Source organism: Mytilus trossulus, unplaced genomic scaffold (genome assembly GCF_036588685.1).
Source record: "Mytilus trossulus isolate FHL-02 unplaced genomic scaffold, PNRI_Mtr1.1.1.hap1 h1tg000103l__unscaffolded, whole genome shotgun sequence".
In the NCBI taxonomy this organism is placed as follows: Eukaryota; Metazoa; Mollusca; class Bivalvia; order Mytilida; family Mytilidae; genus Mytilus; species Mytilus trossulus.
Window position 1 is genome coordinate 3,204,599 of NW_026963296.1, and position 60,948 is coordinate 3,265,546.

At 32.9% G+C, this 60,948-nt stretch overlaps 1 protein-coding gene and 1 long non-coding RNA gene across 2 annotated transcripts; both read right to left on the reverse strand.

The window, feature by feature from the left end:
* Positions 1–33,161: 33,161 nt before the first annotated feature.
* Positions 33,162–42,164, reverse strand: LOC134699918 (ankyrin repeat domain-containing protein 2-like). Its single transcript, XM_063561315.1, has 6 exons — positions 42,147–42,164; positions 38,657–38,740; positions 35,868–35,966; positions 35,206–35,304; positions 33,814–33,921; positions 33,162–33,179 (listed from the first exon to the last, which is right to left on the reverse strand). The coding sequence occupies exons 1-6, from the start codon at positions 42,162–42,164 to the stop codon at positions 33,162–33,164; spliced, it is 426 nt and encodes a 141-aa protein (XP_063417385.1).
* A 3,990-nt stretch (positions 42,165–46,154) lies between these two features.
* Positions 46,155–59,766, reverse strand: LOC134699949 (uncharacterized). Its single transcript, XR_010103703.1, has 3 exons — positions 59,681–59,766; positions 48,649–48,710; positions 46,155–46,203 (listed from the first exon to the last, which is right to left on the reverse strand). It is a non-coding gene; the product is annotated as an uncharacterized LOC134699949 (long non-coding RNA).
* Between the last annotated feature and the right edge of the window lie 1,182 nt (positions 59,767–60,948).

Consider the following 60,948-nt stretch of genomic DNA (forward strand, 5'->3'; position numbering starts at 1 on the left):
TTGGCCCTTCAGGCCAGATGAGCTAAAAACCAGCTAATACTCTAAAGTAATTTCTCGGTTTTGATGAAAAAATTGAAAATCTACAATTTAAACGATGAAATCTGAGAAATTCATAAATTATATGACAAAAACATAGATAATATAGTTGTTAGAATACTTAAATGCAAAATTAAGATTTCAAGAGTCAGTATGAATAATGTTATAGGTGCCTATTTAGCTCTAGTAACATAGCCAATGATTGCAAAGAACTAAGCTAATTGAGTTTAACCCAGTATTGAAATATTAATTATCACTATATGGAATCATTATATTACAGAAACTTGACCAATTAAATATTTGGCTTTGAGCACTCCCAATAAAGGTTATTCCAGAAAAGCGCTCTGGATGCGAAACAATTTGAAACGTGTTGAGTTTAATGCTTACTAATCATGCATATTGATAAACGTTATATATTACCTTTTGCCTTTCTGTCATCAGCCTTAGTGAGATTTGTAACAACTAAATAAATCGCATCGGGAGATAAAAAAGTTTGATGTGTGTGATAAAATTCTTTATCTCCGGCAAAATCCCATAACAACAATGTGGCGTACTCCTCTTTGTCTTTAAAATCAACTTTAGATTCTGTCATGGTTTTAATAACCTTTCTTGCCTCTTCGAATACTTTGTTTGGCTGCAATGAAGCAACTGTAGATTCAACTTGAGGTTCACTCCCGAATGGCTTGACTAGAAGATTTGGTTTTTCAGTCTCTAATTTCTCTGTTTCATTAACATTTTTTCTTGGTTTGTTTTCCTTATTGGGTTTGCTTGCCTCGGCTGCGACTGGTGTATCAATCTTTTCTTTGTCTTGACTCAGCCTTTCTTCGATTGGTTTCAATAGTCTTGCATGGATTTCTTTTTCTTCATTTTTTCCTATTATTTGAAAATTTAAAAAAAAGTGTGTTAAAACTTATTTCATTAGTGACATATTTGTATTGATATTTGTACTGATTAGTCCACACTCAAATATATTTGTGATGCTAGTTCAAGGCACTTGAGCAACTTTTATCACTATTCTGTTTTCAGTTAAATATTATATATGCTATCATTTTGAATGTATTACAAAATTTATAGCCTGATAGCTATGATTCAATTTTAATTAAAATGCTAGCATTAAAACATTTACTCAAAATTGATTTATCTTCAGGACATACGAGACCAATTTTAAAATCATAAAATATCTATTGTAATCACCCTTGGCACGAGATAAGTTGAAATGCAAAATCTCGACACAACAACTTTGCAATTCTTATTCATACTTTAAGGAAACTTCGAATTGCTGAGAACGATTTGTCTTTTATAAATATCAAAATCATACCATCTAATTTCTTCCATATGCCATCATCAGACATTGCTTTGCATTTTATTTTGTGAATTTCGATTCCATTTGTACTGGTAACATCTGTAATGTCTTCACCAAACAATCGTCTAATCAATGATGTCTTTCCAGCCCCTTTTTTTCCAACAACAACTAAACGTATGTCTCTCTTTTTCTCAGAGCCTGACTCAAGTAATTTGAGGTACAAATCAATTGATTTTTTGTCAGCCATTACTTTTATTTCAGTTGGCACCATATCACCTAAAACGATATTTTTCATAAATGTTTTATTAAAGCATAGCATAACTTTACTCATCTATATACATATAACTATTCTTTAGAGTGCCTGTTTTCATTGTATGTAAGTTTTAGAAGTTTTGTTAGAACCTATAGTTTTAATTGGAAGTCTTAGTGAGTTGAATTGTCATGATTCGTTCAAAAATTTAATATTTAACTAGACTTAAGCTAGGACATACAGGTGGACATGAGTAACACGTAATGCTCCCTTCTTTTCTATCTGGGCTTACAAATCATAACAAAGTAAACAGCTATACAGCAAGATTCGTCCTTTTTATTCATATCAAAATTAGTGAAAAAATCAAACAGAAAATTAAAGTAGCATACTCCAAAAATAATTTCGTGATTTGTCTCCTTGTAATAAAAGAAATCCTTTTTTCACACAATAAATTCTTTGATAATTTAATACTTTGTATACATATAAATAATAATACCACTTAAGTTTTTACCCATTCATTATATGGTCATCTACTTTTGTAATCCACACAAATGGTTAAGCTCAGTCACTTGTTGAAAAAAGAAACATATGTCCAATATCACTACACAGAGATTCCCACACAACTATTTTTTTTCGCAAATTTGCCCAAAATAGACTCAGTTAAATCAATAACTTATATTCCATATGATCTGCATTTTTGTTTAATGTGGAATAAATAAGCATTAGCACATTTCATTTTAATGGAGACTAGTTTGTCTAGCCCTTTTCAATTGGTCAATTGGTCAGAGTACACAGTTATCCACCCTTGATTTTCGTTGTCTACGAAAATAGTCCCTAGTGTTGACAGTGTGTTACTTGCGAGTCGTTTTTATACCCCTTCCAAATTTTTTTCTTCATGTTTTATGCCTCAAATAGCAAGTAGTGGGATAAAATTACACTGTGAACAAATTGATTTCATTAATTGTAAAGTAAAGAAGTGATTTGGTCCAGCTGAAAAAGGTTAAAAATAAGCATTTTGGAAGCTGTCAAAAGATTTCAAGACCCCCTGAACATAATATTGTCCATATGTTGCATTAGAGCCGATGAATTTTCTATAACTTGTCCCAAAAGTAGTACACCACACTGTAAAAATATTATTAAGAAGGCGCAGGTGGGAATTGTTTTATGTCCATTTATTTTCTAAAAGAAATGCACTACGAAATAACTGTGTTATAACTCGGACCAATTGAATTTTAGATTATTGCTTATTTTACATGAGATTGGGCTACTGTAAATTCAGAAATTATTGCGTGCATTTATTATAACCATTTTGTCATTTTTTACTTAAATGCGATTTTAATTTTTATGATTTTGAGAAAAAATCCTTTTTCATTTATACAAAATATTTCAAAATGGGAGTTTGAATTTTTTGCGTTTTGACTCACATTTTTCCTAATAATAAAAACCTCACATTAATTTCTGAATATACAGTAGGTAAAATTAAGAGAAAACAGAGAATTGAGCCGGGAAATAGAGACAAAAATCGGATAAAATAACAGAAAACATAGCCTGAGGCCACCAAGGGGTCTTAAACATTGTGAGAAAATCCAAAATTTAAACCAGAGGCAGCTTCAGCTTGCCTCTAAACAAATATGTTTACTGGTTCACAGTTCCATTAATATCACCCACCCATCCACCCTTCCCAAAAATAAAATGAACATGTTTTATCTGACCGAGGAAAATAATATGGAGGCTTTTTTCAAATTTAAAAAGAAATGATATCTTAAAAGCAATTAGAAAACAATTTTCCATATAATAAAATCAACCAGGAAAAACTCTTTGAAATAGTTGATCAATTGAAATCAGTTCAATAAAGACTTGTACTCATGGACACTTTCACAATTAATTTTTTCCATACCATTATTATCACCTATTTTCAAACAGTTTTGAGACATTGCAGATAAACACCTAAGATGTAAGTTGGATAAAAACAAATGGCAAGAATTGAACACATGAGAGTGGTTACCATGCATTTTTCTATATAATCATAATGTCGATCAAGCTTCTAGATTTAGACATTTCAATTTCAAACGGGAAACTTCACACTAAAATTTACGACAAAAGAGACGATTTTTCATTTCCTATTGTTAATTTTCCTTTTTTAGACGGTGATGTGCCTTTGGCTCCATCATACGGTGTTTATATATTGCAACTCGTTCAGTTTGCCCTTGTGTGTTCTGATGTCATCGATTTTAACGAACGTAATCAATGCATCACTGGTAAATTGTTGTGTCAGGGATTTCGATACCATAAATTACTTAAAACTTTTACTAAATTCTTTCATAGATACAAAGATTTGATTAGTAAATTTGGCTATACCTGTAGAAAGCTTATTAAAAATGGTATTTCTCATCCTAAATTTTATGGTAATATTGTACTTAAAGCGAGGAAATCACTATGTGATCCTTGTAAACTCATCGAACCTTTAAACAAACTTATAAGTAAGGGTTATCGTACCAATATTGTAATTAGATCTCTGAATATAGTTCACATTGGCACTAATATTGATTTTGTCATTAGCAAATTAAAACATAACTAAATTTCATTATCTTTTGAGGCGAGATGTATAGGGGACACAGCCACGTTAACTTTTATTTCTATAGAAGTCGCTCTCCACTATACTACTACCTGTCGATACATTTATTTTTGGCATTGCACAAGTCATGTCTTCTTTGACTATTTATGACGTTAAAATACTAAATCCCTGTGATGTGTTTTAGTCGATTTTAGTCTCTGATGCATGATTTTTTACTATTAATTGGTTTTGGCTTTTAACTAGCTGTCAGTAACTGCAAGTACTCTCAAATCGTATTTTCTCGTTAATTTGACCTGTTGATACTGTTTATAATGCTTTTTTGTCATTTTTTATTTATATGGATCTTGTCTGTATACTAGCTTTGATTATTTGTAATATCTTCAATTTTTCACTTATTCTTACAACATTTGTATAAACTTCCAAGATTATAAAAAAACGTTTTTTTTCTAAAGTGAACATTGATTGGTTAAATATTTCTCAGTGTGTTTGAATTTGTTTGTTAGCCTTTTGGTCATGAATGTTTGTCTCTAATATTTAATTAACTGTGCATTTGTATTCAGATATCGCAGATCAAATTTATTCGTTCATTGTGTAATCATACGTTTTTTGATTGAGTTAAGTCTGCCAATTGATATTTTATCGTATGTTTTTCTATGTTGTGATGTTATGCTATTGTTTCAGAAAAAGGTAGAAGGTTTGGGCCCATTAAAACATTTAATCCCGCTGCAAATGTTTGCACCTGTCCTAAGTCAGGAATCTGATGTACAGTAGTTGTCGTTTGTTTATGTAATATATACGTGTTTCTCGTTTCTTGTTTTGTTTATATAGATTAGACCGTTGGTTTTCCCGTTTGAATGGTTTTACACTAGTAATTTTGGGGCCCTTTATAGCTTGTTGTTCGGTGTGAGCCAAGGCTTCGTGTTGAAGGCCGTACTTTAACCTATAATGGTTTAATTTTTAAATTGTTATTTGGATGGAGAGTTGTCTCATTGGCACTCACACCACATCTTCCTATATCTAATTAAGGCGAAGTACACGTTATTGCACGCCCCTAGCGGAATACGGGATTAATAACGTTCGACGTTAGTTACGCAAGTTATCTCCCTTACTCCAAGAAAGGACACACGAAAGAGAAAATACTTCGTGCGGTCTATCATAAATCCAACAAGCACACCCGTGCTGTCTTAAAAAACCTAATCATGAGAAATTATCTGAATTACTCCAGTTAGAAATCAAAGCATTCTATTGTTTAGTGCAGCCTGACTTTAATACTAGTTGATTTTTTTTTGTTTCAGACGCATGGGACATGAAAGGCATTTCGTGTAAAAACTTATGATATCAACAGATTGTAAAAACGCCTCACAACAGAATTATGAATAAATAAACATGTGACGATTCTACTTCTATTCTGTATCTGTATGTTATCTTCACCTCCTTTATAGGAGATCAGTGATTTCTCACTAAGGTATATATATCCATCCACCACAGTGTTAAAATAGTCCATTACCAGTTATATTACATCATGTACAATTGGCTAAAACACATTTTCTATATACAGTCAATAAAAGTGTCTCTCTATTTAATAATATTTCGTTGTTATTTTAAGACTCATTTTTTGTGAAATTTATAAAAACTGTAATAAAAGCTAAAATTCTAAATTTATTTATATATAGCCTATTTAAAATTATTCAGATCTAGTTCACTTGGATAATATTAAAATAATCTTCAATATTAAAATTTAAAATAGGGTATAGTTAAATCTTAGCTTTATCAAGTATTCAAATAGATGAGTATTAAATTTATATAAATGTATATACATATATTTTTAATGGGTTATGCATACTTGAGATGTCCCTATTTTTTCCTGTTTTTTATATCAGACAGCATCCTATATCTTGTTCTATGAATGTTAAAAACATATCTGTGACACTGAAATTCCAATGCAGATAACATTTTGATGTTTATATTTTTGTTGCTAAGTCCAACTTTTTCCGTAAGGAGATAAGAGCAGTCCATTATAATTTTGATTTTATCAGTTTCAGTAAGGTATTCCATTTCTCTATCTGTCAGATTATGATATTCCTTCTGAAGATCTTCTAAAGACGCTTTTCTGGTTGTTTCTAATAATGTACATTTCAATAAAAAGTGTGGTAAATCTTCAGTTTCTTGTCCACACAGAAGGCAGGTGGCTTCAACATTATTCTGATTAAATCTAGGTCTACTTTCTTGAAGAATGTATGTACCAGAATCAAGTTTTAACTTAACAGGCAGACGGTTTATATCTCTTGAAGATGATGTTTTGATATAGATGAGCGGGTGTTGTTTTCCAGGGTGGTTTTCATCAACATTTAAATAACTTATATTTCTGTATAGCTTCGAGATATCTGTATAGTACTCTTTCCAATATTTATTTATATAACTGTACATTAAATTTTTCCATTGAATTTTTGTATACGGAGTGTCTAAAAGAAGGTAAATTTCTGGAAGAGCATATTTCCTAATATTTTTTTTTACTTCAATGAACCAACTGTGACTATCTTGGTCTTTGACTGCTAATTGTCTTCTGGCAATTTGTTTTTCAGTTGATTCCTCTGATAGTAAACATATACTGTAAAATTAGCTCAGTATTTTTATATGTATTTGTCCTTCAATAGGAATCATTCCAGAAATAAATTATTTAATTATTAAAATTAAACCTGAATGACTCAACAATATCGTTTTAAAAGCCGTAGTTTTGAACAAAAACACACAGTACTCAACATAAAGTTTTAGGTTACCGAACAATTAATGAATGACATGTGAAATTAATTATTAGATTAAAAAAACGTTGACATGTTCGTATTTTGTGCTAATGAAAATTTTAGGACACTTTTATATCAATTTAGAAAATAAGACGATACCAAGAGAATATAATTTGACGACTAGTCTAGGGCAACACTTACAAGTCGGAAGAACAAAGACGAAAGTTAAAAAATTAGGTCTAAAAAAATCTGAAGATAAAATGAAATGAAGCGCTTTTCTGGATTAACCTAGATAAGGGACACTAAAGGCAGAACATTTTAAAGCCACGGATGTATAAGAACAAAAATAGTTGAAGAACCATAGTATGCATTATGCTTATTGTTTAAATCCGTGTTACCGCAAGGGTGACTGGGGAAACGAAATATGGTCGCTTGGTCTTCTCCCGACCGGCAGTAAAACATTTGCCGAAGAGGAGCGTCCGTTTGGTCAGAATGGGAACGCTAAATCCGCTGCCTCGTGTAAAGAGAGTGCCACACTCTATGCCTGTTAAAAACCATTACAACAACTATAATTTAAGGGTTGAATATGTGGACTGCTGCACGCGGCAAAATTTCTGTCCCTATCCAATATACATGTACTCTTATTTTCTATTGGCACTCCAAATTTCCCAGACCATCATCCCGGATAGCCTCTGTTATGAACAAAACTTCTTATTGTATTTATTATTAACTTGTTCGCGTCCTGAACATGCATGACATATTTGCCACTGGACGTTAAGCAACCAACAATCAATCAATCAATTTAAATCCTTAAATGTGAATTTTTAACAAATAATGCATGGAACAAACAAATATTTTCTTTTATTATACTTCACGTTAAAATGCCATATTTTGATTGGCTAATACGAGGGTGTCATTTTACTCTATCACATAGCTGAGAGAGTGACAATTTTTTTGAATGTTACCCTCTCGTCTCACCCAATCAAAAATCGACAATTTAAAGGACAATGGATTGAATACAATGTTTAAGTTTGACGTTTTGGATCAAATTTTATTATTTAACTGTCAAAATAAAAAAATAAAACATCTTGTTGTTTACATTTCTAATGCTCGTAACGTTGTTATGTACGTGACGTCATAGAAAATAATTTTGAAATAAAATTAATCTGAAAAAGACAAAAATGGTAGGACGTTCAGTACAATAAATTAAATAACACATAGCTGAGAGGGTGATAGAGCAGATTGGTACCCCTTGAAAAAGCATTGTCAACCTTGGCTTCGCCGCGGTTGACAATGTTTTCTCGGGGTACCAATCTGCTCTATCACCCTCTCAGCTATGTGTTATTTATATAATGTTACTGAAACTTCATTCAGCAAACACTACATCATTTTTTGTCATTTAGTTAAAGAAAAGGGAAAGTGATCGAGATTGGAAATTTTGTAAAATAAAATATGTTTTGGCAGAGATGCGTCTTTAGCATGTGTGTAAACATGACTAATGAAATAGGTTTATGATGTAGACTATAGTGTGTGCAAATCCTCAGATTAACAACCTGCAGCAATGACGAACATGAAAATATGCAGAAAATAGGTCTACTTTTTTAAATACAAGCATACATAAGTAAGATTGAAAACGAGGTGTATACCCGATCTTAGTATTATAAAGCCGATCAATTCATTCTGACAACACTGTGTTAACCGGGACAAATTCAAACTCGATATTCGATTCATAAAAGAATTAAACAATCCATGCCAGCATAGAAAAAGGTTCGGAAATCACTCTAATATAGAAAAGATGAAATTAGAGTCTACGGCAAATTTCTTTCATTTGCGGTAAATTAATTTACAAACTTGCAATTTCTTTTGCGACAGAAATATTCTTTAAAATTAGTTAGTTTATTTCCTTATCAAATTATAGCGTAAGATTATTTGTAATACATAGGAAGATGGGTAATACACACGAACGCCATTGCTACGGCATTGTAAGGTATAATACAGTTTCGATGTAGAAGCTGGGCGACGTTACTGCAGACAATGATCGACGTCGCCAGATAATTTCAATGTTCCGGCCAAAAACTAAACTTCAACAGAGAGTAGCGTAAAAACTAATACGGTTGCTAAGGACTTTCTTTGCACCGATGGATTCGTCTTCCATTTTAAAATCGTATATCAATTCTAGAAAAAAATCCATTGTCCAACAAAAATGAAAATCTTGATAGTGTAAAAATATCTGCTAATTTTGATGATTTCCCCTATATATCCTTTGTAATTTTGGTGTATCGTGTAGTTAATTTCAACGGCTCGTATCTCAAAAACGAAAACGGTTACCCCCTTTTTTTATTTCATTTTCTGGTGTAATTTTACAAGCAGAATTTGTATGTGAAATTTAAAAAAATCCATTGTGAAGTTTTTAAATTACGTACACTTCGCCTTAAGGGGCATATTTTGTTTTCAAAAATAGCTGATCTGCCCTGATTTTCAAATTCACGTGAAATATCAATGACATAATTCTTTATTATAATGTTAATAAAAATTTAGCAAGAATTGTGAAAGCTCTAGATGAACGTAACTTGTAATGGTATTTCTGTGTCCCCAGCAGCATGTCACATACGGGACAAAAACTATCAGGGTATATATTTCCCCAATGAAAACCCTTCGTCAATATTTTACCTATTGATCGTGTATGAACTTTATTTCTGATAGAAAGATGGAGAAATAAAGTTTAACATATTATTTGAGAGAAGAAAAAACTGTAAATCTAGCATTTTCAAAAGGACATTTTTTCTATAAACGCTATAGTGGACCTTTATACATTGAGATAAACAGAAATTTTATGGGCAACTTCTCCAAAACAGGCTAATAGGATTTATATCTATTTCCCTTTATTTTCACAATAGCAGCAAATAACTGCTAAAAATGCGGGAAACACATTTGATCATTTATGGAAAAAACTTGTACAAGCTGCTGTGTTTTTTGTATTTTTAATAAGGATCATACATATTATCATGCCAAATGCCTTATACTAGATTCCCCTCCTGGCATGGTCTTCAACAATGGCCATTGTTTATTACACATCGTCATTAATGATAAATATTTCTATGAATAATTAGATGATAATTTAAATCATGTGACAAATGTGTGGATCGTATCCTGCTGAACTTTTTTTCTTTTTTAAATTTCTATTTATATTATATGTTAGAATTTTTAAGATAATGGACAAAACTATGTTAATGATATCATTACATATGTATGTTAAAGGAAATTAGTCGACAGAAAGACCATTCTAGCTTATTTGTGGATTTGCACTTGCTGGTCGAAAGTGTATGGTCTTTTTTTTTTACAGTTTTCAGAAATACAGACCAAATAATGTGCAAACAAATCATCATTAAATGGCAATAACTTCAATAAATAGTCGTAAACAATTTTGGTCATGTTGACATATTTGTAGATCTTGTCTTTCTAGTTATTTTCTATTAAAGATTCAATATATTTATTGTTGATTTTAAGATATGGCGAGGCAAAAGGGCAAAAAATGGTAAAAATTGTCATTACACTTAATTACGCTGACTCTAATAAGAAGTCAACTAAGATTTCAACACTGAATCATAATGAGGCTTAACAGAAAAATGTTTCTCTATAAATATCATGTCTCTCTCTAAATATCATGTCGCTCTCTAAATATCATGTCTCTCTCTAAATATCATGTCTCTCTCTAAATATCATGTCGCTCTCTAAATATCATGTCTCTCTCTCTAAAAATCATGTCTCTCTCTAAATATCATGTCTCTCTCTAAATATCATGTCGCTCTCTAAATATCATGTCGCTCTCTAAATATCATGTATCTCTCTAATTATCATGTCTCTCTCTAAATATCATATTTTTCATGATAAAAGGCAATACACAGGTGTGCTATTATCCCATGATGTGCCCGTCACATTTTCAGAGAATTAAGTTCAATTAATTTTCAATGTCATATTAGACATTTATGAAAATCATAAGGGAGCTCAGGCCTCGACAATAACATTGTCTGATTGTCCGGTACCAGAGGGAAAAAGGTTGGACAAGTAAAAGCTGTATCACGCTTGTCCGTCGGGACAAGTACAATTATTCTGCAGAAAACAAATTTCATCCAACCTTGATGAACAAGTATAATATTAAACAAAAAACAAAAAATAATTTGACATGTTTCTGTATTCTGTTTATTCAAATGCTTATGCAATACATTTTTCTTCAACATGTTTACTTGCAATGGATAATTTTTAACTGGTTTTTTGTCAGGCACTTTTTAACAGTTAAAAGGTATACTATTTTAGAAAACCAGTCTTACTGATCCGAATCAATGATGCACTTTGTAGATAAGGTAACTTTACAGGTCCTACTAAAGAGCGCCCGAGAGCGCATGGGAAAAGAAGAAGCGCCCGGGGAAAGGAAAAAGCGCCCGGGGAAGGAAAATTAGCGCCCGAGAGAATAAAATAATAATATTTTATAACAATAAATGTTTTCATTAAAAAACAAAAAAATCATTGCTTGTTTTGTCCTTAATATACATGTGGATACGATGCCTGAAGTCTAATATTTTCGCAACTGCATGGTGAACACTTTTTTATGCAGATGCTGATATACATTTATTATATCTTTTTTATGAAACTAAAACTGTTTCAATGGCTGTGCTTTTCAGGGTTTTAATGCTTATTTTTATATTTAAACCAAACTCCTGCTTTTAACCCCCTTGTTTTAACTACGGTACATGTATAGTAATGCTTTATTTGCTGATGTATTATGTGTAACTCTTTTAATTTTGATTAAATTAATATTTATCTGTGAAATTTAAGTCACCGTTTTTTTTACATTTTTCATTTTGATATTGTTTTTTAAAAACATGCCTTTTGATGTCTTACATTTTATAAATCTTCCGCATAAACTGTGATCCATTATAATCAGTCTTTCGAAATAGTATTCATAAATTATATTATTGTTAAAATTGAAACATTCATTAAGCTTAAATTAAAATATTGTTTGTTTGCCCTTTACCGACCGACCCTATAAATTTGTTCCGCTAAAAAATATTTTATTTGTATTTACAAGTAAGATTTTATTTTAATTTATTTTGTCAATCCTACCAAAAATCTTATATTTGTATTTCCCGCTCAAAACTTTTTTACCAGAATCCTCGGGTTTTACCTTTCCTGTATAAGGTCAAGTCCGTTTGGTATCACTTGAGCGTTTGACATGAACACTTGCATTTAGAGTTTCAAATCGATGTTGAAAGCTGAAATCATGATATGACGAACGTTACTCTGTGTCTTTTTACTTGAAGAGCAGGGTTCATTCAAAATGTTCGTCCAATACAAAATTGTCAACGTGTGCACAAAATATTTGTATCCCGTTATGTTGGGATGGCCTTTGGTGATATGTAGATCAGGATGATTATGTTTACGATGCCTTCGACTAAACTGGTTAGACGTTCCATCTATAGCTTAGCACCGCGGTCTATATAATTAGAGACAAGAAGAATTTTAGCAACAAGAAGCGACAAGAAGCGTCAAGAAGAATGAATTTAGCAACAAGCAGCGACAACAAGACTATTTAGCGGCAAGAAAACTTTAAAAAATTAATTATAAAAATAATTTAAAAAAGGTCCTTTAAACAAACAAAATATTGCTGATGATATATGCTAACTGTCATCAATATTATTCAAATTTAATTTAATTCTGCCAAACATCCTTTTTTGAAAGAAATTGTTCAGACCACAGCCAGGCAAAACACCAAGTGTTATCTTGACTCATTAATTCATACCTTTCACTTTGCTGAAAACAGTGCATACATGATCTTTAACATATGTTGTCTAATAAAAACTATATAATCCCTTTCTTCTTGACAAATGTTTAATTCTATCAATAATATATATAAAAAAATGAAAATCACTTTATTACTGCCCATATATCTAAAAAAAATAAAAAGTTCAATGCTTTTTTTTTATATATTTATTCTAATAATAATTTAAAGTTTTCTAGTCGCTAAATAGCCTTCTTTTCGCTTCTAGTCGCTTAATTTATTCTTCTTGTTGCTTCTTGACACTTCTTGTCGCTTCTTGTTGCTTCTTGTCACTTATTAGTGAGACCCTCGCACCGAAGTCAGTGTAGCGATAAGTGAACACAACAGGGGTCCAGTTAAGCCTTCGACCAGCATATTATCTGACATGAACCAAAGGTCTGTAAAGTGGACAATATTTGGCAGTAAAATCGCCAAGTTTTTCCATACAGATCATTTATAAATGCAACGTAAAATACGTGACAATTGAGTTTCAAGTCTTGTAGCATTTTTAAGCTCACCTGGCCCGAAGGGCCAAGTGAGCTTATGCCATCACTTGGCGTCCGTCGTCGTCCGTCGTCTGTCGTCGTCTGTCGTCGTAAACTATTTCAAGAATCTTCTCCTCTGAAACTACTGGGCCAAATACTTCTAAACTTTAAATGAATGTTCCTTAGGGTATCTAGTTTATAAATTGTATCCGAAGTTTTGATCTATCAACAAACATGGTCGCCATTGCTAAAAATAGAACATAGGGGTCAAATGCAGTTTTTGGCTTATAACTCAAAAACCAAAGCATTTAGAGCAAATCTGACTATATTAATATTGTTTATCAGGTCAAGATCTATCTGCCCTGAAATTTTCAGATGAATCAGACAACCCGTTGTTGGGTTGCTGCCCCTGAATTGGTAATTTTAAGGAAATTTTGCTGTTTTTGTTTATTATCTTGAATATTATTATAGATAGAGATAAACTGTAAACAGCAATAATGTTCAGCAAAGTAAGATTTACAAATAAGTCAACATGACCGAAATGGTCAGTTGACCCCTTTAGGAGTTATTGCCCTTTATAGTCAATTTTTAACCATTTTTTGTAAATCTTAGTAATCTTTTACAAAAATCTTCTTCTCTGAAACTACTGGCCCAAATACTTCCAAAGTGAATGTTCCTTAGGGTATCTAGTTTATAAATTGTATCCGAAGTTTTGATCTATCAACAAACATGGTCGCCATTGCTAAAAATAGAACATAGGGGTCAAATGCTGTTTTTGGCTTATAACTCAAAAACCAAAGCATGGAGAGCAATCTGACATGGGTATCATTGTTTATCAGGTCAAGATCTATCTGCGCTGAAATTTTCAGATGAATCAGACAACATGTTGTTGGGTTGCTGCCCCTGAATTGGTAATTTTAAGGAAATTTTGCTGTTTTTGTTTATTATCTTGAATAATATTATAGATAGAGATAAACTGTAAACAGCAATAATGTTCAACAAAGTAAGATCTTCAAATAAGTCAATTGACCAAAATTGTCAATTGACCCCTTAAGGAGTTATTGCCCTTTAAAGACTTTTTTCACAATTTGTTCATCATGTTGACTTACTTTAAAAAAATCTTCTCCTTTAAAACTGCTGTATCAATTTCAGCCGATTTAGGCTAAATGAGTTTCAGAGTATCTAGTATAAATTTTATATTTTATTTCCTTGTATGTCAAGAAACATAGCTCCTATGGCTAAAATAGAACATAGGAGAAAATGATTATTTTTTTTGGCTTTTGAAGAAAATAGGACGATCCAAAGAACATTTAAATAAATTGAAAAGCCAAAATAATCATTGATGAGAGATTTAACCAAAAGAATTAAGGTGAGCGATTCAGGCTCTTGAGAGCCTCTTGTATTGGAAACACAGGCACACACAAACATTTAAACTCTCTAGGGACTTTTTCTACTAGTAATGTATGTCTGCCTGGACATATTTTACCAGGATAAAGTTATCTCTTACAGAAAACCTTTAGGTCGAGGTAAGCATACGACGGAAGTTGAATTTAAAACTCTTAAAAGTTCCAGGCATATAAACGTTGAAAATATGCTTATTATACTTATAGTCCCAGAAACTTTTTAACAAAAGCATGTACTTAAACAAAAGCAATACATTTGTACAAACAAAAATTACATCAGGCAGATTTTGTTTCTATAAAATAAAATATTATACATACCTGCCTACCCATGACAAAAAATGTACCGAGCTAAGATATTTTTGGGGAAAGAAAAATAAAATATTTTACCTACCTACCTACCCTGTTTCAAAACATAGGGTCGGAAAAGGGCAAACAAACAATATTTTAATTTAGGCCTTATTGTTTTATAACAAATGTCTACTATCTGAATTTGAAAATTACTTGTCTAAAATTAAACTAGAGGCTCTAAAGAGCCTGTGTCGCTCACCTTGGTCTATGTGCATATTAAACAAAGGACACAAATGGATTCATGACAAAATTGTATTTTGGTGATGGTGATGTGTTTGAAGTTCTTACTTTACTGAACGATTTTGCTTCTTACAATTATATCTATCATGAACTTTGCCCATTAGTAACAGAGAACTACATTTGGTAAAAATTTACATAAATTTACCAAATTAATGAAAATTGTTAAAAATTGACTATAAAGGGCAATAACTCCTTAAGGGGTCAATTGACCATTTAGGTCATGTTGACTTATTTGTAGATCTTACTTTGCTGAACATTATTGCTGTTTACAGTTTATCGCTATCTATAATAGTATTCAAGATAACCAAAAACGGCAAAATTTCTTTAAAAATTACCAATTGGAGGGCAGCAACCCAACAACCAGTTGTCCAATTCATCTGAAAAATTCAGGGCAGATAGATATTGACTTAATTAACAATTTAACTTCTTGTCAGATTTGCTCTAGATGCTTTGGTTTCATAGTTATAAGCAAAAAACTGCATTTTACCCCTATGTTCTATTTTTAGCCGTGGCGGCCATCTTGGTTGAATGGCCAGGTCATCGGACACATTTTTCAAACTAAATACCTCAAAGATGATTGTGGCCTAGTAGTTTCAGTGGAGATTTTGTAAAAGATTACTTAGATTTATGAAAAATGGTTAAAGATTGACTATAAAGGGCAATAACTCCTAAAGGGGTCAACTGACCATTTTGGTCATGTTGACTTATTTGTAGATCTTACTTTGCTGAACATTATTGCTGTTTACAATTTATCTCTATCTATAATAATATTCAAGATAATAACCAAAAACAGCAAAATTTCCTCAAAATTACCAATTCAGGGGCAGCAACCCAACAACCGATTGACCGATTCATCTGAAAATTTCAGGGCAGATAGTTCTTGACCTGATAAACATTTTTATCCCATGTCAGATTTCCTCAAAATGCTTTGGTTTTTGAGTTATAAGCCAAAAACTGCATTTTACCCCTATGTTCTATTTTTAGCGGTGGCGGCTATCTTGGTTGGTTGACCAGGTCACGCCACACATTTTTTAAACTAGATACCCCAATGATGATTGTGGCCAAGTTTGGATTAATTTGGCCAAGTAGTTTCAGAGGAGAAGATTTTTGTAAAAGATTACTTTAATTTACGAAAAATGGTTAAAAATTGACTCTAAAGGGCAATAACTCCTAAACGGGTCAACTGACCATTTTGGTCATTTTGACTTATTTGTAGATCTTACTTTGCTGAACATTATTGCTGTTTACAGTTTATCTCTATCTATAATAATATTCAAGATAATAACCAAAAACAGCAAAATTTCCTCAAAATTACCAATTCAGGGGCAGCAACCCAACAACCAATTGACCGATTCATCTGAAAATTTTAGGGCAGATAGATCTTGACCTGATAAACATTTTTATCCCATGTCAGATTTCCTCAAAATGCTTTTGTTTTTGAGTTATAAGCCAAAAACTGCATTTTACCCCTTTGTTCTATTTTTAGCCGTGGCGGCCATCTTGGTTGGTTGACCAGGTCACGCCACACATTTTTTAAACAAGATACCCCAAAGATGATTGTGGCCAAGTTTGGATTAATTTGGCCAAGTAGTTTCAGAGGAGAAGATTTTTGTAAAAGATTACTTTAATTAACGAAAAATGGTTAAAAATTGACTATAAAGGGCAATAACTCCTAAACGGGTCAACTGACCATTTTGGTCATGTTGACTTATTTGTAGATCTTACTTTGCTGAACATTATTGCTGTTTACAGTTTATCTCTAACTATAATAATATTCAAGATAATAACCAAAAACAGCAAAATTTCTTCAAAATTACCAATTCAGGGGCAGCAACCCAACAACCGATTGACCGATTCATCTGAAAATTTCAGGGCAGATAGATCTTGACCTGATAAACATTTTTACCCATGTCAGATTTGCTCTAAATGCTTTGGTTTTTGAGTTATTAGCCAAAAACTGCATTTTACCCGTATGTTCTATTTTTAGCCGTGGCGGCCATCTTGGTTGGTTGACCGGGTCACGCCACACATTTTTTAAACTAGATACCCCAATGATGATTGTGGCCAAGTTTGGTTTGATTTGGCCCAGTAGTTTCAGAGGAGAAGATTTTTGTAAAAGTTAACGACGACGGACGACGACGACGACGACGGACGACGGACGCCAAGTGATGAGAAAAGCTCACTTGGCCCTTCGGGCCAGGTGAGCTAAAAAAATGAATGTGCATAACTTATTTCATCAACACAAAGTTGTCTCATACCAATGAAATATCTATACATTTTCCCCGGTCGCCTTTTCTGTTCCCCGGGCGCTATTTTTTCTTCCCCGGGCACTTTTTCTTTTCCCCGGGCGCTCCCAGGCGCATTTTAGTAGGACCCAACTTTACAGGACAGTTCGTCACTTGGAAAGATTTAGCTCCAAGTTTAGCAGACAGTTAGGCACCGTATGAGACATATTTAGAAGACATGATTGATAGACAGTTTGGCAAGGCAGGAGACATTTCGGGACCAAGACAAATCAGTACTTCATTTTGCTACCTTATTTTGTTCCTAATAACATGTATAATAAGAAATACCATACTAGTAATTTTTCACAAAAATTTGTTTTTTTTAATTATTTATCATAAAATTCACAAAATCATTTTTGATCATAAGTATAAAAAAACAATACTTGCAATATGGTGACCTATAGTTATTAATATCTATGTCATTTGGTCTCTTGCAGAGAGTTGTCTCATTGGCAATCAGACCTTATATATATCTTCTTCTTTTTATTAATTGCATTTGTATACACTTTTTTCAACTTGAAAAAAACAGGATACAAATCCAATGAGTGAAGAGACCTATCAGATGGTGCCGCATGAGTCTAATGAGACAGGCATTGATGAAAACTAGATCCTAAGTCCTGTGACATAACAAGTTGTACCTGACTCATATTTTTGAAGAGTATTTCAAAAGAAATGCATCCAATTCTGTTCTATTGTTTGAATATGTTTTGTTCTACTTTAATGAACTTAAAATGTAAAAAGGGTATTTGTAATAAGAAAAAATTAACAATTAAGTAACAATTTCATTCGGACAAGTAAGTTTTGGTATGTACTTGTCCTACTGGAATTTGTAGAGGCCGTGGAGCTTACATCAATAGATATAAATAATCCATCAAAGTTTAATGAGAATGACTGAAAGCATTTTTGAGTTATTGTCCAAATACCGGGAAATCACCCCTTTGATAAGAACAAAACCCCAAAACTCGTAAACATAAAATCTAAAATTTAAAAAAAAATGAGGCTCACATAAATAGATTTAAACAATTTACCAAATTTTTATGAGAACTGCTGAAAGCATTTTTGAGTTATTGTCCAAAAACTGGAACATTCCCCCTATTTTATGAATAAAACCCTGTAACTCGAAAACATAAAATCTAAAATGTATAAAACTTGAAAGGGAGCTCATGTCAATAGATATAGGTATAAATAATTCACCAACATTGCTTGCAAGTTCAGGTGAAAGCATTCTTGAGTTATAATCTGAACACTGGAAAAATCAATCTTTTTCTAATGAAAAAAAACCAAACTAAATGGAGCTCATGTCAATAGATATAAATAATTCATCAAAGTTGTATGCAAATTCGTTAAAGTGTTTTTGAGTTAATATCTAACATGTTAAAGTTGGATGGACAGACAGATGGACAACAGTATACCATAAAAAGTCCCATAAACAGGCGTTTAGAAATGAAAAAAATCGTAAAATTTGCCATTGATGGGCAATAACTTCTATAAGAATTTGTCTAACAATTTAGACTTTTATATGGACAATTGGTAGAGCTCATTATTCTGAACATATGTTTCCTTTCCGATTTTCTCTATAACGTTTAAAAAAAAATAGACAAAACTGTTGATCCCTATGTTAAATTTTAGCAATGACAGACAATTTGGTTGGTAGGCAGGGTTATCTGACACATTTTTAACTAAATACCTTGATGATGATGTCGGCCAAGGTTGGTTAAATTGGCTCAGGATTCAATTGACCATTTTGGTCTTGTGAACGTATGTGTACATCTTATTTTGCTGTTTACAGTTTATCTCCATTCATTATAATATTCAAGTAACTAACCAAAAATTTTAAAATTTCCATAAAATTACCAAATTAAGGCAGCAACCATACAAAAGGTTGTCTGATGCGTCTTAAATTTCAGTTCAGAAGATCTTTACCTGATAAACGTTTTTATAATTGTCAGATTTGCTTTCAATGCTTTAGTTTCAGAGATATAAGCCAAACACTGCATTTTACCCCCATGTTCTATTTAAGCTATGGCCGCCATCTGGCTAGATGGGCAGGGTAATCGGATATTTTTTCAAACTACACATCCTGAGGATGATTGAGGCCAAGTTTGATTTCATTTGGCCCAGTAGTTTCAGAGGAGAAATTTTGTTGTAAAAGAAACAGAAGCTCACTGGCTGAGTAAATGGAAACAATTTTATAATGTGAAATTTAGTTAAAGGATAAACTTGATGAACTTTCAACAACTGAATTAAAAAAGAAATCTAGAGGCTCTAAATAACCTGTACGGTTCACCTGGATTTATATGCATCTTCAACAATGGACACCCTTTAACATCATAGACCAGAATATAAATCATGACTAAAATATCTCTTTCTGAGTTTATATGACCGAGAGTTTTTTCTTTTTACAGTTTCGCTCTTTCTACTAAAGTGTTGCCAAAATACACTATAATGGTTAACTTTTACAAACTGTGACATGGAAGGAGAGTTGTCACATTTACACTCATACATTTAACATCTTCTTATATCTATAACAAATATTTATTTAAGGGCAATCACTTAATTTCGACATGAGCCATGGTTTATAAACAGTCTTTAAACTAATATGTGCTGATAGTTATGTAACTTTCTAAAAAATATTGATCTATTACTGTAAATAACAAGTAGTTACTATCAATCTAACTTAATTCTAAGTGTTCGGTAAACAGGAAGTTGTTGAGTGATGATCATGAAAACGCATCACACGGAATAGCTGACTTATATAAACCCAGAAACCAAATTTCAGAAATCCATTTAATGTAATTCCTGAGAAAAAAGCAACGAAAATACTAATTAGACGGACAGACTGAAGACAACCCATGTGTAAAATGATGTAAGATGTAAGTGTTTGGTTAACAGGAAGTTGTTGAGTGATTAATCTGAAAACACATCACACAGTATTATTATATAGCTGACTAACATATCAACCCTGAAACCAAATTTCAGAAACCTTGTAATGTAGTTCCTGAGAAAAAAAATGACGAAAAGGAGTAGGTCCGGTAAGGGCCGATTTTGGCCTCAATTTTTTAAGTTCATCTGACGAAATATTTTAGACCATTTTTAAACACTTACCTGTCTATTTCAATTGATTTACTGTAAATTCAGAAATTATTGCGAGGTTTTTATTATTGCGAATAATGCGACTGAGTTCATGGAGTTGTAAACGCAATAATTAAAACTCGCATTTTGTAATATTTTAACTGAATTAAGCATGACTTTTCTCAAAATCGTTAAAATTAAAATCGCATTTAAGTGTAAAATGACAAAATCGCAATAATAAATGCACGCAATAATTTCTGAATTTACAGTAATTAGTTTTTGTGAAAGATTTTAACTGATTAAGTCATTAAAAACGCTCCGATTCAAGCTTAAATATGAAAAATCTATCAAATTTGCCAAAAAACGTCACTTTTCAGGTGGTTTTTGTCAAAAATGAAAGTGGCCGCCACCGTGTTCATGCTCAACCTTTAGATATATTTTATATTATCGTCAAATACAACTTGCATTACAATATTATGAATGAACACGAATGCGGCCACTTTAATTTTAGACAGAAACCGTCTAAAATTAAACTAAAATGCTAATTTTGTGAAGATTTCAGTACTTTAACATGACTTTATGATGCTAGAACTCAATATATGTACATTGTATTGTCTAAAACAGCCCATATTTATGTTGCAGAATCATTCTACTTTCCAATAAATAGCTTCATGATTACATTATCACAATTTTGTAAAACTGCTATATTTTGGGGCCAAAAAGGGGTCTTACTGAACCTACTCCTTTGCAACTTGGATGGCATGAGTAAAATGATAAAATGTTTTGTAAACAGAAAGTTTTTGAGTGCTGATTATGAAAACGCATCACACGGTAAAATTGACTTATATAAACCCTGAAACAAAATTTCAGATATCCTTGTAATGTAATTTCTTGAGAAAAATGGGACGACATTTTTCAGTTTGGATGCCATATATAAAATGATGCAAGTGTTTGGTAAACAGCAAGTTGTTGAGTGATGAATCTGAAAACCCGTCCCACTGTATAGCTGACTTATATAATAAACCCTAGACCATATTTCAGAAATCCTTGTAATGCAGTCCCTGAGAAAGATACAACGAAAAATATTCATGGGACGGACTGACAGACTGATGGATGGACTGACAGATGGACAGACAGAGGTAAAACAGTATACCCCACCTGTTTAAAGCTGGGTTATAATTAACCTGAAAGTGGTAAACTACACTGTAATTTCTTTATTGATAAAACATGATTGTTTTAATTTACATGTATTGTTCTAAAAAAATGCACTATGGAATAACTGTGTTCTGATACAGAGTTGCTATTACATGGAACTCTCATGTTTGATCATATATTAGAATGAAGAACAGAAAACAAATATCTATTATAACTGCAAATATCTTTGACTTACTGTTTGTGGTTCATCTTAAACTGACCTAATCACAAAGTTTAACATGTAAAATATACGCATACTTTTCAAAGTTTACCGACCATGACTGTGGGAACAAAGGCCAAATGATCTCCATGAATATGATATGTGCTTATTCTAATACACCTGCATATCAAACATTGTTGGTCCGCCTTAAATTGATCTAATCATCTAAATTTTAAGATTTATACTAAGATAACATTCAAAGTTGATAGACCATGAGAAAGTTCGAAATTGACATTTTTAACAACTTGCCTTTTAGGCAAGTGGCCATGATACATTAATTGTTCGAGAGCATGGAGATAGAAAACTAGTTGTCTAAATTTTGTTCTTGGTTCATAAAATGTTAACTGCCATTTATGGATAAATAAAATCATGTAAATGCATTTCAAAACGGAATAAAATGTAGCCCATTTGCAAACGAAGGCATTTAATCCACCTAAGTCCAAATATTTATGATGAGACGTTTAAGCAAAATATCAAAATAACATTTCAAGAATTATAATTATTTGGATTATAGTGACCAAAGAGCAAATTTGAAGAAGAATATATGGTTTAAGTCATCATAATTTTCTGTCTTTACGTACACTTTGTACCTTTTTAATTGTTCTGGTAGCAATTGCTGTTTAAGAACACGCTGTTTTTTGGCAAGATGAAGATAGATGCTGGGAGGTAGTTTCGTGATTTTTTAAGGGGTCAAGTTTTCAGTTTTTGTCCAACAAACTAGAGCACTTTCCATTTTACTGTTTGTGAGATAAACCAGTTGAATTGTCAAAATACAGTCAAGGACACTTGACCGCCTACTGAGCCAAAAGTTTATGTTACGCTATTTCCTATCATATATTCATACACCAAATATAGTTAAACTATTGCTTATTGTATCTAACAAAGGGACTTAACCATCAAAACATAATATTAACTAATAGACCATGAAAATGAGATCAAAGTCAGATGAAACCTGCCCGACAGACTTGTAAACCTTACAATAATCCCATACACACAATATAGTTGACCTGTTGCTTGCAGGAACACAGCAATACAGAAAACACAAAGACTTAACATTGACCTATGAACAATAAAACTAGGTTGTTAGTTTGCTAAATTGAATTGTTTCATAAATTTCATGTAAGGGCCTATTATTCTCATTCCTGAAAGCGGTACGGTTGCCTATAATTGCTTACATCCACTTTATTTTAACTTTGGTGGATATTTGTCTCATTAACAATCAAACCACATCTCATTATTCTTATATCAAGGTCAGATGAAAACTGCAAAACAGACATATATATAAAATATGGTATGATGGCAAGGAGACAACTATCCATCCAAGTCACAATTTGTAAAAGAAAAGCCATTATAGGTCAAAGTACTGTCTTCAACACGGAGCCTTGGCTTACATCGAACAGCAACCTATAAAGAGTTCCAACTAGAGGCTCTAGAGAGCCTGTGTCGCTCACCTTGGTATATGTGAATTAAACAAAGGAAGCAGACATTTGTCCGTGTAGTTTCAGTGGAAATGTTAGTAAAAATTGACAAATTTTATGAAAATTGTTAAAAATTGATTATATAGGACAATAACTTCTTAGGGGGTCAATTGGCCATTTTGGTCATTTTGACTTATTTTTGAGTCTTAAATTGCTTTACATTATTGCTATTTACAGTTTATCTCCATCTATAATAATATTCAAGATAATAACCAAAAACAGTAAAATTTCCTTAAAATTACCAATTTCATGAATTTAGGGGCAGCAACCAAACAATGGGTGACTGATTCATCTGAAAATTTCAGGGCAGATAGATCTTGACCTGATAAACAATTTAACCCTGTCAGATTTGCTCTAAATGCTTTGGTTTTTGAGTTATCAGCCAAAAACAGCATTTTACCCCTATGTTCTATTTTTAGCCATGGCGGCCATCTTGGTTGGTTGGCCGGGTCAAAAAACACAATTTTTAAACTAGTTACATCAATGATGATTATGGCCCAGTTTGGTTTAATTTGGCTCAGTAGTTTCAGAGGAGAAGATTTTTGTAAAAGTTAACGACGGACGACAGACGACGGACGACGGACGCCAAGTGATGAGAAATGACTAGTGTTAAACCATTCAAAAGGGGAAAACCAACTGTTTATTTCTATAAATAAACTGTTAACACAGAGAATTGTGTCTCCCCTTTTTGTAATTTTGATAATGTAAATGTTGAAATTAAAAAAAAACAATACTTAAGTTAGTTATGCAATATTCAAAGTCAATGAACCATGACTGAAGGTAAATGGCTAACAAATCTCCATGGACATGATATGTGCCAATGCTTATACAACTGCATACCATTGACTTAGTTTAAACATATTTATTCATAGTGGATTTGAAATATTGCAACTAATATTAATCCCTTTCCACTTAGCAGGTGCCAGTGCTACCCTGTAGCAGCATTAGCCTGCTCTTTTTTCGAAATCTACAAGGGTGTCTTTTACGTGCAAGAGATATGGCTGTCTCTTCACACGGGTCAGCCGCTTATCGTCCCCTTCCGACGGACTATCATCGTTTCTCAAGAACTTTTTTTTTAATGAACCCTACTCTTCAAGTATAAAGACACAGAGTAGCGTTCGTCGTATCATGATTTCAAAGCTTTCAACATCGATTTCAAACAAATGCTATGAACTCTGGTTGTTCATGTCAAACGCTCACGTGATACAAAACGGACAAGACCTCATACGGGAAAGATAAAACCCGAGGATTCCGGTTAAAAGTTTTGAGCGGGAAATACAAATATAAGATCTTTTGTAGGAACGGAAAAATGAAATAAAATCTTGCTGGTCAATACAAATTAAAAAAATTCATGCGGAATGAATTTATAGGGTCGGTCGGTTAAGGGCAAACAAACAATATTTTAATTTAAGCCTCATCAATACAATGCAATTAATTGGATAAAGTCGTACAGTAAACATGTTGTCATTCTGCAATTCCTAGAGTGGGTATAATCATAAAAATGTGTTAAAACTAATGAAATAAAAGTCAATAAAAATTACCTTCTCTCTCTTGTCCAGCAGGCACACCGGAAGATTTCTCTGACATGACAGTCTGAAAAATGAGTAATATGCACTGTAAATTTATCTTCACCAATATCACTTGAAGAACTATTAAAATATTTAGCTATAAACCACTTAGAAAATAATGTATAATACAAATGCTCCACATTACATGAAACATATCGAACACTTTTTCCTATTTTTCAAGATAAAAGAGAGATATATTTAAAAGTTTAAAGGGAACAGGTTGTTTTTGAATTTGTAAAATCCCCTTGCAGGTATTTTTGTCCAAACAAAAATTACACATTATGCAGGAAAAACCTGTCTTACTGATCATTTTGACCAAGTGTTAAAGTTTTAAAAATAAAACACAGAAATGAAAATAAACAAGAGGCTCAATCGAACTTGTATCGCTCACCTTAACATTTCTGCCAAAACTAAATTGGATTCATTGATAGATTGATTGACGATGGTTAACACAACTTTCAGAATTATTTGCTTCATCATTGCAGTCAGTTTATATTGGCGGAGGAAACCTGAGTAGCCTTAGGTAACCATGGAAAAAAATGTCATTTAAGGTCAATAACTCCTATGGTCCATTGTTTTTGGTCAGGTTGACATTTTTAGATCATGTTATATTGATCTTTTCTGCTTTGAAAAGTTTTTACATATCTCATACAGTTTGTTTTTTTAGAAAAAAAAATCCCACCTGTTAAAAATTCATTTTATCGAAACAAAATTATAATTTGATCTATTAATTGTCATGTTGTCAACTATATAACAAATATTACATCAATATCTTCAACCATGACGGAATAAGATGTGGTAAACTGAGTACCTGCGTGAATCCCAAGAACCATAACTCTGCAAACTGATTATCAGAACCAAAATAAAATTTGATCTTGAACTATAATTTGTCAAGGTAACACTATGTACCAAATATCAAATCAATATCTTCAAGCATAATACAAAAAGGCTTTTTGAAAAATTGATTATTTGCATGAATTTTTCAAGTCCAAGGACAAAAACTCAGAACAAAATCATCAGTCCGGAATAAAATCCTAACAATAAGCAAAGCTATAAAAGGCCCCAAAACAACAAATGTAAAACAATTCAAACAAAAAAACTAACGGCCTAATTTCTGTCAAAAATAAAAAAACGCAAAACAAATAGGTAACACAGCAACAAAAGACAACCACTGGATTACAGGCTCCTGACTTGGGACAGCAATACAAAAACAAGAGGCTCTCAAGAGCCTGACTTGCTCACCTTAATTTTTTTGGTCAAATATCTCATCAATGATTATTTTGGTTTTTAATTTATTTAAATGTTCTTTGAATCGTCCTATTTTCTTCAAAAGCCCAAAAAATAAATAATTTTCTCCTGTTCTATTTTAGCCATAGGAGCTATGTTTCTTGACATACAGGGAAATAAAATATAAAATTTATACTAGATACTCTGAAACTCATTTAGCCTAAGTTTGGCTGAAATTGAGTCAACATGATGAACAAATTGTAAAAAAAAACTTTAAAGGGCAAATACTCCTTAAGGGGTCAATTGACAATTTTGGTCAAATTGACTTATTTGTAGATCTTACTTTGCTTAAAATTTTTGCTATAAACAGTTTATCTGTATCTATAATAATATTCAAGGTAATAACCAAAAACTGCAAAATTTCTTTAAAATCATCAATTCAGGGGCATTATACCTGAAAAACCAGTTACCCAATTCGGCTGAAAATTTCAGGACAGGTAGACCTTGACCTAATAAATACTTTAACTTCTTGTCTTATTTGCTCTAAATGCTGGAGTTTTTGAGATATAAGCCAAAAACTGCATTTTATCCTATGTTCTATTTTTAGCCATGACGGCCATGTTTTTTGACGAAATAGAAAATAAAACACAAACTTTATTTTATACACCCTACTGATCATTCAGATGAAGTTTGGTTGAATTTGGTTGAGCAGTTTTAGAGGAGAAATTTTTTTAAAGTTAGCAAATATGATGAACAAATTGTGAAAAATTGTCATTAAAGGACAATAACCCCTTAAGGGGTCAATTGACAATTTTGGTCATATTAACTTATTTGTAGATCTTACTTTGCTGATCATTTTTGCTGTTAACAGTTTATCTTTATCTATATTAATATTCAAGATAATGACCAAAAACTGCAAAATTTGACCCCTATGTTCTATTTTTAGCAATGGCGACCATGTTTGTTGATAGATCAAAACTTCGGATACAATTTATAAACTAGATACCCTAAGGAACATTCAGTTAAAGTTTGGAAATATTTGGCCTAGTAGTTTCAGAGGAGAAGATTCTTGAAATAGTTTACGACGACAAACGATGACAAACGACAGACGACGGATGACGACGGACGCAAAGTGATGGCATAAGCTCACTTCGGGCCAGGTGAGCGAAAAATGTGTGGAAACCCAATTGCTGGAGTGAATTTAGGAAGTCATGCCACACGAAGAACACAAACTCACAACCTGAATGTTAAAAGCCTAGTGATAACTGAGTAGTCAACTAGGTAAAGGATACTTGCAAAGTTTTACGAAGGCAAAGCCTAAAATACAATACAGTTATCTCCATTTTTAAGCATTCTACATAAAATTTAAAAAAAAGCACAGTTAATTGTCGACATACTGTCTGTGAAAGAATATCATATATCGAATTTAAACAATATGCTGTCACAACGACAGCAAACCGGATTTATTAACATTTATTTGTGTCCTGGCAACATCACAAGAACCATTACTGATGATTGGTGAAAGTGAAAATCGTCATTATTGAAGATGACCTCTATTTTGTCATCAGTAACAACATATTAAAATTTGAAAAGCTTTGGTTGAATAGTTCATGAGAAAATGCACGGACACGACTGGAAACACCATTTTTCAATCTTTCAAGAACCATAACTCCTGAACGGTAAAAGTCTAAATTGTCATTATTTAACTTGACCTCCATTTTGTCACCAGTAACAACATATTAAAATTTGGGAAGCTTTGGTAGAACAGTTCATGTGTAAATGCACGGACACGACTGGAAGCGCCATTTTTCAATCTTTCAAGAACCATAACTCCTGAACGGTAAAAGTCAAAATCGCTATTATTGAACTTGACCTTCATTTAGTTGTCAGTAACAACATATTAAAATTTTAAAAGCTTTGGTTGAACGGTTCATGAGTTAACGCACGGACAACATTTGATAGCCGCCCGCCCAACCGCCTGCCCGCCCGCCTAGCATCCCCAAATCAATAACCGACATTTTTGTCACAAAAATCCGGTTAAAAACTTGCTCTCGCCTCGTTCACTCTAGAACATGTGGAATGAAATAGATGACATCTATAAAGGAATAGGTCCGGTAAGACCTCTTTTTGGCCCCAAAATATAGCGGTTTTACAAAATTGTTAAAATGTAAACTTTAACTTAGTTATTGGATAGCAGAATGGTTCTGCTACATAAATATGGGCTGTTTTTGACACTACAATGTACATATATTGGGTACTAGCACCGTGAAGTCATGCTAAATTACTGAAATCTTCACAATTCCATCATTTTAGTTAAATTTTAGACGGTTTCCGGGTAAAACGAAAGTGGCCGCATTCGTGTTCATCCAAAATATTGAAATGGAAGTTGTATTTGATGATAATACATAACATTTGTAAAGATTGAGGATGAACACGGATGCGGCCACTTCCGTTTTTGACAAAAACCATCTGAAAAGTGACATTTTTTCGGATATTTGGTAGATTTTCCATATTTGAGCTTGAATCGGATCGTTTTTAATGACTTAATAAGTTAAAATCTTGCACATAAATTAATTGAATCATATGAAATAGACACTTAAGTGTTTAAAAAGTGGTCAAAATCTTTCGTCAGATGAAACTGAAATTTGAGGCCAAAATCGGTCCTTACCGGACCTACTCCTTTTGTTGATTATTGAAGAAATCACATAACAATAAATTAGTGAATTAAAAATGATGGCTTAGCTAGTTAAAGTCCCCAAATATATGATGTTGTCCAATCAAAATCGTGTTAACAAATTATTGCATTACAATTTGAATTTTTTTTTCAAGACTAATGTTTAATTGTTTAAAGATTTTTCTCCTTAAGAATCTTGGTTTTGCAGCATTTGTATTCTTGGTTTTATATTTCTTTATATTTTCTACTTAAAGCGTTTGTAATTCAACACTATATTTGTACCTGTAAGTATTCCATCACTTCTTTATACTGTCCTCGCATCAATTCTGCTGCTAAGTCGTATGGAGTCTGACCCTGAAATACACGTATCAGATAAATCTTTATATTGCTTTCATCTTTTTTTATTACAAAGAAGATTTTGTTTAACACATATCTTACAATTAGTAGCCGGTTGGTGTTTTATTTTATCTTTACATATGCTAACCATATCATTTTCGTTAATTAAATAAATCTCTTCAGACAACATTCAGATTATTGTTCACAATTTTCTGAAGACTTTAAATAGACTTTTAACTCTTTTCTTTTTAAAGGATATGAATAAATGCTTCATCTGTTCCCATTTGGTATTGATTTTTGTTGCAGTTTAAAGAATGATAAATGCATCCTTATATCTACACAAAGGGTGTGGGATATGGGGGGATTTCATCCTTAACTATCTTTATACATTTTTTGGACACATTACAAATGTATCATGATTATTGACAGTTCTTTATATTCTTATATTAATCTCTATTCTTTATATTATTGTATCGAATTATTCAATTATTGTATCGAATTATTCTCTATTCATTAACTGTTTGCCTATATCTCGATAAACCCTCTACATCCTCCTATATCTGTATAAACCCATTCACTCCCTCCTGCATTAGTGTACCCATCCACAACCTTCTATATTTGTATACCCAATCCACATCCTCCTATACTTGTATTTCCCACCCACATCCTCTTAAATCTGTATATCCCACTGACACCCTCCTATATATGTATAACCCCCTCCCCACCCTCCTATATCTGTATACCCCTTCCCTACCCTCTTATATCTGTATACCCCTTCCCTACCCTCCTATATCTGTATACCCCTTCCCTACCCTCCTATATCTGTAAAACCCCTCAACACCCTCCTATGTCTTTATACCCTATCCAAAGTCTCCTATATTTGACTAGCCCATCCACTGTTGAGTTTGTCGCTGGAACGTAACATCCATACTTTTGTACTTGTTCATTTTTTGACGTCTTATTATCATGTGACAACTCCGTGGGTGGAAAAACATTTGTTGTATATGAATATAATGGCTAAACAGTTGTCTTTACATACATTGCCTTAATTATCATCTATATACACACCCTCCTATATCTATATAGCCCATACACACCCTTCTATATCTGTATATCCATCCACACCCTCTTATATCTGTATACCCCATCCTTACCCTCCTATATCTGTAAACCCCATTCACACCCTTCTCTATCTGTATAGTCCATACACACCCGCCTATATCTGTAACCCCATCCACACCCTTCTATATCTGTATATCCCATCCACACCCTCCTATATATGTATATCTCATCCACACCCTCCTATATATGTTTGGTCCATACACACCCTCCTATATCTGTATACCCATACACACCCTCCTATATATATACCCCATCCACATCCTCCTATATATGTATACCCCATCCATACCCTCCTATATCTGTATACCCCATCCACACCCTCCGTTATATGTATACCCCATCCACAACCTCCTTTAACTGTATACCCCATCCACAACCTCCTATATCTGTGAACCCCCTCCACTACCTTCTGTATCTGTACACCCCTTCCCTACCCTCCTAAATGTGTATACCCTCTCCACACCCTCCTATACATGTATAACCCATCCACACCCTTCTATACCTGTACACCCCAACCACACTCTCCTATATCTGTTTACCCCATCCACACCTTGCTATATCTGTATACCCCATCAACACCCTTCTATATATGTATACCCTATCCACACCCTCCTATGTCTGCATACCCTATCCACACCCTCCTATGTCTGTATACCCTATCCACACCCTACTATGTCTGTATACCCTATCCACACCCTCCTATGTCTGTATACCCTATCCACAACCTCCTATGTCTGTATACCCTATCCACACCCTCCTGTCTGTATACCCTATCCACGCCCTCCTGTCTGTATATCCTATCCACACCCTCCTATGTCTGTATACCCTATCCATACCCTCCTATGTCTGTATACCTTATCCACACCCTCCTATGTCTGTATACCTTATCCACACCCTCCTATGTCTGTATACCCTATCCACACCCTCCTATGTCTGTATACCCTATCCACACCCTCCTGTCTGTATACCCTATCCACCATCTCCTATTTCTGTATACTCCATCCACACTCTCCTATGTCTGTATACACTATCCACACCCTCCTATATATGTATACCCTATCCACACCCTCCTGTCTGTATACCCTATCCACACCCTCATATGTCTGTATACCCTATCCACACCCTCCTATGTCTGTATACCCTATCCACACCCTCCTATGTCTGTATACCCTATCCACACCCTCCTATGTCTCCTATCCACACCCTCCTATGTCTGTATACCCTATCCACACCCTCCTATGTCTGTATACCCTATCCACCCTCTCCTATATCTGTATACACTATCCACACTCTCCTATGTCTGTATACCCTATCCACACCCTCCTATATATGTATACCCTATCCACACCCTCCTGTCTGTATACCCTATCCACACCCTGCTGTCTGTATACTCTATCCACACCCTCCTATTTCAGTATACTCCAGCCACACCCTCCTGTCTGTATACCCTATCCACACCCTTCTATTTCTGTATACCCTATCCACACTCTCCTATATCTGTATACCCTATCCACACCCTCCTATGTATGTTTACACTATCCATTCCCTCCTATGTCTGTATACCCTATCCACACCTTCCTGTCTGTATACCCTATCCACACCCTCCTATATATGTATACCCTATCCACACCCGCCTATGTATGTATACCCTATCCACACCCTCCTATATCTGTATACCCTATCCACACCCTCCTATATCTGTATACCCCATCCACACCCTCCTATATTATACCCTATCCACACCCTCCTGTCTGTATACCCTATCCACACCCTCCTATATATGTATACCCTATCCACACCCGCCTATGTATGTATACACTATCCACACCCTCCTATGTCTGTATACCCTATCCACACCTTCCTATGTCTGTATACCCTATCCACACCCTCCTGTCTGTATACCCTATCCACACCCTCCTATATCTGTATACCCTATCCACACCCTCCTATATCTGTATACCCTATCCACACCCTCCTATATCTGTATACCCCATCCATACCCTCCTATATTATACCCTATCCACACCTTCCTATGTCTGTATACACTATCCACACCCTTCTATATCTGTATACACTATCCACACCCTCCTATATCTGTATATCCTATCCACACCCTCCTATGTATGTATACACTATCCACACCCTCCTATGTCTGTATACCCTATCCACACCCTCCTGTCTGTATACCCTATCCACACCATCCTATGTCTGTATACCCTATCCACACCCTCCTATATCTGGGTACCCAATTCACACCCTTCTATATCTGTATACCCTATCTACACCCTCCTATGTCTGTATACCCCATCAGCACCCTCCTATATCTGTATACCCCATCCACACCTTCCTATATCTGTATACCCTATCCACCATCTACTATTTCTGTATACCCCATCCACATCCTCCTATATCTGTATACTCCATGCACACTCTCCTATATATGTATACCCCATCCACACTGTCCTATATCTGTTCCCAATCCATACCCTCCTTATACATGAATACTGAATCCACACCCTCCTATATCTGTATATTGTTATTTTACAGTATTTCATGCTTTTTAGTGTTTACATTGATATTGTATAAATAAGGAAATTAACAAATATGAAAACAGGAATTTGAAGAAATTTGCAGTTGTCATGAGTATCTATTTCAAATAATTGAACTAAATATTTTGAAACTGCCAATAATATGAAATAAATAGCCAATTTTTATTTCCCCTCTTTTGAATCATATAAATATTGTCTAGTTAATTTCTTGATTCAAAAAATTATCTGTCAATTCCCACCTCAAGTCTTTGTTTGCATCTGTTTAAACATTAAAAACACGATGAACGCATTGCTTAGAATATTTTGATACCAATTAATAATTTTGTTATAATTGTCAAGACAACAGATTTTATCGGACCACAGATGAATTATCACGTTGTGATTGGTTAAACGCCGTCACGTGGTGACCCCCTATGAGACCGTATGGGGTTAGTAAGTTTCATATGGGGTTCGTGACGCGTTAATGGCGACGTCATCTATTAATGTTGTTGTGTTTCGTTGTTTATTCCAACAAAACGCCGCAGAAAAAGTCCAGCGTCCGATAAATTCGTTATACGGTTAACTACTGACCCCCTACGGATCCATAGAGGGTGAATAAAATTCATAGGGGACTCGGCCTCCGGCCTCACCCCCTATGGATTTTACTAACCCTCTATGGATCCGTATGGGGTCAGTAGCGAACCATATAACTTATAGTTGTTTGACAGTTTATTTAAACTGGTTTTAGTCCAATCTTATTGTTTATCCATACACATTTTTGAATAAAAATAAACATTTCTGGTACAACTAATCACCTAAAATGTGCAAGTGGTCTTATTAAAAGCATTAGATGTTGGGAGATTTTGGTAAAAAATATTATGTTCATGTGTTTTATAGTAAAATTTAGCCATACCTTATATGATTTAACCAAGGGACTTGCACCTCCTTGTTCTACAAGACATCTTGTGATCTGTAGATATCCCCACTCCGCAGCATGATGTAAAGCTGTTTCTCCATTTTTCTATAATATAACCAAATAACATGTAAATATTATGGACAATACTTTGTTGTCAATATCAATAATATACAACATATCCTACAACTGACATTAAAACTTGTCTGATAAACTGGACAATGTTGTGTAATAAATATAAACAAAATATATATAACATGAATCAGTGGTCAAAACTGAATACAATGACCAGTCACACTTGTATTTATATTCTATATAAACTAACAATAAACATGTTTTGTTGTGAAATGTCAAAATTTCCATTAAACCTGATATCTGAAAAAAAAAATTTTTTCAAGAAATGTGTAAAATAACTATATCAATGGATTCAGTAGAACAAAACAAGTAAAATGAGACCCCACTTTATATGATTATTACAAATATTTGTTCGTTAAAACTGTCTAATTAACAACAGGAATTAATGTAGATTCAGTATAATTGTTCATTTTAATAAAATATTTTTTTTAAGAAACATGAAAAGGAGTAATATTTTCTTATTCAGAACAATAATATGAGTAAAAAGAGACCCCACTTTATATAATTATTACAAATATTTGTTCATTAAACCTGTCTAATTAACAACATGATTTAGTGTAGATTAATAGTAATGTGATCAGACTAAGTAGATAACATACTGATGTGATGTCGATCTTACATCCTGTATCAATGAGGAATCTACAGATCTCCAGCTGTCCTCCCCTGGCAGCCTTCATTAATGCTGTCGCTCCAGTAACCTGGAATAATACAACTGACATCAAAACTTGTCTGATAAACTGGACAATGTTGTGTAATAAATATAAACAAAACATATATCACATGAATCAGTGGTCAAAACTGAATACAATGACCAGTCACACTTGTATTTATATTGCATATAAACAATAAATAAACATGTTTTGTTGTGAAATGTCAAAACTTCCATTAAACCTGATATCTTAAAAAAAAATTTTTTTCAAGAAATGTGTAAAATAATTATATCAATGGATTCAGTAGAACAAAACAAGAAAAATGAGACCCCACTTTATATGATTCTTACAAATATTTTCATTAAAAATGTCTAATTAACAACAGGGTTTAGTGTAGATTCAGTATAGTCATTCAATTTAATAAAAAAAAATTTTTTAAAGAAACACGAAAAAGAATTATATTTTCTAATTCAGAACAATAATGTGAGTAAAATGAGACCCAACTTTATATAATTATTACAAATATTTGTTCATTAAACCTGTCTAATTAACAACATGATTTAGTGTAGATTAATAGTAATGTGATCAGACTAAGTAGATAACATACATTTGTGATGTCGATCTTACATCCTCTATCAATGAGGAGACTACAGATCTCCAGGTGTCCTCTCCTGGCAGCCAACATTAATGCTGTCTCTCCATCCTCCTGGAATAATACAACTGACATCAAAACTTGTCTGATAAACTGGACAATGTTGTGTAATAAATATAAACAAAATATATATCACATGAATTAGTGGTCAAAACTGAATAAAATGACCAGTCACACTTGTATTTATATTGTATATAAACAATAAATAAACATGTTTTGTTGTGAAATGTCAAAACTTCCATTAAACCTGATATCTTAAAAAAAATATTTTTTTCAAGAAATGTGTAAAATAATTATATCAATGGATTCAGTAGAACAAAACAAGAAAAATGAGACCCCACTTTATATGATTCTTACAAATATTTGTTCATTAAACCTATCTAATTAACAACAGGGTTTAGTGTAGATTCAGTATAGTCATTCAATTTAATAAAAAAAATTTTTTTTAAAGAAACACGAAAAAGAATTATATTTTCTGATTCAGAACAATGATACGAGTAAAATGAGACCCAACTTTATATAATTATTACAAATATTTGTTCATTAAACCTGTCTAATTAACAACATGATTTAGTGTAGATTAATAGTAATGTGATCAGACTAAGTAGATAGCATACCCCTGTGATGTCGATCTTACATCCTGTATCAATGAGGAGTCGACAGACCTCCAGTCGTCCCCACTTGACAGCCCACATTAATGCTGTGTCTCCATCAACCTGGAATAATACAACTGACATCAAAACTTGTCTGATAAACTGGACAATGTTGTGTAATAAATATAAACTAAATATATATCACATGAATCAGTGGTCAGAACTGAATACAATGACCAGTCGCACTTGTATTCATATTGTATATAAACACTAAATAAACATGTTTTGTTGTGAAATGTCAAAACTTCCATCAGAACTGTCATGTTAATTTTTTTTTTTTTTTTTTTAAGAAATGAATAAAATATTTACATCAATGGATTCATTACAATTCTCTGAGTAAAATGACATCTCACTTTATATAATTCTAACAAGTATTTGTTGATATAATGATTAAATCTGTCTGATTAATGTGATTCAGAATAATGATCAATTTTTTAAAAAGTAACTTTTTCAAAGAAATATAAAAAATAGTTACATTTCCTGATTTAGTGCGAGTAGGCAAACAAAATGAGACCCCACTTTATATAATTCTTACAAATATTTTTTGTCCATTAAACCTGTCTAAATAACAACATGATTTTGTATATATTAAGGAATGTGGTCAAAGTGAAGCAATAGAAGTAAAACCTTGGTGCATTTTTTTTCTCTCACTAAAACTGTTAAATTAAAAACAGATTTTGATTTAATATCAAATTCAGTATAATGATATAAATATCAGTTTCCATACAGATATATTATTATATTATGTTCTGAAGTAACATGTAGTTGTGTGTTTTATACTTGTAATGTACAATCTGTTATGTTCTGAAGTAACATGTAGTTGTGTGTTTTATACTGCTTATGAACAATCTGTTATGTTATGAAGTAACTTGTAGTTGTGTGTTTTATACTGCTGGTGTACATTCTGTTTTGGAGTAACTTGAAGCTGTATGTTTATACTGCTTATGAAAAATTTGTTATGTTCTGAAGTAACTTCTTGTTGTGTGTTTTATACTGTACTATTTTATGTTCTGAAGAAACTTGTAGTTGTGTGTTTTATACTACTGCTTTACAATCTGTTATGATCTGAAGTAACTTGCAGTTGTGTGTTCTATACTGCTGGTGTACAATCTGTTCTGTTATGAAGTAACTTGTGGTTGTGTGTTCTATACTGCTGATGTGCAATCTGTTATGTTCTTAAGTAATTTGTAGTTGTGTGATTTATACTGCTGGTTTACAATCTGTTATGTTCTGAAGTAGTTTGTAGTTGTGTGTTCTAAACTACTCATGTACAATCTGTTATGTTCTTAAGTAATTTGTAGTTGTGTGTTTTATACTGCTGGTTTACAATCTGTTATGTTCTGAAGTAGTTTGTAGTTGTGTGTTCTATACTGATGGTGTACAATCTGTTATGTTCTGAAGTAACTTGTAGTTGTCTGTTTTATACTGCTTATGAACAATCTGTTATGTTATGAAGTAACTTGTAGTTGTGTTTTTTATACTGCTGGTGCACAATCTGTTATGTTTTGGAGTAACTTGAAGCTGTATGTTTATACTGCTTATGAAAAATTTGTTATGTTCTGATGTTACTTCTTGTTGTGTGTTTTATACTGCTTATGTACAATTTTATGTTCTGAATAAACTTGTAGTTGTGTGTTTTATACTGCTGGTGTACAATCTGTTATGTTCTGAAGTAACTTGCAGTTGTGTGTTTTATACTGCTGGTTTACAATCTGTTATTTTCTGAAGTAACTTGCAGTTGTGTGTTTTATACTATTTATGTACAATCTGTTCTGTTCTAAAGTAAGTTTCAGTTGTGTGTTTTATCCTGCTGGTGTACAATTTGTTATGTTCTGAAGTAACTTGCAGTTGTGTGTTCTATACTGCTGGTGTACAATCTGTTATGTTCTGAAGTAATTTGTATAAAGTAAAATCACAAAAATACTGAACTTGTTTTCTGATGGTGTACAATTTGTTATGTTCAGAAGTAATTTGTATTTGTGTGTTCTATTCCACTCGTGTACACTCTGTTATGTTCTGAAGTAATTTGTAGTTGTGTGTTCTATACTGCTGGTGTAAAATCTGTTATGTTCTGAAGTAATTTGTAGTTTTGTGTTCTGTACTGATGGCATACAATCTGTTATGTTCTGAAGTAACTTATAGTTGTGTGTTTTTTACTGCTAATGTACAGTCTATAATGTTCTGAAGTAACTTAAAATTGTGTGTTTTATACTGCTTATGTGCAACCTGTTCTGTTCTAAAGTAACTTACAGTTGTATGTTTTTAACTACTTATGTTCAATCTGTTATGTTCTGTGTTATGGTTATGTTCTAAAGTAACTTGTTGTCGTGTGTTTATGTACAATATTCAATATTTTGAAGTAACTTGTAGTTTTATACTGTTTTACTGTTGTTTATTTTTAAGTAACTTTTAGTTTTATACTGTTTTACAGTGCTATATTTTGAAGTAACTTGTAGAAATATTTTGTGTGTTTTATATTGAGTATGTACAATATCCTGTATGTGAAGTTACTTGTAGTTTTACACTGTTTCACTGTAACTTTATTTTTAAGTAACTTGTAGTTTTACACTGTTTCACTGTGACTTTATTTTTAAGTAACATGTAGTTTTACACTGTTTTACTGTACACTATTTTCAAGTAACATGAAGTTTTGTGTCTTTTATTGTACATGTACCAGAAGACGATGTATCTTAAAATGATTTTTCTATGAAGTATTAAATTAAGGTAGTTTTGAATGTGACTATTTTACTTACAAGTTGATAATCAATGTCTGCACCATTCTGTAGGCTTAATATTAAGGCTTCTATATCTCCCTTCCCAGCAGCTGTAGTAAGTTTCTGTAAGTATAACATAGAAATTACATTTAATCTTGATAATCAATGTCTGCCCCATTCTGTAGACATAACTTTAAGGCTTCTATACCTCCAGTACCAGCAGCTGTAAGAAGTTTTCTGTAAGTAAAACATATATAGTACATTTAACCTTGATAATCAATGTCTGATATATTCTGTAGACATAATTTTAAGGCTTCTATGTCTCCATCACTAGCAGCTGAAATAAGTGTCTGTAAGTAAAACATGAATTTTAAATTTAATAAATTGTATTACATAATTGCTGTTAAATTAGGTAATAACTATATATTCTTCTGTATAGCAATGACTTCATAAATCAGTAGTATCCTTCCTTCATAAAACATTCAGACAGAGAGGAAATCTTTAAATAGCATGAAATTGTTGGAATTTATGCATTTTATATTATTAAGATAAACCAAAATTGTTAACCTTTGAGAAATATTTTTTAAAAGGATGTTGGACTAGATTTTGCATATCCTTGATTTTTCTTTTTTGTAGTGTTTTTCGGAACTTTGACTTTTTAAGACATTGATTATTTTTTTCATTCACTTAGTCCTTTATTGCCCCTAGGTACTTTTTCATCCTTTTGTTATATCAGATAGTAGATATCTCTCTTTACTTACTTAAAGAGAAAATTATATAAATGTATGAATAAATGTAGATATGGGTTATAATAAAGTAATGAGACTGTAACCTTATTGTATGTACACTGAATAAACGTAGATATGGGTTATACTAAAGTAATGAGACTGTAACCTACAAAGAAAAAAAACCTTTATAATATAAAAAAGAAATGTCTTATTTAACTTACATGTACTAAATAAAGGCAAGGGGAGAGAACTTCTGTATTGTTTATTTTTTATTTTGAAAAATTGTCCAATATTTTTACTAATACTTCTATAGACTTAAAGGTTGCATATTTGATATTGTAATCAAGGATTCTGAAGGTACTACATAAATAATACACTGTCTTCTCCTGGAAAGAATTTAACAGAGTATACAATCATACTTAAAAAAATATTCCATAAATTTCTTACTGAAAAAACTTCATAAGTAAATGTATTTTGAGACAGAATTTTCTTATAAATTGCCAAAATTGAAGATTTTGCTATGCATTTTTCAAAAATTTAATAAAAAGTATGGGTCACCGTGCTATTTTTCAAGCTATGAGTCGTTGAAAATTGCCTAAATTTGGTTAGTTTGTTCATGAAAAAACACATAAAAAAAAATGTGAGATAGAATTTTGAAATAAATTGTGAGAAGATAGGTTTCATAAATATGTTTTAAGAAAATAAAAAGAAAACAGTGTCACCGAACTTGTTTTCTTGCGACAAATAAAAATTAAAAATTTCCCTATTAGCCCGGTATAAATTTTGTACTAAAAGAGTATATCCCCTTAAATGGCTCATTTGAAAAAAATGATTTTTAAAACCAAAAAGGTTGATATTTGTTTAAATATTTTGAAGTTTTCTTTATATAAATAAACAGTTTAACCATTAAATTGCAAATCTGTTTCCAAGTTTGCTGATTTGGACAAATAAGCAAACCGATTTTGTACTGTGTTTGTACAATCCAAGATGGCGGTATACCATGAATCTACCTTAAATTGCCTTTTTGTTTGTCATCAGTTACTCAATACAGATTCAAATGTGTAACTAAACTGCCACTCAGTATTGTATGATAATAAGCAAAGTGTTTTGGATTCGAGCGTCACTGATGAGTCTTTTGTAGACGAAATGCCTGTCTGGCGTATATACTAAATTTAGTCCTGGTATCTATGATGAGTTTATTTATTCCCATGTAAGTTATTGACACACTTACCTCAGAGGATATATTAAAGTTACTAGGAAATCTGCATGTGTGCAAGTGTCAACTGTGTAATGAGTAGAAGATAAGACAATTAAGTGTCACCCGTGTAATGAGTAGAAGATAGGTCGATCAAGTGTCACTCTCATAATGAGTAGAAAATAAGACCATCAAGTGTCACCCGTGTAATGAGTAGAAGATAGGTCTATCAAGTGTCACTCAGTATTGTATGATAATAAGCAGAGTCTTCCCATGTAAGTTATTGACACACTAACCTCAGAGAATATATATTGAAGTTACTAGGAAATCTGCATGTGTGCAAGTGTCAACCGTGTAAAGTGTAAAAGATAAGACAAATAATTTAGTGTCACCCGTCTTATGAGTAAAAGATAAGACAAGTAAGTGTCACCTGTGAAAAGAGTAGAAGATAAGACAATGTATTGTCACCCATGTTATGAGTAGAAGATAAGTCGATTAAGTGTCACCTGTGTAATGAGTAGAAGATAAGTCAATTAATTAAGTGTCACCTGTGTAATGAGTAGATACTAAGACAATTATTTGTCACCTGTGTAATGAGTAGCAGATAAGTCAATTAATTAAGTGTCAACCGTGTAATGAGTAGAAGATAAGACGATCAAGTGTCACTCTCATAATGAGTAGAAGATAAGATGATTAAGTGACACCCATGTAATGAGTAGAAGATAAGATGATTAAGTGCCACCCTCGTAATAAGTAGAAGATAAGATGATCAAGTGCCACTTGTGTTATGAGTAGAAGATAAGACAATTAAGTACCACCCTCGTAATAAGTAGAAGATAAGATGATTAAGTGTCACCCATGTAATGAGTAGAAGATAAGACGATCAAGTGTGACCCATGTAATGAGTAGAAGATAGGTCGATCAAGTGTCACTCTCATAATGAGTAGAAGATAAGATGATTAAGTGTCACCCATGTAATGAGTAGAAGATAAGACAATTAAGTGTGACCCATGTAATGAGTAGAAGATAGGTCGATCAAGTGTCACCCTCGTAATGAGTAGAAAATAAGACAATTAAGTGTCACCCATGTAATGAGTAGAAGATAAGATGATAAAGTGTCACCCATGTAATGAGTAGAAGATAAGACAATCAAGTGTGACCCGTGTAATGAGTAGAAGATAAGACAATCAAGTGTGACCCGTGTAATGAGTAGAAGATAAGACAATCAAGTGTGACCCGTGTAATGAGTAGAAGATAAGACAATCAAGTGTCACCCATGTAATGAGTAGAAGATAAGACAATCAAGTGTGACCCGTGTAATGAGTAGAAGATATGACAATCAAGTGTGACCCGTGTAATGAGTAGAAGACAATTAAGACGATATCTGCTATAGTTATTAACAACACCTTAGTTGGTCAAATGTTGTGAGTCACCTTGCTTTGTCCCAGTTTTGTTTTTGTTTGTTTGATCTGTTTTCTTCGAAAAAGTAGTTTTGTAGTTCGCCTAGAATATTACAGGTTTTTATCTCAAATTACCACTTACTTGTATCTAATTGTACAATAATGGGGAACAAAACCACACAAGGAGACTATTAGGTAAATCTTACCTTATTCCAATCCTCCATTATATCCTAAAAATAGAAAAGAAAAATTATATTCGATATATACGGTTGAGTTATTATTGAGGTACATGTATGATAGTTACTGTCAATTAAAAATACATGATCATTATTGGATGTAATATACTGACCTAATATTTTTAGATACTAATTTTAATTAAATAATAATAGCATTGAAACAGTGATTTATGTCAACTTTTCTGGCAATAAGACTGCACTATTAGAAGTTAATGAACTGAACTAAAAACCTTGAAGATTTGATAACATACCTAAATGATGTACAAATGTATTCTACAAGCAGAATGTGACTCTTTCCATGGAACACCAGAACATCTATTGCACTTTCCCAGGTCTAAGAATGTCAAAAGTTTTTTTTTACCAGCTTTAAGACACACATAAAAAATATCAAGTAACAGTTTCTTAAAACACTATCGATAATCGACTAGAACAGTCAAATTAAATTCAACTGTTTTTTTATTCTGTATGAGCCTGTCCAATAACGTAGTGGATGTAGTTATTAGTTGTGTACCATCTTTGTTTTTACTTCATTGTTGTTTTCAGCAGTGGATTTTTTCTTTTGAAATGTTTCACATTTTATCATACCAAGGCTATTTATAGATGATTATATGGCATGGGTTTTGCTCATTGTTGTAGGCTGTTGGACAACCTGTAATTGTTTATAACTGTGTCCTATGGTCTAGGAATAATGGTATCATTGTTAATCATACCACACCTCCTTTTTATCATATGGTATGGGTTTTGCTCATTGTCGAAGGCTGTTGGACAGCATGAAATTGTTTATATCTTTGTCCTTTGATCTAAAAATAATTGTATCATTGTTTATCTAACCACACTTCCTTATGATTATATGGTATGGGTTTTGCTCATTGTTGAAGGCTGTTGGACAACCTGTCATTGTTTATATCTTTGTCCTATAGTCTAGGAATAATTGTATCGTTGTTTATCATACCACATTTCCTTATTTTTATACAATAAAATGATGACAGATACCCCCTCCCTCTTAACATACTTAATGTACTTACAGGATTGAAGCTATAAGTAAGTTTTACAATTTGCCTAAAAATATGTTAAGTCCTGGACCATTTGAAGTTTCGAGTGAAAGGCCCTCCTCAAGAAATTCAATGGTCCTAAAATAAGTACTAATGTAACAGATTGTAGGCCATGGACCTTTGTTTTCCCAAAATTCAAAGGTTCTCTCACAGAAATGAAAGGTTCCTGACCATTGGGCCCACACTAATTTAAAACTATGAAAAGTAAAGTAAGAATAATGTAATGGTGTGTTATATTGCCATATTTTAGGTTGTTGCTTGGTTCTTAACTAAAAGCTCTTTTCAAAAATGGCACTAGCCTATGCTGTGGGACCATAACTTCGAACAAGACAAATGCAATTGATTGAGATAACATATTTACTGAAGCATATATATCATTCCATAAAATCATAAGAGCCAAAAAATTTACATGAAAATTATCGTTGTACAATGAGTGTTGCAAAATTTCAAACTATTGACAAACAGGGAAAAGCTGCACAGCCGAAAAAAAATTGCTAACACGCTACAACTCAAATTTGTCAAACTGTTCATCTAATATAAAATCATTCCCTTCTATAGAAGCAAAGAAAAGTTCAAAGAAAGTTTCATTGTACAATGAGTGTTGTATAATTTCAAACTATCGACAAACAGGAACCGACTGCATGGTAGATGTGAAAACTGCTTCGTCTGTATTGATTTACCTCATTTTAGAGAAGCAGCAAATATTAATTTTCAAGTCTTTGGTTGAACTGTCCAGGGTTCAAACCCACCACCTCCCACACTAAAAGTTAACACAATACCACAACACCGTGAAGATATTTGGTTCAACTGTCCAGGGTTCAAACCCACCACCTCCCACACTTAAGGTTAACACAATACCACAACACCGTGAAGATCAATGAGGCAGTTTTAATGAAAAAAAAAATTGTTATGCAATCTTAAAAAATACGATACATACTAATTAGATAAATACTGATGAATGTACCTCTCAGGTCAGCCTAATTTATAAGTAAGGTTATGCCATCATCTAAAGCATCTGTGAAAATTAACTATAAATCATATTTACTTGTTTAAGCCTGAAATATGTAAAATATATGTATCACTTAAAAATACTTCATTGGTACCTCTATTTATAGTTAACTGTTATGAATGTTTCTTATAAATATATCAATGTTTGTTTGTTGTCTCCTTGTATCCCTGTATCTTATTAACATATCAATGTTTGTGGGTTATCTCCCTTTCTTATAAACATATCAATCTTTGTGTGTTATCTTCCTGTATAAACATATCAATGTTTGTGAATTATCTCCCTGTATCTTATTAACATATCAATGTTTGTGGGTTATCTCCCTGTTTCTTATAAACATATCAATGTTTGTGTGTTATCTCCCTGTTTCTTATAAACATATCAATGTTTGTAGGTTATCTTCCTGTATAAATATATAAATGTTTGAGTGTTATCTCCCTGTTTCTTATAAACATATCAATGTTTGTGGATAATCTCCCTGTATAAACATATACATGTTTCAGTGTTATCTCCCTGTATCTTATATACATATCAATGTTTGTGGGTTATCTCCCTGTTTCTTATAAACATATCAATGTTTGTGTTATCTCCCTGTATAAATATATAAATGTTTGAGTGTTATCTCCCTGTTTCTTATAAATATATCAATGTTTGTGGGTTATCTCCCTGTATAAATATATCAATTTTTGTGGGTTATCTCCCTGTATAAACATATCAATGTTTGAGGGTGATCTCCCATTATAAACATATCAATGTTTGTGGGTTATCTCCCTGTATAAACATATCAATGTGTGTGTGTTATCTCCCTGTATAAATATATCAATGTGTGTGTATTATCTCCCTGTTTCAATAAAATAAACTTACAATTTTATTTAAGTTATATGGTTTGCTACTGACCCCCTACGGATCCATAGACTAGAGGGTTATTAAATCCATAGGGGTTTGGGCCAAAAGGGGTCAGTAGTAAACCGTATATAGGATATAGCAAATTTATTGCACATGGGACTTTTCCTGTTGCATTTTGTAGAAAAATAAACAATGAAATACAACAACCTCAATAGATGACGTCACCATTAACAAGACAGATGTCATGAACCCATATGAAATTTACTAACCCCATACGGATCCATTTGGGGTCACCATGTGACGGCTTTAAACCAATCACAACATCATAGTTCACCCGCGGAGCGATAAAAAGGTATAATGCGCAATTATTTCATTAACATGAATAAATCCTAAATGTAATGGCCAGCCTCATAAAAATGTAGACCTTGTCATATGAGGTTATTTTTGAATTGAATTGTTGACTATATATTGACCTGTACACATCTCCTATACCTTGAACTTTACACATCTCCAAATATTGACCTGTACACATCTCCTATATATTGACCGGTACACATCTCCTATATATTGACCTGTACACATCTCTTATATATTGACCTGTACACATCTCCTATATATTGACCTGTACACACCTCCTACATATTGACCTGTACACATCTCCTATATATTGACCTGTACAGGTCTCCTATATATTGACCTCTACACGTCTCCTATATATTGACCTGTACACATCTCCTTTTCATTGACCTTTACACATCTCCATTCTTGACTTGTTGGGTTGCTGTCTCATTGACATTTATCTCACTTTATTTTTCTTTAGCACAAGTTCCATGCTTAAATTCAACCAATCTATTTTTGAAGGCAAATAACACTGTAATGATTTCATGTGTCTTGTTTACTATAAAACATTGGAGTATGGTATTTTGAATGTAAAAACTATATGTTGATTATCTCCCTTTATAGAGTTTGAATATTTTACATTGGAAACAAATTTCAATAGTAAATGATCCTATATAGTTCACATATACTGTACACTTACCTATAATAACAACTTGGTTGGATGGATGACATGGACTATAATGACAACTTGACTGGACAAGGATCACATTGACTGGACATGGATCTAATAAATATAAATAGTAGAAGTTCAAACTAAAAACATGGCTAAATAAGAAAAAGACAAACAACAGTACACAAAACACAAAATTAACAAGAATGTGTCCATAGTACACAGATGCCCCACTCACACTATCTTTTTCTGTGTTTAGTGGACCTAAAAATTGGGATAAAAACTATAATTTGGCATCTAAATTAGAAAGATCATATCACATGCATGACATGGAACATGTATACTAAGTTTCAAGTTCAACTTCATCAAAAACTACCTTGACCAAAAACTTTAACCTGAACGGATGGACGGACGGACGGACGGAAGGAAATATGGACGCACAGACCAGAAAATATAATGCCCCTCTACTATCGTAGGTGGGGCATAACAATTAAAGACTGAGCAACAGGAAACCCATCAAAAGTTGAGGGCTATCTCAGGTGCTCCACATGTGGCACTTGTGTTGCTCAATAATAAATCAGGGATGATTCCAGGTGTTTTCAAATGGGTCCCTTGAACATCAAATTGGGAATTTGTATCCCTATTGGGAATTTTTTATGCATACAATCTAAGACGAAATAATATCATTTTGCTGTAAAAACGGAAAATGTTTATTAAATTTCGCCTGTACACTGATTGAAGAAGTTATTGGATTGAGAGCAGGGAAGTTGTAATACATGAATAAACTTTATAAGATATCTTATATACTTTTTAAGATATCTTATATACTTTATGAGATATCTTATATACTTTATAAATTATATAATCGTGTGGTCTAGTGGGACGGCTACCATGCAGGCGATTTGGTGTCATGATATCTCAGAAGCATGGGTTAGAATCACGGCGAGGAAAGAACAACAAATTTGCAAAAGCAAATTAATTTTCAGATCTAACATTGTTTGGTTGATGTTTAGACGAGTTGTATATATACATAATGTACACAGCCAGGTATCACCATCACTGCTGGTGATCAGATGGATAAATCTGTTGTAGAGTTGTCACTGGCTATCTTATATAATATAGAAGATATCTAATATCGATTATAAGATAAGATATCTTACATAGTATATACGATATCTTATATAGTTTATATATTATATAGTTTATAAGATATCTTATATAGTGTATAAGCTATCTCATATAATTTATAAGATATCTGATAAATATACAATGTACATACATTACTCCCAACACTTTAGTAATTAAATCATAATCATTGTCTGTAATTTTCAAAGAAATCGAAATAGTTGAAACACGGAAAACGAAGAGGACCCTAAAATGAACTGGTTAGGAAACAGAAATATGCTCTTGCTCAACGTGGAAGTGGGGTAACAGGCGACCATAAGTACAAAGAAAAATTATATGAGATATTAACCACTGAAAAAGTCATCCATTGGGTATTTTTTCAACAGATCATCTTTATTATCTTACCTTGATTCAAATGGATTTCAAATTGAACTGGCCAATTGTTGAATTCAGAAAATCAATTACAAAAGTTTATATACTTAATTGATAAGATATTTAAAGCAATTGAACCAGTGAACTTTAAAATTATTTGGATCATTTTCATATCTTTTGAAACAGTTCCATAATGATGACATAGTATATTTTGGGGGGTAGGGGGAGGGGGCATTTCATGAATGGTCTATCATCAACATTATTTTCAAAAACGCTCAAACTTTTGTCTTTTGATGAAATAGAGTAAAATATAAAATAATTTCTTTTACAAAAAAAGCTTTCATCAAATTACATAACCAGCTCTGCTGGGCGATCTACTTTTACGAGATCAAATACTCCCATAATATTGTAATCAATTGAAACTGGCTGCTAAAATTGTTTAACGACATGTTGACATTCTTAAATCATTGTTAATAAAATGTGATTGTTGTCAGCATTCTTATCCGGTTTTTACTACATTTTGACGACAAACTATGAAAAATTATAGTTTTTCCGAAAATACCGACTTTTATTTTATTTTCCTGAATTGGGAATTTATATTCACAAACATTTTAGGGGACGCTGGCCGATTTAAGGACTGCTAAGCGGCCCTAAACTGTCTAGTGGAATCATCCCTGTAAGAACAAAGTTTTCATTGGTTGAATACAATGTTGACCTCTTTCATTGAATGGTTGCTGTCTCATTGACATTAACATCCAATCTTCAATTCATACACCACAAGTGACTTCTTTGTAATGATTGCAATGGTTTGTTAAGTTTGGACTCCCTAAAGCAATTAATTACTCATGGAAAGATTGGAAGAGTAGCTCGACTAATTTCAAATCATGTTTAGATATGGTGCGGACAAAAAAGAACAGAAATAAGTGCTGGTGTAATATACTCCTTAGAATTATCTCCCCTTTAAGAATGTTAACATTTATAATTGAAATTTAGTTCTGAATTTCATTTTATCAAATAAATAACCAAACGTTCCAAAACAATTTGACTATAATAATCACTTACCTTTACTAAATTATAAATCGACTGGACTTGAATCAAATATAAATGGACAGTAGATCTTTAAACTGAAAATATAAAATAGCTCAATTACAGTTTCAGATAAATATCGGTTGAACCCTTTCTGAACATGTATATATATATATATATATACTTTTTTAGCTTGTGACAAGTAACTTGTCGTGTAAATTGCGTGGTTAACTTTTTTTCCTACTTATAAAAAAACCCAACTGTAAACAAGAAATAATTGTAACAGGATGCTGCTACGAAGTCACCCAAACAAAGCACTCAAAATAAGTCATTCCCACGGTCGCCTGACATTGAGCCTGTTGAGCAACGTCCAATACAAATTGGTCTGGTCTAGTAAAGTGATATATGCACAAGTGACGTCTAGGTATTACACCTGTATGTCATTCAAATCTTCTTGATATCATGTACAGCAATATTCATGATTCAGGGGTGGGGATCTTGACAGTTTACAAGTTCTTAAACAGGCAGGAGATAGGGATAAGAGTGACCCTAGGGGACTAGCCTTTTATTTCATCTGATTTGTTTAATTATCCAATACAAGAATATATATGGTTAAGGGTAGGGGATCACAACCGTTTACAAGTTTTCAAAAAGAAGGGGGGTGGGGTCACCCCTGTGGACTTCTTCTATATTTCATTTGATTTATTTTATTGTCCCATACAAAAATATATATGGTTTATGGGTGGGGATCTCAACAGTTTACGAGTTCTCCAACAACAAGGGGGTGTGAGTGACACCTGGGGACTTGCCTTCTATTTCATATGATTTGTTTTATTGTCCAGTACAAGAATATATATGGTTACGGGTAGGGGATCTTGACCATTTCCAAGTTCTCAAACAAGTGGGGTGGGGCTGACCCAAAGAGACTCCCACTTTATTTCATTTGATTTGTTTTGTTGCCCCATACAAAAATATATATGGTTTATAGGTTGGGATCTCAACAGTTAACGAGTTCTCAAACAACAAGGGGGTGTGAGTGACACCTGGGGACTCGCCTTCTATTTCATATGATTTGTTTTATTGTCCAGTACAAGAATATTTATGGTTAAGGGTAGGGGATCTTGACCATTTCCAAGTTCTCAAACAAGTGGGGTGGGGCTGACCCAAAGGGACTCCCACTTTATTGCATTTGATTTGTTTTGTTGCCCCATACAAAAATATACATGGTTTAGGGGTGGGGATCTCGACCGTTTACGAGTTCTCAAACATGAGGGGTAAAGTTGACCTGACTCCCACTTTATTTCATTTGATTTGTTTTGTTGCCACATACAAAAATATATATGGTTTAGGGGTAGGGATCTTGAATGTTTACAAGTTTTCAAAAAGAAAGGGTTGGGGTGACTGACCCCTCTGGAGTTCCTCTATATTTCATTTGATTTATTTCATTGTCCCATACAAAAATATATATGGTTTATGGGTGGGGATCTCAACTGTTAACAAGTTCTCAAACAAAAAGGGGTTGGGAGTGACCCTAGGGGACTCGCCTTTTATTTCATTTGATTTGTTTTATTTTAACGTATAAGAATATATATGGTTTAGAGGTGGTGATCTTGACTGTTTTTAAGTTCTCAAACATGAGGGGTTGGGTGGGGTGACCCCATGGACTCAACCTAAATTAAATTTGATTTGTTTTATGGTCGTGCGATCATTACTAAAAACCATGTGTGTCTGTCACTTACTGTTTTCAAGTTATAGTCATTTGAAAATTTAAAAAAAAAATCACATAGGGTTCTATAGTAAATTCATCCCTTCTGTTGGCCCCTCAAAATACACCTAAATAGACCACAAGAAGAAAAATAATTTAAGAACTGAGCCAAACATTTGTTTAGGAGTCTTAATAGCAAAAAGTATAATTACAAATTTTGTTAAAGTCTGATTTTCTAATTTTCTAATGCCAAATATGGAAAAGGTCCAGTTTGTTGTGGGCTGACATGAGATGATATACCATGATACATTCGATACTCTCTGACTTCTACGTATTCATTTAACATTTGTAAAAATCGTAGTCAGCGTCGTAAAATGTCCATTCATTCATATTAATTTTCTCTTCAACCAGAGAAAGGTAGGAAACCTTAACAAGAGTGCACACGCTGATATGTCTCGCCTTCTTTACTAACCATTGATATTATATTGATAGTCCTAAATATAAAGCTTTATTACAACTGTCACCTAAACTTAACATTAACCAAGAAAACTAAACATTGACCAATGAACCATGAAAATGCGGTCAAGGTCAGATGACACCTGCCAGTTGGACATGTACACATTACAGTGCTTCCATACACTGAATATACTAGACCTATTGCTTATAGTATCTGAGATATGGACTTGACCACCAAAACTTAACCTTGTTCACTGATCCAAGAAATGAGTTTGAGGTCAAGTGAAAACTGCCTGACGGGCATGAGGACCTTGCAAGGTACACACATACCAAATATAGTTATCCTATTACTTATAATAAGAGAGAATTTAACATTACAAAAAAATCTTTTTTTTTAGTAGTCACTGAACCATGAAAATGAGGTCAAAGACATTGGACATGTGACAGAAACTTTGTAACATGAGACATCCATATACAAAAACTAGGAATATAGTACTCACTTTTGGAGGCACATATATACATGTATGGATCTGGGGCCGTATGCATAAAACATCTTAACTTAAGTATTCCTTAAACTTAGATTTCACTAAGAATTTCCTTAGTTAAGTCAAATTTTTAAATGGTATGCATAAACTTACTTAAGTTTTCACAATACTTAAATCGGAACCTTTCTCTAATTACCGTATGATATATATTAGCTCATCACATGTACTCACCCGTGTAAAAGTTTGTTGTGATTATTTAAATTTATTGATCAATGCATGCTTTTATTTTAAAGAGCTGGGGTTTATTTGATAAAGGTATGTAAAACAATGAAATAAAACGTAACATAGTTATAAGTGTAATGATGAACAATTGGCGCTAATAAGACAACGCTTTTTATGTTTGATGTTTTGACAGATGAGCTTGAAAAAAAATATTTCGGTAATCCAAAACTTTCCTCTACTTAGGTCGCATTTCTATCTAACCAAAACATTTTCTAAACGCTACATAAGTAGAAACAAATACATCGTTTAACATGTTTAATAAGTCTTTAATGTCCCTGTTTGAACTTTCAATAAAGCAAGCACATGTTGTTGGTAACATACTTGTTTACAAAGGTAGAAACAATTTATACTTTGTTTTATCAAGTTGAAGATAGAAACAAATACAGCGTTTTTACTAACAAACGACAAACTGCAGACGCATTTTTAGCGTTTTTTATAGTTTGTCAAAGTTTATGGAAACTTTAAAAATTTGCAAACGTATGTTTGAATGAAACGATCAAAACATGTGCGCGCTTAGCGGTTTGCATCATTTGAATGAAACAATCAAAACATGTGCGCGCTTAGCGGTTTGCATCATTTGAATGAAACGATCAAAACATGTGCGCGCTTAGCGGTTTGCATCATTTGAATGAAACGATCAAAACATGTGCGCGCTTAGCGGTTTGCATCATTTGTGTTAGAAAGGATTTAATTATCTTTACAACAAAAATTTTTAAACTCTAACAAAACATGATCACGGTTTCAGTGGCGTAGCACAAGACTGAGTGTAGCATTGCAAGCATGACTGTGATAACAAATAATTTTACAAAACACTTTTTTCAATAAAATGTTCACTTATCTTTCAGCTTATTATGTGCTGCCATCTCCCTTTCCATCTTCCTTGCTTACATTTGCTTATGGTAAAAAAAATCTATTTTGATGTGAAATTAACATTGTGATTGCTTCCCTTCCACAACAAAAAAGGGGGAGGGTAGATTTTTTTTCCAGAAATCCATATACAAACTAGGATAATTTTCAAAAGTCCTACAATCTTTACTAAAACAAATTATTACATGAAATATATTCTCCCTGTAAGTGATTTTTTTTTAAGGGTATGCCCTACGTCTTTAGAATAAAACTGAATTGAAAATTCAAATGACGCACCGACCACCTCATCCCCCCCACCCCCATATAAAAGAACCCCCACACACATATATATAAAATGTGGTTTTGCATGCTCTCTCTTCATTCCTTAATTCAGTTTTAACTAACGGTTACAATTGATACCGTGCGGTGTATTTTAACTATCTTAAAAAAAAATGTGCAGAGTATATATAACTACCCACTGTTATCTCTTGATTATACGTGATTTGAAGAAAATAACGATAATCTTTAATACTTACTTATTATTTAGCAATAGATAAATGAATAATTAGTATTTAATTAGCTCTTCATCATTTATATAAGCTTTGGATTTCAAATATTTTGGCCACGAGCATCACTGAAGAGATATGTTTTGTCGAAATGCGCATCTGGTGCAGAAAAATTGGTACCATTAATGTTATTATTACTGATATATATATTAATCAATCAAATTGTAGGTTACACATTAATGTTCTACAAAAAACGCAAACTTTCAACTGATTTATAACTATTTTTGAAAATTTAAGGTAGCTCTATAGGTACCTTAGACTTAAGTGTTATCTTATGCGTTTCCTTAGTATAAGGAGTTTTATGCATACCACTTAAGTTTTGTGGGCGTGACTTAAAACAACTAAGATATTACTTAGGAAATACTTAGTTTAAGATTTTTTATGCACACCACTCAGATAAAAAAGGGCGGAGTTTCCTTAACTTCAGTGTTTACTAAGGAAAATCTTAACTTAAGTAGCTTTATGCATATGGGCCCTGACGCATGTCTGGAGAATACAGATAAAAGCATAACGTAGAAACTGCTGTCATGTGTGTGTATTGATTTTACTTTCCGCATAGCGCAGAATCCACGTAGTAGTATTTGTGATTGCCATTTTCAAAACGAACTTGAATTATTTGATTAATCGATGCAAATTCAGTACATTTTAATTCAAGCTGTATGCTATCAAAATAGAACAGCTCAAAATTTCAAAAGCATCTTTCTATTATTAGTTTTTCTAACACCAGTACTACATTATCTATTTGAGAGCCGTGGTGTAGTGGTTAGTGCATCGGACTACTAGCACAAAGGTTCCTGGTTCGATTCCCGTCTGGGATGAAAATTTCAGGAACCCAATTTTCGGCTCTCCCTTGACACCATTTGCGAGTATGGTCTTGAGGAAACGATGATAGTCCGTCGGAAGTGGACGATAAATGGCTGACCCGTGTTAAGAGAGAGCCATATCTCTTGCACGTTAAAGACACCCTTGTAGATTTCGAAAAAGAGTAGGCTAATGCCGCTACAAGGCAGCACTCGCACCCGCAAAGTGGAAAGGGATTAATATAAGTTGCAAAACTTGTTTCCCAATCCACTATAAATAAATATGTTTAAACTAAACATTATCTAGAAGTAGGACTCACTTCCCAAAGTAAGATAGTCTGTCTCACTTCCGGTTAGAGGCCAATGCCTTAAGAAATTTATTGCTATAGCAAGCTATAGCAAACTTTCCAAAAATGAAGTAAATGTAGTAAGATATGATGGGTGTTTTATAAATTGAATTTTAAATAAAAATGGACCTTTCTATGAATAATGGAGGACCTTTAAGTATCTTTGGTCAAAGGTCCTGGACCTTCCATTGCTTAAAGTAAATTTGAACCCCAGATTAATATACAACTTGAACATTTTCATTCATAAACAATTCAATGATACAATATCGCATACATATTATAGAGAATAATACATGGCAAAATCTGTATCATATGTCGTATCATCCCGAGACACCAATATCAGCCCAAGGGCCTTTAAGCCTGAGGGATGCTATTGGTCGAGGGCATGTGATACAGATTTTGCCATGTTTTATACGCTTTATCATATATTTCAACAGGAGTAATATATTATATGAACTGTTTTTTTATCCATAGCACTGGGTTACCTTCAGTTCTACTTTTGTCTTTGGCCTTAAAAGGACTGCTCAATTACTTATCCAAAGCACCTGGGTTACCTTACAATTTGCGTGCTGTTGTTTTAAAAATATTTTGTTTATTATTGTATTTTTTTGTGTGTTTTGTAATTTTTATAGTTGCATATATAGTGTGCCAAAAATATGAAAAGTAGGGGTGTGATAAAGGCTATGCGATAAAGGGTGTGCATTAAAGTTGCGCGATATTGATTTTTTTATCAAATATTCAAAACTACTGTATTTACTACTAAACTGTACGGTATGGGTTTTTGCTCATTGTTGAATGCTGTACGGTGACCTCAAATTATAACACTTTAGTAAATTATCAAAAATGTAGCAAGGTGCATTTTGAGGTACTGTAAATAACCACTACAATTTGGGTGCGTTTATCCTTCCACTGTCAAAACCACAAGGAGGCGATACAACTTGAATTAGATGGAAGTAAAGGAAGTCATACTGCACAGATGAAAATCTAGTATTACAACAACCAGAAAGACCATATAAAATATACTAGTACCAACGCTCAGGAGTCATTTTCCTTTTGTTAACGATCGGCCTTTATCATGAAAAAAAGTAAACAAATAAGTAATTTTAAATGAATGAAAGAAATGCTACCTTTCTTAGTGTAACAGACAAAATTTAAAAGATAATAAATAGTTTTATTAATTCTGAAATCTTTGTAGCTATTCTTTTGCAGGCAGTAACACAAGGTATGTCACTGATACTGGTTTCAAGTGTAGCCAGTGCCATTGGTGTGTGGGGGGGGGGGGCATGGGGTCCCCCCCTCCCCCCTTTTTTTGTGGGAAAAACTTGGTTATTTAGGGAATCACTGGAGCATGAGTGGTAGCCGGCCCCCTCTTAGGCAGTCAGTGGATCCGCCACTGCTTGTAAACTATGACTATTTAGTATTACATGTGTATATTTTACTGTTGTTTGGAACTAGGACCACTACTGCACCAGCTGGGAGCATTTCAACTTGCACGTCTTATTTTAACATACTTCTTTGTGTATTCACAAAATATTGGATATATCTTCGAGTATGTTTGACAAAACCGTCTATTCTTACCATTTTCTATCCAATCGTTACCGGAAACATACCACAGGCACTTGTTTCTATCCATTGGAAGAACCACTATCAACGTATATTTAGTGGTTCTTCCAATGGATAGAAACAAGTGCCTGTGAAACATACTTTGACAGGCGGCGGGAAACTATTGTACTATGCATAATATACAACTCGTTACAGGACTTGTTTCCGGAATTTTTTCTGATAGGTTTTTTTTAAAGTAAGACAGGTTGCAGTCGTACTGGTTGATCCAGGGGTACGTAGAGGGCGTACGCTACACGATCGTCAAAACAGTTTCTCATTGTTCTCACGATTTATATGATTTTAAAAATGTAAAAAAAATCCGCTCTAAATATGTAATGTTCCGTCAGTTACTTTGTTCCGGCGGAACTTTTCAACTAGTTATGATCAGTTATTTCGTTCCGATGGAAAAAAGTCGAAAAGTTCCGGAAAAAAATAGCTAGTTGAAAAGTCCCGGAACAATGTAGCTAGTTGAATAGTAAACCCGAACCCTAACCCTAACCCTAACAAAGAGGAACTTTGTGACTAGTTAATGTATCAAACTACAAAGATGTTTTCACTCCCAATCAGACAACTTTAAACTGATGTATTTCATTTCATCCTTCTTTAAATTTTATAAATGAGGTACCAAAAGAAAGAAGAAAGATTAATCTTTCAAATTGTGACAATTTCATTATGAAATATAATTATTACATAATTAATTGTTATGTAATCAGTTGCTATATTGTGATTTCCACACTTGAATGAAATTAGCTTCTTTGTTATTCATAGCATCACAAAACATTTTATAGATTCTTGTACAACACAGCTTGACTTCCAAAACTTTGTCTCAGATTTCCAAAAACATCAATAGAACAAATTTTATACCAAATTAAATTTAGTGATCTCTTGTAAATTGATGTTGCAAACTTCATTGAAGATTCATGAGAGAATGAAATACAATAGGAAAAATCTGAGACACAGTTTTTGAGGTCAAACTGTGTTGTACAAGATTCGATAAAATATTTTGGGATACTATGTAATAATTATGTTATCATAATTTGAAAGATATATCCTTCTTCTTTCTTTTGGTACCTCATTTATCAAATTTAAAAAAGGATGAGAGGAATTACATCAGTTTAAAGGTGTCTGATTGGGGATGAAAAATCTTTGTATTGTGCTACCTTAATAAGTTCCGTTTGACTTTTCGACAAGTTACTTCTTTCCGCCCGGAACTTTCCAACGTCGGAACAAAAAAGCATGTACAAATACACCTTATAAAAGGAGCCTCCTCATGGGGTTTTTGATTATGTGATACATATTGCGGCAAAAACTGTTTTCTGTTCTTCTGTGTGGTAGTTCTCCCCATGTTAGATGTTCTATCATGTCACTAACGCTTGAGGTGTTTCTGTTTCGGTTAGTGACATATCTAGCAGCCCTTCTCTGAACTTTTTCTATTTTGTTAATATCCTCAGTAAAGTAAGGGTCCCAGACTGAACAGGCATATTCTAGTGATGGTCTGACTAAAGATTTATATGCCTGTTCCTTTACTGAGGTGAAACTGATGTTAAGATTCCTTCCCAGAAAACCTTGTACTGTTGGCTTTATTATGCCCCACCTACGATAGTAGAGGGGCATTATGTTTTCTGGTCTGTGCCTCCGTTCGTCCGTCCGTTCGTTCGCCCGTTCGTTCGTCCCGCTCCAGGTTAAAGTTTTTGGTCGAGGTAGTTTTTGATGAAGCTGAAGTCCAATCAATTTGAAACATAGTACACTTGTTGCTTATGATATAATCTTTCTAATTTTAAAGCCAAATTAGACATTTGACCCCAATTTCATGGTCCACTGAACATAGAAAATGAAAGTGCGAGTTTCAGGTTAAAGTTTTTGGTCAAGGTAGTTTTTGATGAAGCTGAAGTCCAATCAACTTGAAACTGAGTACACTTGTTGCTTATGATATGATCTTTCTAATTTTAATTCCAAATTAGATTTTCTACCCAATTTCACGGTCCATTGAACATGGAAAATGATAGTGCGATTGGGGCATCCGTGTACATGGGACACATTCTTGTTACAAAAAAATCAATCAATCAAAAAAAAAATGTCCTGTATATAAGTTCAATGACACTCTGGAAGGTGCCTGCTACTAAAAATAGTACTCTAGATAGATGCTGATTTTCTCTTAACTAAGCATTTTATGTCATGTCAATGTTGTTTACTTTTTTAAATATTTTTTTTAATGAACAATGTTTAACTATTATACCTCAGAAAAAGACGAATGATTTGTGCCGAAAGTTTTAATTGTTGTTTTAGTGTAGGTGTTGTCATCCAGAGGAAATAAATCAATAAAAGAGAGGCGAAAGATACCAGAGGGACATTCAAACTCATAAGCCAAAAACAAACTGACAACGCCATGGCTAAAAATGAAAAGACCAACAGACAAATAATAGTACATAAAAACAACATAGAAAACTTAACACTGAGCAACCCCATAAAAACTGAGGTTTATATCAGGTGCTCCGGAAGGGTAAACAGATCCTGCTCCACATTTGGCACCCGTCGTGTAGCCATGGTAGCAATACACAGTTAGGAGTTTAGTTTCGCATTATGGCCCCTGTGGATTTTTCAAATAGGAAAGTTATTGTGTAATAAAATTATTTTTTAGACAGATTAGTGCTAATTTAGCCTTCAAAGATGGTTTATAAGAGCATCAAGATTATTTTTTACATGTTTTATGGGCTGTTTTCTGTTTGACCATCCGTATTTTCATAGCTAGACCGGCCATCGGTCCAGAAATTAATGTACTGTTTACAAACACTCTATTTATACACGAAGTTTTTGGCGCAATTTTACAAAACAATGAGATGAAAGACATATGATTTTCATTGGATTTGCTGAAAGATATATGTACACAGTTTCAGAAAAGGTATTTCTTCAAACGATTGAAATTCTACTTTTAGCCAAATTTTGTGGAAACTTTTGACATCTTTCCCCCCTTTTTGCAATATTTTATAACAAATAAATGCAGATTGTTGCCATGGATACACCAAAATGAAATTATATTTTACCATTTTATATACTAGATATAAAATCTATGGAAGATTCTGATTACATACATATGCCCATATATGACAAAAACAGTAAGCTAGATATTGCAAGATATCAATGAAAAAGGGTTGGTAAAATTTATAAGGGCAAATTTTGGTATGTTTTCCTAACTGTTTATTGCTACCTCATGTTAGTACAAATCCGGTAATAAGTCTAATTCGGTAGGTTTCATTTGGGACTTTTTTGTCTAGGTCACTTTACTGGATCATTCAAATTGCGTGTGCAATGAATAAAGAAGTATGTATTCTTATTTAGTTGGACCTTTAAATAGATTAACCTTTCAGTGTTAGCAACCCATTGAAATAGCACCGATAGTTATTTCAAATCATTCATTGCGCGATACACAAAGACGATTGAAATACCAGTAAGACTTTTCTATTTGATATACTATGATTTAAATAACTTAGTAAAATAATAACTTGAATAGTTGTCTTCTCATATTCCAGAATGAGGTGCTCAAAGGGTATACATACTTGTAACATATGGTATTTAGCACCATGCAGTAGCAGATGGAGGCTTTCATAGAGGGAGGAGGAAATAGAGGTGTAAATTATTTGAAGCAGGCGCTCAATATTAAAAAAAACACTTAAAACTTAAAACACATGTTTCAAAATAAGATATATCCCTGATACGCCCATGTTCACAAAAATCTACAATTGTATTTTACTCATAAAGGTCATTTAATGTTAAACACAATTATAGAAAATAACTTTACCTAAAGTTCTGTCTGAATAATGAAAAAGAAGTAACCAAACTGCCGAACTCAAAGAAAATTTTAAATCGGAGAGTCCCTTATCAAAAGGCAAAATCAAAAGCTAAAAACATCAAACAAATGGAAATCAACTTCATATCATATTGATATTTCAAATAAATATTCAACAGAGCTTACTAAAATTACCTTTAAAAGTAGTCCTGTTGGTTAAAGAGAATTTCCATTTTCGATTCCTTTATAAACATTGCCGATTGTCGACACTTCATTTCTACATACGGGTATCTAGTACGGTAATACAAGACCCATCAATGCAATATAACATATATATGTTTATTGAACCGATACCAAAGATCAACTTTTAAAAGGCTTTTGTACATAATGCAAACTAGTTTGTGATTTTTCATATGTTAGCATTTACTTATAATGCGAATCTTTATGAAATAATGCAAACGTTTGAGTCATGTTTTTCATATTTAAATTGCAAAGGTAGCTGTTGTTAGAATGAAGTAAGCTGCATGCAGTACCCTTTATCTGTTTATTCACTTATTGCAAGGTAAAATGTTGGAGTCTTAAGTAAATATTGATGGCATGGTGATGAGCGGAACAAAGAAATTTAAAAAACTAATTTAAAACCTTATTGTTAATGAGGATCTGTATAGGGTCCTTTATTTGTTTTCTATTTATGCTCTATGTTTTATAGCAACCAATTATTCTCTCTTCTTTTTGTTTGCCCTACTTTACTTTATTCTTTTCTTTTTTGTTGCCATGTCTTCTGCACATTTTAGTCATATTCTTTATTATATATAACAAGCGGTCGTATAAGTCTTGTGCAGGATTGGTTAGATACAAAACAAGCGTTTATATTAGCCTTTTATTATATAGGTTAGATTCAAAGAAAACGCTCGTCTGCTTAGTTGCTACACCACTGATTACTCATGTATCTCATGACCACGAATAAAATTAAAACTTTTCATTCTGAATAAAATACAAGAAATATAAATGTGCAGGTGTTCGTCAATGAATCACATTTTGTTTGATTCTTATGTGGACTTTTACTTATATGAGTCTAAATGTACTTGGAGACAGGACAAGTTTTTTTTGTCCTGCTCCTTTTTTTCAAAAATCCATTTTCTTTTCATTTCAATTATTTTCATATATTTTTTCTCTTTGTAATATTTCAACAAATTTACTAAAACAACATTAAATGGAGAATTTACCATGAATTATAGTAAAATAACGGATTTGTGGGGAAACGAGACGGAGGATAAGATAAATGTCCTGTCGGTGAGTTCAAAGCACTCCGGAAGTCGCCTTCTACTAAAAGATCACTCTAAGTGGTGATTTTCTATAAACGAAATCTTTTCTATAAGTATACTATGCCATTTTAATGTTGAGTACCTTTTTTTAAATTTTGATAACTAAACTATTCTTCTAAAAAAAATAGTGTGTGTCGA

What these genes read in the sequence shown, in the direction of transcription:
- LOC134699918 (XM_063561315.1), bottom strand. An exon ending in GTAAGATCGACATCACAGGG is followed by an intron (nt 35,305 to 35,867) that starts GTATGCTATCTA and finishes GTATTATTCCAG; the next exon opens with GAGGATGGAGAGACAGCATT. An exon ending in GTAAGATCGACATCACAAAT is followed by an intron (nt 33,922 to 35,205) that starts GTATGTTATCTA and finishes GTTATATTATAG; the next exon opens with AAAAATGGAGAAACAGCTTT.